At 42.2% G+C, this 63,749-nt stretch overlaps 3 protein-coding genes across 4 annotated transcripts in view; 2 read left to right on the top strand and 1 right to left on the bottom strand.

Annotated features, from left to right (window-relative positions):
- The first annotated feature begins 4,159 nt into the window (after positions 1-4,159).
- Positions 4,160-20,905, top strand: snx2 (sorting nexin 2). Of its 2 annotated transcripts, none has more exons than XM_062543704.1 (15): positions 4,160-4,336; positions 6,016-6,178; positions 8,488-8,630; positions 9,157-9,223; positions 9,491-9,534; positions 10,476-10,617; positions 10,791-10,869; positions 12,578-12,653; positions 13,329-13,442; positions 13,995-14,088; positions 15,933-16,138; positions 17,310-17,453; positions 19,318-19,398; positions 19,607-19,678; positions 20,054-20,905. In XM_062543704.1, exons 1-15 carry the CDS (start codon positions 4,229-4,231, stop codon positions 20,102-20,104), a joined length of 1,584 nt encoding a protein of 527 aa, XP_062399688.1. In that variant the 5' UTR covers positions 4,160-4,228; the 3' UTR covers positions 20,105-20,905. The 2 variants fall into 2 exon arrangements, with proteins under 2 accessions (XP_062399688.1, XP_062399687.1); XM_062543703.1 differs by having other exon boundaries at positions 4,161-4,336; positions 8,485-8,630.
- Positions 20,906-45,388: 24,483 nt separating this feature from the next.
- Positions 45,389-49,376, bottom strand: ppic (peptidylprolyl isomerase C). Its single transcript, XM_062543702.1, has 6 exons — positions 49,288-49,376; positions 48,648-48,761; positions 48,423-48,516; positions 47,461-47,645; positions 46,610-46,730; positions 45,389-45,413 (listed from the first exon to the last, which is right to left on the bottom strand). The coding sequence occupies exons 1-6, from the start codon at positions 49,363-49,365 to the stop codon at positions 45,403-45,405; spliced, it is 603 nt and encodes a 200-aa protein (XP_062399686.1). The 5' UTR covers positions 49,366-49,376; the 3' UTR covers positions 45,389-45,402.
- Positions 49,377-56,168: 6,792 nt separating this feature from the next.
- Positions 56,169-63,749, top strand: part of prdm6 (PR domain containing 6) — a 33,611-nt gene continuing 26,030 nt past the window's right edge. The window contains exons 1-3 of the mRNA XM_062543701.1: positions 56,169-56,294; positions 56,707-57,217; positions 59,870-60,177. Coding sequence (XP_062399685.1) covers positions 56,719-57,217; positions 59,870-60,177 — 807 coding nt within the window. The 5' untranslated portion in view covers positions 56,169-56,294; positions 56,707-56,718. The remainder of the gene's footprint in view (positions 56,295-56,706; positions 57,218-59,869; positions 60,178-63,749) is intronic.

The raw sequence follows: 63,749 nt of genomic DNA, 5'->3' as shown, positions 1-63,749 counted from the left end.
ACGTCCAGTGCATGGCACATGCGTAACATGCACACAGTGTGGTGGACAGTGAGGGATTCCAGTCCAAGACTTACACAACCAGAGATGTGCATCGTGTTTTTGCAGTGGTATTTCAGGGACACTGGTCTAAATCACATACATCTGACAGGAGTAGTGAAGGATGACTGCACAGCTAATGAAGCAGTGTATCAGTGCTGAAACGACTGAAAGAGGCCAGTGATTGATCCTTGGAACAAATTAGTCCTGTAACTGAAAGCCCGATCATAATAAAACTAATAAATGTATCTCATGAGAGTGGACTGATAATCACTCATTAACATGGCATCTCACAGGCAACCCATATCTGCATGTGAGCTGATATGGACACAGTTTGATGCTCAACAAGCACTGGTTCAAACTCTACCAAGGAGGAAACCATATTTAGACATGATCAAGAAATATGTCTGTCTTATCTGACAGGGCCTGAGTTATGGACTAAGATGGACTAAGGTGAAGTGGAAAACTGTCCTGTTGACCAATTCAAATTTTAGATTAGATTAAATTCAACAAAAGTCAACAAAATGCAGTTTGTGTCTAACCAGAAGTACAAAACAAGCGGAAAAGTGCCATTTGATATACAAAGTATAGACAGGTGGTGCATAGACAGGACAAAATGTATAGTGCAGTGTAGACAGTAGTATACAGTTAATTTACAGAAAGTGGTTTAGCCTACAATATTAATGGAATATAAATATGTGCCGTGTATTAGCACTAACCTTAGAAGAGCAGAGTAAATATATGTAGTATGAACAATGTATTAACAACATGATATGTGCGGTGTAGCAGTAACATTATAAGAGTAGTAATAATAATAATATGCCATATTAATATTATAAGAAAAACTGAATAAATATGATTATTCATTATGAAGATAATATACAGTATGTGCAGTGTGGTGACCATACCGTGCAGAAACAGTAATAACATAAGAGTAGTAAGAATAAGTGTTGTAGTGTAGTGATCACGGCACAGATAAATGTGGCCTGAAAACCGTATAAAACTAAAACAACTTGTTAATGAATGTCTGACAACTCCTACAGCTGTGGTGAGCGACGCGAGTGAGATTTTGTCAGGGTTGACCAAACGTTTGTCCCGCACTCAGCTACACATGTTGGTGTAAGGAATTGGAATTGGAATTAATTTGCCGTTGTAGCCGGCCTACCCATGTTGTGCCCTGCATTCTGGTGGTTTGTGGAGTCCAAGCCATTGATAGGGGCGGCCTACTGGAGATGGACAAAATTGGTTACATTCTGTGAAGCAAAGACAGTAGCTGAAGGTCCACCCCGAGGACATTTTGGATTAAGTAGATGCGATTTCCTGTATTCAAGTGGATTTTTGGGTGGTATGCCAAAGATGTGCAACAGGCTGAAATGACTCTGATTCCTGCTCATCTGATCATGACTTGTAGGGCCTTCTAGACTTGAGCTGAACATTCAACCAGAAAACTATTGTTGTGCCTCAATGACTATGTCTATGTACCACAATATAGCCGTTTATAATTATAGACTTTGACCAAGAGTTGATTGGCATTTTGAGTATAATGGTATTCCACTAATTCTTAACTGAAACCTAACCTAGAGGGTTAAGAGCACTTCATGATTTACATAAGATACTGCGCTGAATAGATACAGTAGGTGTGTATAGCCTATTTATCGCAGGATCAAATTCAGTTTAATAAAGGTAGATAGCTAAAATATAGCCTGTATTTTACGTGTCTTTCGTCCGAGTGGTTGTAGTGTAGTGATCACGGCACAGATATGAAATGCGTAAAACTAAAACGACATGAATGTCTGACAACTCCTGCAGCTGTGGTGAGCGACGCGAGAGGTCCCATTTAGAAGTGGCCACTTCATTCACGCTTTCCATGATTCATGCAGCTGCGTGAAATGTATTACAACTTATTGCCACAAGGTGGCAGTTTAAGTCCGCTGTAGCATTGCCGGTGTTGCGTGCCTTCTGTGTTTCTTTGCCTGTAGCCTATGAGACGCGCTCCACCTCAGTCCCTTTGATGAGAATGGGGGTGTGTGTCCCAGCTTTAGACTTCCTGAGGTCCACAATGATCCCTTTGGTCCGCTTGGTGTTGAGAGCCACGTTGCTGTCAGTGCATCACAATGTTAGGTGATGGACCTCCTCCCTGTAGGCCATCTCATTGTTGTTGCTGATTAGACCAATCACCGTAGTGTTGTCTGCAAACTTGACAATGGTGTCAGAGCCATATACCGGTGTGCAGCTGTTGGTGAAGAGGAGAGGGCTCAGCACACATCCATGTGGTATGCCAGTGTTCAGAGTGATGATTGAGGAGATGTGGTTATCTAATCTAAGTCCAGAATCCAGTTAGGGAGGTATTGACGTCCAGTTCATTATTCGCACTAAAAAGGACAGGCAACAGCTAGCATCTATATGGGGGTGTAGTGGTGCCTTTGGCATGGACAGCATGTGTAACGGTAGCCAGCTGGTTCGTAGCTGTGCAATATGTATTGTATGTTGGTAAACCTTTCTCCCGACGCCTTAGGCATAGTGCTGGAACGAGTGCAAGCAACCATGGGCTTTTAGCTCAACTGCCCAACCAATTGCTCAACTCCCAATCCAAGGTGCTGCTATTTGCAGGTGGGAGTTCGAGCCTGAGCCGTACAGTTCAACACAACACAGAGAGCAATCCACTGGTAACACATGCACCTGGAGAGGCATGAATGCTCTCAGTTCTCAAATGTGTAGATTGTTAAAAGAGGCGGTGATGCAACACAGTGGTAAACACACCCATGTCCAGCATTTTAAAAATGTTTTGCCAGTATCAAATTCAAAATATATATAATAAAATATGTTTTGTATATTCAAAATATACAAAACATATTTTCCAAAAAAACAGTAATATTTCTCTTTATGTCAAGAATGTGTTGTCTTTGCCTTGTGTTTGTCTTGAATTTCCCCTTGGGGATCAATAAAGTATCGATCTATCTATCTTGCATTATAATTCTCAATTAAATATTTTGGTTTGCAAGATAGCATTCTACATAGTATGTAGGCTAATACACCTATTTTGAATAAGGTAAGCTGGTTTTATTAAAAGGTTTTCACATGTCCCCATGTAAGAAACAGCACTATCACTGGATTCTGAGCTAGGAACTGCTCTGTTTAGTGTCAGTTTTTTTGTCTGACCCAAGCACTGATGGAGTAGGCTATGTCAGATAAGATGAAAGCAATATAGTGTGGCATATAGGCTATATCACAAAAAAACATATTTGAAACCATATGGAAGCAAAAACTCAACCAAGCTCATTATCAGCAGAGTCTGATGGTGTTCAGAGTGTGTCCAGGCCTATCAATTTCATAATTATTTTTTAAATAATTCTATCATCAATTGTGTTTTCTGATAAAAATGGAGGGTAGATTTAATTCCCAGATTATGATGTTCAACACTTCCACTGCGAAATGTGTTTATTTCGTTTGCATTACTTTGCCATTGACAAAACCAGAAACATGTCTAAATCAACTGGCTTGTCACAAAGGTTGACCCCAAAAAGCACCGGTCATGATTTCTGTTTTCATACATTTCTGACAATAGGCTATTGGTCCAGGATTTCATTTGGGATTTACCTGTCTGTGACAGTTTTTTAGATTTTTACAATTTTTGGCCTAAAATCAGGGGTGGTCATGACTGTTTATTTCACAGTCCTACCACTTCTGCTTCCTAAGTTGTATGGACCCAACAGGCCGAGTTCCAAATCATGACATGTAGCCTATTATCCCTACCTGGTCCTCCACTAGACGCACTAAAACAGAAGAATCTCCTACATGTATGTGAAGCGACTGTAGCCTACCAGGCTAACTGTGACAGTAGATGACCACAACCAGGCTATGTGGCATGTGGCTGATAACCTTCTGTAGAAGAACCTATAGGCTACATTCTCAAGGCTAAACAAATAGGGTAGGCTACATCAATATTTTGGAAATGGCACATCCATTGTATTCTATTATTCATAGCCTACGATCATTGTCATCCTTTACATCTGGCCTTAATAACAATCAGCGGCTTTCTACAGACTGGGGCTGCGACATTTAGGGCGGAGCATGATCTCCACGAAACCGGCAGCTGTCATAAGACCAAATTGTTACTGCGAATCACATGACAGCTGGGAAGCCTCCCTAACCGTCCCATTGAGTTTGCCTTGGTTATTATTGTTTGGCGAAGATGGCGGCGGAGATGGAGCCTCCACCGTTGGGAGATGCGGAACAGACAGATTTCAGGGAAGTGGAGGACGGAGAGGATCTCTTTGTGAGCACTGTAACTACATTAGAGGTAAGACTATTGCGAGGAAAAGAGACAGCCGTAGGCAGCAGCAGCATCTAGGTAGCCTAGGCTAGCATCGTCAGGAAGAGTCTGTACGGTTTATTCTTCTTTTGTTTGGCTCGTGTGGCGCAAATAACACGTTTGCACATCAACAAATGCATTAATATCTTGTGCATATCAGCGGCCAAGTTAATCTACTGATTGATAGAAATTTCATTTAATTTCCAGTCAGTCAACAATTCCGGAGAACTACGCATGCGTGGAAAGGGTGCAGTGATCACGAGGATCAATTTCGCGTTACAACAGCGCAGTCTCGCAGAGTTGGCGCTGGGATCACTCTTGGCCGTAAAGTTGCCAAGCAGGCAGTTTACCTTTTGCCTAAAAGTAACCACGAATAACACAATCGTTTTAGAAGAACTTTTATGTATTGCCCATTTTCTTGCTGGTGAGGTTGCTAAGTTGAAAATGGTCAGGATTTGGGAATCCGGAAACTAGATCAGCACTTTTTCTCTGGAGCATCAGCAAATCCGGTGGAGTTGTCCTCGTTTCCACTCAGACATGTCGCAATAATTTCAGCGAATCCAAGGGTTTGACCGAGATGTGGAAATATTTTTGTCAAGCCAACAAACTTGCGTTTAGCCTACCAGTTGAAAAATCCTACGTGTTAACGCAAGTTTGCCAAAGTACAATTTACACTTAGCCTACAATGCATACACTCAATCTAAACGCTGCCCACCATTTAACCAGAAATATGACCCATCAGTGACAAATCTCATTTAAGCAACTCAAACAGTTCGTGGAAGCATTGCTAAAGTGTACTGTAAATACGGGTAAACTGTTCAGTCAGCACCTAATTGGCTCATAGGCCAGGATGTCCTTCTTCCTGTCCAGGTAGTCATGAGATTTTCTTGTGAGTTGTGCATTGCTGGGTGTGTTTATGGATGGCAAAATGACCCTTTAAAACACAAGGAGAAAACAAAAGCATTAAAAAGTTAACTTGCCTCCAGGCCTGCCCAGTCTCTGAGACTGTTGAAAAGAGCCTGGACAGATTTTAGATGATCAACTTCCCCTCACATTTTAAATGACTGTCTTTTAAAATCTTTGAAAATGAACAGGGATAAAATGAGGCTTCATGTTGGCTTCATGTTGGAAATGCACCTTAGGCTATAAACAAAACTAGGCACAGTGAACAATCTAATTTAATGTTGAAGGCGATGAAGGTTAAGGTGATGTCAAAAAAGTGTCAGCATGCCAGATTCTGCTTTGCATCACATCTACTGAAGACCTGTGGGAAAATGTGTGAACTGACCTTTGTGTAACAGCAGCTGACCTTTGAGTAATTCCACCAGAGCTCTGCTTATAAACTGGAGTAGAGTGTGTCTGCCATTCATTGACTATGAGAGCGCACAGATTTTTCTGGCAGCTTTTCTACTTGATGTCAGCCTTCTCCTTTCAATATTACACTAGTTTGCTATGCTTAATGATCACGATTTGTAGTTGACTGAGGTATGTGTGGACAGTGATCTTTTGGCAATCATGGAAAGTATTTTTCCAAACTCCTAAATTGAATGTAAAAATGTGTTTTCTACCGTACTGTCCATGTCCAGTAGCATGTCTGGTGACCAGTGTGTGTTTCCATGCGTACAGTGTTTGCACATCTGAATCTGAACCTCTATGTGTACCTGTAGTCCAGCCCGTCCTCACCTCCAGAACCAGAACCAGAACCAGAACCAGAACCAGAACCAGAACCTGAACCTGCCAGCCTGCCCACAGAGGATGTCAATGTCAACTCCAATGGACCCAAGCCAGCTGAGGTGCTGCTGGATGATGACCCAGAGGACCTGTTTGCTGGTATGAGAGGCACCTGACAGACATGCCCTGATCCTACTTTAGTTGGCTCTCCACTTCAAGGTTGACGCAGTGGTTTCTGCAGATACTTTATACAGCCTCGTAAATTCTTTTGTTTACTTCTTACCAATATGTCTCATGTCCCCTCTATTCTCTTGAAGTCAGAGGTGTGATACGGGTAGGAGGTAGTTTTTATGCTTGCTTTCAACAAGCCTCTTGGCTTGTGAATAAAGCGCCTTTCAGGGCCCAGCCTCTCGTTACTTCCCTGCCCACTGGTTTTTATCAGGTTCACTCTTATCCACCTTGAGTGGGGGAGGAGAGATTTCTTCCTCGCACCTTCTCATAAGGAGAGGCCAACTGTGAAAATTGTGTAAATAGTTTCAGTTCCTTGATGCACGTTTGATAATGAAACCCACCACCAGTGGCCACATTACTTCACTGCAGATCCACTCTGCACAGTTTGTGTTCTCTCAGCGCTGCTGGCTGACAGCCGCAGCAGAGCCTGTGGGTGGAGGAGGAAGTGAGATTTGGGTAGAGGGGTCACTGAAGTGTAGAGCCTGGCAGTCACAGGGCCTACGGTATGGTGAACCGCTGAAAGCTTACTCTGTCTTTGCAAGTGACAAGCAATCATACAGCACAATTGTACAGCATGTCCAAAAGCCAAGATTACTGTCATGAAAGTACAGGTAAGTCTTGTTATTAAGGACCTCTGCAGTACACTTTGGGTACACTTTCTGAGTGTGCAGTGCTCCCACTACCTACCAGCCTGGCATATGGTGTTGTGTGGCTACATAGATAGGCTACATTCTTTTTTTTTTATTTTTTATAAATAACCTGACCTGTTTGCAGTTTTGTGATGTTTTTGAGTAGCATGTCCCGTTGCTTATCTCTCTGGTCTTTCTGCCAGTTAGGAGGTGATAATGGAACATTCTCGTTCAGAATGGAAAAGTAATGTAGCTGAGTGGGAAGAGGACAGGCTGCATAGGTTTCAATGCTGAATAATTTATTAGTGGTGTTTTAGTGTTAGCTTGGCTCGCTTGTAAATCTGATCACATTTGTTTGATCTTTGCTTCACTAAGCGCAGTAAACTATCAGCCGTTAGTAACAGCTTTGTTTAGATTTTTGTGATGATCAGAGCCATGTTCAAGTGTGATATAAGGATTAGAGCTTCGAGTCCTATCATGTACGCTGGTTTCCGATCCTGCAGGCCGCTCTGTTTTTACTCAAACAGACTTCTGTGATAATGAAACTCAAATTCAGTGTCTGTATAGAGAAATGTGTGGACATTTTGTGATTGCTATACAAAATCATGTTCTGTAAAGAACATGAAGACACAGTGCATGAGGGTATGTGAGGCATGTGTGTGATCTATAGAAAGATTATATGATACTATAGACTGTGCTGTTTCCAGAGATTGAAAATAAGACCTAAATAAGAATAGTATCCCAGTTTATATATTTAAATAACATCTTTACTTTGAAGAAAGAAGAAATTACTGGGTGCTCTTGTCAGTCGTCGGTAAACTCCTGTTGTGTAAGGGCGCTTTCACACCACTAATTCGATTATTTGGTCCGCTTCAGGCAGTGAAATTGTTATTATGTAGCATATAGACTCCAGTGAGGTCCGCTTTCACACCAGAAAACGAACCAAAATTAGTCTGATTGATTTTTTTCTCAATGTTAATCTTCCGGTAGAAATCGGCGCCAATTTTGACTCACTATTTTGACCTACAGTCTATGGTTTGGACCCCAGTTCGCGTTCTCACCAGAGGGACCGCACCAGAGGTCTACTTTTGGTGCGGAGTCAAGCGGACCGAGACCTCCTCTTTTTGGAGGTCTCGGTCCGCTTGTTTTGGTGCGCACCCGAGTGCGATTAATGCTTTCACACCAACGAAAACGAACCAAACTAAGAGGTTTTGGTACGAATGGACCGTTTGGTGCGCACCAAACGATGTTGGTGTGAAAGCACCCTAAGGTGCTCTTGAAGTAAAAAAACAAAGTTTTTAGTAAAAAAAATGTGGTGGCCACTGGGCCTTCTCCAGGCAACTCTTACGCTGAGCAAAGGATTAGGCTATGTTTTAGGTTAAAAACCCTTTATTTGTAAATGCCCCAGTACAAATAAAGGGTTTTTAACCTAAAACATAGCCTAATCCTTTTCTCCGTGTAAGAGTTGCCTGGAGAAAGCCCAGTGGCCACCACATTTTTTTGAACATCTTTACTTTGTTGAAAAAATACTGACAAAAAAAGATGCTACAGCATGCCATGGTGTGTATGTGGATTTACAGTAATTGTGTTGTGTTGTTTTGTCAGAAGCCACTGATGAGGTCTCATTGGACAGTCCTGAGAGAGAGCCCATTCTCTCGGATGGTCCCTCCCCTGCCATCACCCCAGTGACGCCCACGGTCATGATCACACCACGCATTGAGCCTGCCATGTTCCAGCGCTCCCCTGAAGAGGTCTCCAAACATGTCCTGTCTGTCTGTCTGTCTGTCTGTCTGTCTGTCTGTCTGTCTATCATCCATCTTCCGGTCTCGATCTTTTTGCCTGTCTATCCTCCTGACTTTCTCCATTTACGTGACTCCCCCATCTCCCTGTCTCAGTCTATACATCTATGTTCCCACATGCTGTGATGTTTCTGATTGCCATGGTTGCCAAATCATTTCAGCTGGTATATCTCATTTCATTACCATGTTTTGCTATTAAATCCCCATTTGCAAGGAAGCACCTTGATCTACTTTGAACCAAATTGATAGAAAATGACCATCGCTATACTAATGTGATATTTGTGAAGTAAAAGTCCATAGCACTCAGCTACCACTGATGCTACTGATGCATGATGTTCTCTGCAGAGTCTGCTGTCACATACTCCATTTTAAAGCACTGGAATACACCTACGTTTTCTCTATTGAAATCTCTATTGATTGGATTTTCTCTATTCAAGTTCTAATTGAATTCAATTGTATTATGCTGTTATGATTGCAGGAGGAAGAGGAGGAGAATGGTGATGCATTTGACATGCATATATCTGTGTCTGACCCAGAGAAAGTTGGTAAGTACCTTCAGTCAGTCAGTACAGTAGGAAAGGTATTTTTTGCTCACTTACTGTATCATCTATCGATTTCCTGGACAGATTGATCTAGTACATATCTTTTACTCTCTTGTGTACATTTGTTCATCTGACGATCAAAATACTTTAATTATGTGGGTCAGATGGACCTCGAGGCAAAATGCTCCCTCTTTCTAAAGAATTGACAAAATACAAGTTTGTGTTGAATAGATTGATCCTTTTGTTAAAAGGTTATTTTGCTCTTTCTAGGTGATGGAATGAATGCCTACATGGCCTACAAAGTGACCACCAAGGTGGGTGCTGCTCCCTGGAACACATGCTGCCAGTTCTAGCACTTTTGGATGCCTAGCATTGCTCCTGTATCAGACCTTATGGCCACTAGCTAGTTCTAGCACTTTTGGATGCCTAGCATTGCTCCTGTATCAGACCTTATGGCCACTAGCTAGTTCTAGCACTTCTGGATGCCTAGCATTGCTCCTGTATCAGACCTTATGGCCACTAGCTAGTTCTAGCACTTCTGGATGCCTAGCATGGCTCCTGTATCAGACCTTATGGCCACTAGCTAGTTTTAGCACTTCTGGATGCCTAGCATGGCTCCTGTATCAGACCTTATGGCCACTAGCTAGTTCTAGCACTTCTGGATGCCTAGCATGGCTCCTGTATCAGACCTTATGGCCACTAGCTAGTTCTAGCACTTCTGGATGCCTAGCATTGCTCCTGTATCAGACCTTATGGCCACTAGCTAGTTCTAGCACTTCTGGATGCCTAGCATGGCTCCTGTATCAGACCTTATGGCCACTAGCTAGTTCTAGCACTTCTGGATGCCTAGCATTGCTCCTGTATCAGACCTTATGGCCACTAGCTAGTTCTAGCACTTCTGGCTGCCTAGCATTGCTCCTGTATCAGACCTTATGGCCATTAGCTAGTTTTAGCACTTCTGGATGCCTAGCATGGCTCCTGTATCAGACCTTATGGCCACTAGCTAGTTCTAGCACTTCTGGATGCCTAGCATGGCTCCTGTATCAGACCTTATGGCCACTAGCTAGTTCTAGCACTTCTGGATGCCTAGCATTGCTCCTGTATCAGACCTTATGGCCATTAGCTAGTTTTTTATTTGCGTTGTTAATGCCTGCCTCTGTGATTTTTGACCATTCTCCTCAACAAATGTGTTGTAGTGATATAGTTTCCACTCTCAGTGAAGAAATGTTCCTCATTATTGTTCCTTGTCTTTTAGACCTCTCTGAGAATGTTCAACCGCAACGAGTTCTCTGTGAAGAGAAGGTTCAGTGACTTCCTGGGACTTCACAGCAAACTGGCCTCCAAATACCTTCACATTGGTTACATAGTCCCCCCTGCCCCAGAGAAAAGCATTGTGGGTAAGCACCACATTATATTCAGGAAGAACAACTCATGACAAAATAGCAGACTTACAGCATGTAAGGTGTATGAAAAAGTGTAAAGGTTCAAGTTAACATTTCATTTAGCTAATCCCAAAGATGCCACTCCTAAGTGTACTAATCTGTAGCACTGCCCATAACCTGTTTTCCAGGGATGACTAAGGTCAAGGTGGGGAAGGATGACTCCTCATCCACTGAGTTTGTGGAGAAGCGAAGATCAGCTCTGGAAAGGTACTCCCACCTAACCCCCACAACACTCCTGTTCTACCTCCCACCTAACCCCCACAACACTCCTGTTCTACCTCCCACCTAACCCCCACAACACTCCTGTTCTAACTCCCACCTAACCCCCACAACACGCCTGTTCTAACTCCCACCTAACCCCCACAACACTCCTGTTCTAACTCCCACCTAACCCCCACAACACTCCTGTTCTACCTCCCACCTAACCCCCACAACACTCCTGTTCTAACTCCCACCTAACCCCCACAACACTCCTGTTCTAACTCCCACCTAACCCCCACAACACTCCTGTTCTACCTCCCACCTAACCCCCACAACACTCCTGTTCTAACTCCCACAACACTCTTGTTCTAACTCACTTACTTCAGATGACAAATCAGCAAGTGCAGTCAGCAAGCAAGTGCGTGTAATGATTTTTCTTCACTGGCTGAGAGCCTCCCCCTCCCCTCTGCATGTCATATGGCCCCGCGCACCAACCTGGATCCAGACATGAAAACACTTCAGCAGGAAAAGAGCATTCTTGTTCTGGTCTTTTGTTGGTGGAAAGGTTAACCAGCCAAATATTAGACAGCTCCTAATCGCTGGGCGCCCAGGCATCTTGTGCCTCTCTGCAGCAGGGGGAGGAGGGGGAGGAAGTCAACAAGATGCTTCCCCTGTAAATTCACCTTTCATCTCTTCTCCTTTTGCCTCAATTCTGCCCTCTTTTCTAGTCCATTGTTTTCTTTATTTTTGCTTTTGTTCTTGGTAGTGTTCCCTTTCTCATGCTACATTACGGCCTTTTTAGGAAGACTTGAAAAAAATTATAAAAATGAAATTCAAGCAAACAAACAGCCTTTCCCTTGACCTTTTCCATTTTGTGAAGTGATTGGAAGGTCAGGTGTGTGGTGTGTGTGTGTGTGTTTGTGTGTGTGTGTGTGATTATAAGTGGCATGCCTGTGCACATGTCATCTGTGGAAGAACTGTATTCTGATGGCTATAGGAAGGCAAATTCCATTAGGTTTTACTGATCTGGTCATAGGTGGAATCTTGTGCGTTTTCAAGTGAACGAAGCTCTTCACTCTTGAATGAAAAGTCTTTGATAATCCAGCAAATATGTAGCACATGAGAAGCTAGGAACATTATATTGGATCTCCCTTGCCCAATTAAATGTCTGAATAGCTACAGTCAGTGGAGTGGAGTAAGTAGGCTATAGGTGGCTGTTTTTTTCTCGGGTAGATTGGAACACATCCAATGTGTCGTCTTTTTTTTCTTCAGGAAATGTGTACACAGAAATATTGGTCTGTCTGATTGACCTATAGGATGTATGAGTTTGTATTTGCCCTTCTAGCAGTTTGGGATATGTGAGGGTTTTGTGGAAACAGTGTGTGTCTAGAGGTTAGTGTCTGTCTTAAGTGAAAATAGTGTCGGACTAGGTTTGCGCCCCTCCATATGACTTTGGGAATGTGCACACAAAATGATGAACTCTTTTTCCAGGAGTAGGATCAGTGGTCTCTGCTGCTGAAGTTGGGCAGTGTGTGTAGGTAACAGTGTGTTCTTCTGCAGGAGGCTGGCAGTGTGTATGGGTAAGACATCTTGTCCCTCAGATTGTGTAGCGTAGAGATAGGAAGCAGCGTGTTCTGTGTGCTAGTCACTGAAATGATCTGCTTATCTCTGCCAGAGGAGAAGGGTGTGTAGCTGACCGTGTGTTTCTCTAAAGGTACCTGATGCGAACAGTGAAGCACCCCATCTTACTGAAGGACCCTGATGTGCAGCAGTTCTTGGAGAACACAGAGGTACTGCCAGAGAACATAACCGCACAATGCTTATTCAGATCATTTAGATGTTACAGTTACTGTACTGTTACTGTATTTCTTTGGTTATGTTTAAAACCATTTAGTGATCACCTTAAACTAATATACAAGTATTCATCGTCAATTAGTTGTACCATGGTAGCACCAAAAAAATAGAAGATTTGCAAGGAAATACCATTGCATGCAAAAGCTGTAAATCTAGTAGTTTGTGTTCTTCTGCTCCTCATGTAACTATTTGGTTATGTGTGTGTGTGTGTGTGTGTGTGCGTGCGCAGAGGCCTACAGCCTTTAAAAGACACTGGCTGCATCCATTGTAAAGCAATTACAGTATTAACACACTTCTAATATAGCGCCCAGCCAGGGGAGGATGGAGAAAGGCTTCCACCAGGCCAATTGAAGGCTATTTCTCCCCAGCATTGTCCCCAGGGCCAGTTTTTGAGCCTCAAATGTATTAAATTAGATCCAGCATTGAAATGTATGGGAGTGGAGAAAACACCAAGGAGTGGAGAGCGGGAGCGAGGGAGGGAGAGGGATGGAGGGAGGAGTGTTGGATGGGTGGGGGGTGGGGTGCGGGTGGTGGAGGGTCCCAGCGGGATTGGGTCGGAGCCCTCGGCCTGTTAACCGGTTTGTTTGCCCTTATTTGTCATTTCATCCCAGCTGCCTCGTGCGGTTAGTACCCAGGCCCTGAGCGGAGCCGGAATATTGAGGATGGTAAACAAGGCTGCCGAGGCTGTCAACAAAATGACAATCAAGATGAATGAATCGGATGCGGTAAGGGCTGATTTTTAGACTTGAATAATGAGACGAATTAATGAGCCTCTGCCCCAGAATCCCTAAGATGAGAGCGAGAGAGAAAGAGAGAGAGAGAGAGAAAGAGAGAGAGGGAGTATGTGAAAGACAGAAAGACCGAGGGAGAGAGAGCAGAGAAAAGAAAAGCAACTCCAAGAAGAGAGACTGAACAAGAGGCCATAGAGCTGCCTAGACATGTTGCAGGTCGTGCTGAGAAGAATTTGCTGTTCATTATGAAATGCATTTTACAAATGTACCCTGTAAGGCCAGTTACCTGACATCCATCAGTTTTGTAAAAACAACTTAACCACTTAATTGAAACTCATTTGATCTGGAGAGTAAACAATTTTGGTTTATTAAATGAGCTTATTCAAAAGGTAAAATGTCTCTTTTAGACTTTAAGAAGACATTATGCATGTCCACAACAATGACATGCTCTGTCACCATCCATCACACTGAAGCTAAATCACTGGACTGAAGTATGTGTGTGTTTGTGGGTGTTTGTGTGTGTGTTTGTTTATTTGTGTTTTGCAGTGGTTTGAGGAGAAGCAGCAGCAGTTTGAGAATCTGGATGCACAGCTGCGTAAGCTCCATGCCAGTGTGGAGTCGCTTGTGGTCCACAGGAAAGGTATGTCTCAGGACCCCACTAATGATGTCTCTCAAATCACGCCACCACATTAGTGTGTGTCTGTGTGTCTCCAAACTCCCGTTGTTTCATGGCACACAGAGTAAGAAGTGGGGACTCTGCTGAGCCTTTATGAGTTGAGTTTTCATGGAAACATTTACACCAGGGCTGTACGCTAAGCTTTTTCACTAGGAGCACAGGTGCTCCTAAATGAAAAAGTTTAGGAGCACAGAAAAAAATTTAGGAGCACTATGACATTTCCTTGAAAACCTTCTTGCCTTAAGCAGGATACAGATCATTCACAGCATTGGCAATCATAGTCTCTGCTCAAACCCTACACACAGAAAATGGCTTGTCTTGTTTCTATTTAATATTTTGAATTCAGAATTTGTATACATCAATTTATAGCATTTTAGGATCTGCATAATTACTTGTAGCTTAAAATATTCAGTAAACTGAATACTTCATATTGATTACACTGTAATGATATTACAGGGGTGGTGTGTAGGTCTAATTGAGTGCCTGTCACTTTAAGATGTACGTGAACATAATTAGGTTACTTGCAGTTTTAGGAAAAGAGTCGAGCATAGTTCAAGGATACATCATGTTTTCATTAAATAACTTTAACTTCTATGATTTAGGTAGCCTACCATGGCATGGCATCATGAGTTGTCACTTTTTCCTTGGTCATGTTTAATTGGCTGGGTGCTTAACTTACTCTACCATGACTCGTCTTGGAGTTTGGTAGGCTATATCTGTTATATCCAATGAGTGACAACCAGAGCTCAAAATAAAACGTTACGGTATTCTCCTGATAACGTTAGTGGAATGGAATTAATGTGAATGTAACCTCCATACAAAGACGCAGAGTGGCTATATGATGCGCACATAAATTTGCAATGAAAATGTTCCGCCTTTTTAAAGCAGGTGTAGCCTACACCAAATCGTGGTTAAATCCATCATTTAGACAATAGAATCAGTCGGATTTCTCTCATAGAAGTCAACCAGGCCTATGTCAAATGCAGGCTGGGGTGAAGCTAACACGGTTTCCACACCGTGTTTATCAACCATGATAATAATAATATTTGAAATGAACACGGTAATTGTAGGCTATATAGTCAACATTCTTATCATGGTTTGCCGTTTCAACGGTAGGCTAATCGCTACAAAGTCACCAACTGATAACGAACAGATTGAAGAAAAAGAAGAATGGTTTTGGAGTGACATTTCTTGCGTGTGTGAGAGACGGCGAGGTTGATGTTGAAAGCGTGAGTTTCCAGCCAGGAGCGTTAGAGTTGTCAACTATGAAATTTGTATACAGATGCGCGAAAATTGTACTGGCCTATACTTTGATCCACTTGGTGTGGATTTTTAGGAGCAAAATGCGAATAAAAGGGTTGAATTCAGTACTCGCACCTGTGCTCCCATTTCATCATATTTTCAATTAGCACTAATATATATTTCCTCGCATTTGCGACGAGGTGCTCGCAGTGTACAGCCCTGGTTTACACACTTTATTCCTTAGCCAAACCATTTACCAGGAATTCAGACTACTGGTTTCACATTGATTTCCAGATTCTAGGAACCTTTGAGATCTCATTTTGCCAAGTTCTATGGAAGCCTTTTTTTTACTCTTTGTGTCAGAATATGGGTCAGCTTTAGATGCCCGTTTAACTTTTGATTCACCATAGGCTAAAGTGAACATGAAGGGTGGAATGTAGGAATGCTGTCTCAAGAAGAGTCATCATCTCTAATTTATTTTTCCTCTCTGCTCTACTTGGCCTTTTTTGCTCCGGTTCTTTCCATAGTTTGAATCCACCTCTGTCTTTCTGTCTGCGTCTCCTCAGAGTTGTCCTTCAACACAGCCTCCTTTGCTAAGAGTGCGGCCATGCTGGGGAACTCGGAGGACCACACGGCGCTCTCACGCGCTCTGTCCCAGCTGGCCGAGGTGGAGGAGAAGATCGACCAGCTGCACCAGGACCAGGCCTACGCCGACTTCTACCTGTTCTCCGAGCTGGTGGGGGACTACGTTCGTCTTCTCACTGCTGTCAAGGTGTGCACACACACACACACACACACACACACACACACACACACACACACACACGCGCGCATACAGTACATACATACAGTCATGGCTGAAAGTGGTGGCACCCCATGCTAAAGTTGACTAAAAAGATGAATATATAAAATCATCTTTTGGATATTGATCTTAATGCCTTAAGTAGTCAAATGAGGAAATATCCAACCTTTAAGGACACCAAATTTCTTTGTGAAAAATGAATCATAAATTAATAAATGTCCTTCCTTAATATACTGGGGTCATAAATATTTGCACCCCTTTGTTAACCCTATGTGTTCAATTCCCATAGAGGCAGGCAGATTTTTATTTTTAAATGCCACTTGTTTCATGGATCCAGGATACTATGCATCCTGATAAATTTCCCTTGACCTTTGGAACTAAAATAGTCCCACATCATCACACACCCTTCACCATACCTAGAGATTGGCATGGTGTTTTGTTTGGTTTTGTTCAGTTAGCCTATTAGCTGGTTTGATTTGTATTGAGCTCCATGAGCATCAAACAGGCTAAAAGGCTAACTAAACAAAACACCATGCCCATCTCTAGATATGGTGAAGGGTGTGTGGTGATGTGGGGCAATTTTAGGGAAGGGAAAACTTGATCAGGATGTATATTATCCTGGATCCATGAAAAAAGTGGCTTTCAAAAATAAAAATCTGCCTGCCCCTATGTTAACCCTATGTGTTAAATTCCCATAGGGTTACAGAGGGGTGCCAATACTTATGACCCCAGTATTTTAAAGAAAACATTAATTTATTTACGATACATTAGTCACTCACAAAGAAAATGAGTGACTTTTAAAGTTTGGATATTTTCTCATTTGATTACTTAAGGCATTAAGATCAATTTCCAAAATATGATTTTATATTCTCTTTTTAGTCTACTTTAGCATGGGTGCCAACACTCTCAGCCATGACTGTACATGCACAGGACAATCACAGGATAAACAGAGAAGCATAGTTGTGTTTCATTTACTTACAGCCTAAGGTGTCTCTGTCTTTCTTTCTCTCTCTCCATTTGTCTGTCTATCTGTTTCTCTCTCTCTCTCTCTCTCTGTCTCTGTCTCTCTGTGTTTCTCTCTCTCTCTCTCTCTCTCTCTGTCTCTGTCTCTGTGTTTCTCTCTCTCTCTCTCTCTCTGAAGGGTGTGTTTGACCAGCGCATGAAGACCTGGTCCAAGTGGCAGGATGCTCAGGTCATGCTGCAGAGAAAGCGTGAGGCTGAGGCAAAGCTCCAGTACGCCAACAAACCCGATAAGCTGCAGCAGGCCAAGGACGAGATCAAGGAGGTAAAGATCCCAAAGTGGGCACACACACACACACACACACACACACACACACACACACACACACACACACTCAGACATGCATGCACATTCACTAATGCTCACACACTCCATGCATATAATGCACTTTCATTTGTAAATATTGTTTCAATCTTGCATTTAAAATGCATTTAAGAATCTTGTGAGACCCTCTAGTGGAGGCTGCCAGCACACTCGCACATGCACTAACCAGCTGCACACCGATGGTTGTCAATGGGGAGCTGCAGAAAAGCAGGCCTACGTACTGATGCATAATTGGGGGAACTCTCTGGCCTTGTCCTGCATGAACCTCTCCAGGGCAACTACAGTATGCCCGCCCGGTGTCTGGGCAAGGAGGCACAAGTGCAAGACTGACCTGAATTATTTTGATCACAAAGCATTTTTTCTTTTTCCGCCTTTTTAATTTCTGCATTTTCCTTATCATGCTTCCCCCAACCCAAAAGGAAATTGTGGAGGTAGGACCCTGGCTTTCACTCTATTTCTCTCTATTTTTTTATTTTTTTTCACCAGTTCTTTTTGTTTGCTTGTGTCACAAAATAGACTAGGTTAACACTTGACTCTTGCCTTCCCCAGTTGGGCCACATGTTACATTTAGACTCAGTCTTGATAAAATCTGGGTAAAATGGTCGGTCTTGGTTTTAATAGTTGAAGGTTGCTGTTGGGCTCCCCCTGGAGTTGCGGAGTATTTGTATTTTGCCACGGTCATACATATCACTCATGGCTATAGCCCCCCTCCTCTTGGATACGGTACATATGCATTTGTTTACAAATCGGCAAAAATCATTTCCAAAGAGCCATGTCGAGTGTCAAGGTAATATTGCACAGTTTGATATAAATATTAGGCTATTGCACAATTGCAGCAAAACAACTTGTTATTCTCCAGGTAAGGAAGAGCACTTTGCAAGGCTGGTTCTCTTGGCTGGCTATGCTAGGGCTGCTAGGGCTGCCTGATTGCCCCTAGTAGTTAATTTAGGGCAGAGGGCTGAGCTGATGGTAGTGCAGTAATGGAGTGTGTTTATACTCTGCTAGATGTGACCATACTGCGTCTGGCTGTTTTAGGCAACTTGTTGTTGACATCTCTGATGAAATATCTTGTGATTCTGTTGGCAGGGTGCACCACCCATATTCAGTTTCATGAGACATTATTTGATTTGTTGTCGGACTCATCAGTGAGGAGAGATGGTCACTTCCAAGTCCAAACAGAGGTTTACATAGAACTGATTCTGTGTTCTGTGGTTACAACATATTTTTACCTAGCAGGATCTAAACCTAGCAATATGTATGTGAAACCAATGAGTCAATCAGTTCTTCACTTGCTTTATTTCTTGCATGTTTGATATGGAGACCTTTTATTTGTCTTATTTTACAGTTTAGTGTTTGTTAAAGGGATTTCTATCAGCTCAGAGTCGTCACTTGCTCCAAATTCACATTTATTATCATCATTATACATACACATACAAGACCAAGAGGACGCCTCCATTTGTGTTACGTCTGTATGTAGATACATGTTGGTGTGTAGTGCTGCATGCATACTCAGTCCATTTTATTATTAGATCCAAACTCAATATTCATGTTTTTATCATTCCATCCTCACTTTTAAAACCTCTCTCCTTAGCATTATTATAGCATTAGCACCGTGTGTGTGTACAGCACAGTTTGCAATCATTCATTACAATGTGTTTTTGTCCTAGTCCGCCTTTGCTTTGCAACAAAGTCTTTAGTTGGTAGTAAGAGCAGTCCGCCACAGCATAGCCGCACAAAGGCAGATGGAACAAATGCTCACCTTTTAGACACTCACACCTGTGGACTGTTTTTTCCTCTCTTGCAGTGGGAAGGTAAGGTTGAGCAAGGAGAGCGAGATTTTGAGCAGATATCAAAAATCATTCGCAAGGAGGTGGGAAGGTTTGAGGTAAGAGCAATACTGGCCTATTTCAGTCAAATGAACAAAAGCACCCAGGGTTTGTTAGTAGGCTTTATTTCTGTAGTCTAAATGATATGGTAGCTTGTTTGGTCTTGATGGAGTGGATCTACTGCTGCTGCTGCCAATGGTACTACTGTTGAGCAGATGCTACAAATCCTAACTGGACACTAACTGTGTCTCTTGCATCTGCTTGCAGAAAGACAGAGTGAAGGACTTCAAAGTGGTAATCGTCAAATACCTAGAGTCTCTCGTCCATACACAGCAACAGGTAAGCCAGTGCTTTAATATTCAATGTAGAACGTCAAGAGCACAAAATTGTAAAAGTGTCATGAATTAAAAGTGTAATTAATTATCTAGTATAGATTTTAATGGAAAATATAAACACATACAGTAATTGTTGAAAACAAAGCTGTATAATTCTCAATATTTTTTTGCCATTTAACTTGTTCAAATGCTCACTTTCACGCGAGATCTGACAAAAGAAAAGTGAACCAGTGAAAAGGGGAAGGAAAGAGGAAGTAGTTCATATTGTGTATTGTAGTCTTTTTGTGATGAACACGTTTTCAAAAAAGCAATGGCAGCAGTAGTTTCAAATGTATTGAAATATTCATAATGTATGTATTGTTATTTTTTTGTTTTACAGCTGATAAAATACTGGGAGGCATTCTTACCCGAAGCCAAAGCTATTGCATAACCAGGCAGATCTTTGTTTACTGAATCTTGCAATCTCACTCTAAAGGATGATGCACAGACAGATGAAATCTCAATGACCACTTGAAAATTAAACACTAGAAATCTTTTTGATGGCTCACTCCCCACTTTTCTCTGATTACGTTTTTCTTCTTGTAACTAATGTCTTTAAAAGATGCCCCGTTTCTCTTGATTTGGCCCAGAGAGCCAAAAAAGGGCAGGGCAGTATAAAAGGGGTGTTTGCACTTCTTGTTTGGTGACATCACTGCTGTTCTGTCGTGGCAGGGGCTTAGTGCCACATCACATGCTGTTGTGTGATGTGTTCTATCGTCATGTGGGCTCACTCGAGCCCGTTCTGCGTTTGTTTTAAAGCAAGCATGCTCCCTGTCTCAGTCAATGTCGGGCCCTTGAAGAACGTGCTGTGGGCACTTTTCCACGCTTCTGAACCATTGTCAGGACAACAGGGTTACAGGCAGACTGAACACATAGTGCCTACATAACAGTTTGTAAAGTGCAAAACGTATGTGGACATTCTTCCTTCATGCTAAAACCTGTGTGTTGAACATGAAATTTCCATTTGCAGCTTTTTCCCCTTGTTGTTTTACCCTGAGGTGCTTGGCCCCACGGTGTTGCTGCTCTGTTTTTTTTACTTTGCCATTTAACCTGCAATTTTTGAATATTGAATACCTGTGTTTGATTCCTTGTTTGAAAGCCTTGTCCTAAAAGATTTTTAAAAATTCATTTATTTTTTACTTCACATTCCTGTGCAGAAATGCTTGTGTCCTAATAAAGGAATGTACATCTTTGTTGGTTAAGTGTCCAGTTCGTTCCTACTCCTATATGAAGAATGATATTATTAGTGTTTGCATGGAATGAAAGGCTGGTCATCTTTACTCAGATTTAAGGATTTGTTATGAGCAAAATGCATGTAAATGCAGTTGTCTCCTCTCTTGCAACCCCAGTGGTAGCCCTGAAAGCATCATGTCTTTACCTCTGGCCTACTTGTCGTGTGTTTGACTTTAGCATAAACATTTCAAAAGCTGTCAAAAAGTAGTCTACTGCGACTGTCCAGTGTCCACCCACATCGCCACGAGTCTATCGACAAGCTGTCATATTTGCTGTGGTCAGTATTGTAGGCTGGAGGCCTACGGGAGAGAAGGCACTGCTGCTGCTCTCCAGTGGAGGTGGGATGTGTTGTGTAGGCCTCCAGCACGGCTGATGCGCTGCTGATTTCAGTAGTCCACATTAGAAGCGTGGAAGATGCCAGTGCTCTTTGGTTTTATAGGATAGGTGTTTTCAGTAGTGTTGTCTTTATCTTTTTATCAAACATATTTAAAACAATGATTTTTTGGTTAATGCAGCTTCAAACTTTATTCCAATAAAAAGCAATCACAGAAGCATGGGGGACGTACTTCTGGATACAAGGATGTTTATTTGTCACATGCGTACGATCTTGTAGAGTGAACCTTGATGAATCTTACGATTGGCATATATTCCGTTTCAAAAGTTCCTCCTACACTCTTGTTCTCTTGCACTCATCTTGATGAGTGGTTATACCATGGTCTGGTCACCTTTGGTTCTTCTGTATGATCATTAAATCTCCCCCTTCTTTGGGATTGTTCTCAGAGGCTCTCCCCATACCGATTCTACAGTTGTTAGTTTCTCACACCTCAGTTCCTTCCTGCCCCTGCATGGACCTCTGAGTGTCGTGTTGATAGATCAGCTTGTGGGACATAAAGTAACATATGATGTTCTTAGACTGGGTGAACTGTAAAATCTTACATTAATGAACATTTGAAACAGTGCAGGTTTTCATCATCAGGCAAAGGATGAAGACAAAGCAGGCCTACGGTATGTCAGGGTCATTATTGCCGAGGGGTGCACTCTGGTGTCCTGGACATGAATAACTCATTTGCCATGTCAACATAACATGTAAATATGAGAGAGTTTATTTCAGTGGTCTATGTTATATTCAGTAAAAGCATGACTTAAAATAAGATTTTTCATTAAAGTATTTCATTTGCATTAAAGTTTAAAGTAAGTAAATACAGTAAAATTAACATTTAATTTCCTTTTTCGCTCTTAAATTATTTATTTTTTTGCTAAACATGAGATGTTACTCCATATTGCATTGATAATTTGGTGATTAGAATAATGATTTTATTTAGAAAAAACAAGGAGTTTTTGTGTGTCCCTGAAATGATTATCCACCCTGATTTTTCTTTTGTCTTTGTGGTGAAAAATCTAACTGCTGAAGTTAGTGTTGACCTTGTAAAATTTCTTTGTCTAAGCAGCTTACTTTCTCTGTTCAGGCTCAGCATGTCCACCCTGTCAGGACAAAATATGCCGAAGTAATTTGATTACAGTATTTTCACAATAGCTACCAAATGCTGAGTCTAGATAGCGACCCAGTGTAAGTTTGTGGTGAGTAAAAATTTTAAGTGTGGGTAAAGTGTATATCATTGCCCAAATACATTTTGTAAATGCACCTCTATGTGCAAAATACATTGTAAAGACTTCTTTCAATAATTCAATCATGCAATGAAATATCTATAAAATCAATGGTATTTCATCCCTAAGTGCTACAATAACATGTGGGTGCATCAGAATATCAATGTGTGTGAACTGTATGAGTTTCCTAAAAAAACAGATGTTTTAAGTAGAATATTTTATTTACTTACAGGTTAAGGCAAATATATAGCCTAACCCTCTTTCAGAAAGGGACTAGATATCTTTCAAAAATATATACTTTTCATCTTTCATCAAACATTTAACAATTAACAATTAATTTCCATGACAAGATGCATATCTGGTGGAAAATCCTCTGAATATTGTCTCACAAAGCCTAAAGCCTACTTTGTTACAAGTAAGTGTGATGATGTAAAATAATAGACAATAAGATGAAAATGTATGGCAATTGTGAGGGCTCAAATGTAGGCCTCTCTGATGACATTGACCCATGAATGAACCCACTATGTCGTTGTATGAAACTGAAGTTTTAAAAGGCGCATGAACAGATGACAGCTTTAACAAAATAAACATAGGCTAATAGTAGCATATTTTGACGGCTTTAATTTTCTAGATCACTGGCTTTCATGGAGGAAAAAGGCTATGATAAATCTGTCCATATAGGCTTCTCTTGGCTATTTAACATGTCGCTAATCGTGTGTTTTTAACAGGCTATTGAGTTGAACTGAAATTCACCACCTTAAAATAGCCTTGGCCTACTACTCTTTTTGAGATAGAGCAGGTTGCCATGTCTGTTTTGTTTTGTGTGTTTATTCGCCCCCTGCAGGTTTGTAGGCTATATGAACCGGTCCTCTGCGGTTAAAGTAGCCTAAGCTTTTTCTTTAATTTAGTCATTATGTTGACAATAAGCTAGCCTACATAGGCCTAGAGGTAGAAAGTCTTTAACAACAGCTCCAAGTTTTACATTTTCCCACCAGCGCAGCGCACGAAGGTTCCCGGGGGCGTGGTGCTTTTTTGAGTTAAATTCCCACAACTCTGGACCAGAGCAGTGGGGGTGTAGAGTAAAAAAGGGCGAGGAGAAAAAGCAACCCAAACTGATAAAATGCTGTCGCACGCTTCCTGTCGACCGCTATTTATCATATCTCCAAATAGCAACGTTATGTTGTGTTATGGTCAGAATACAGTGACCTCAGCTTGATCAAGTGCAGCCCCTGAGCGCAGATAAGAAGAACAATATAATAGAGTCCAATGAAGACAGTGTACTGTAATTATTTGTGCCCTGTCAAGTGGAGGCCTTTGGACCTTTGGTGATTCAAATCTGGGAGCTGTGCGTACAACGGGGAAACTAAGCCTTGCCAGCCAGAGACAAATATCGGGCCGCTCCCGCGACACAGCTGAAATTGCATCAGTTTGTCATGCACACGGCTGCCAGAGCTCCTATTCCACCACACCCGGTGCCTCCTCAGCAGCATCCCCCATACGAAAACAATATGGGTATCAGTTATAGCCCATAGGCCTTATACTGTAGCACTTAGACGTGTACACCGTAAGTTTATAACTTTATTTTGTTGTAAGAACAGTATAAACATGTAAGCTCATAGCTTGTCCATGAGGACAATTAAGTTACAACAGTAGACTATTTGCCATAGCCTATTTCTTCCCACAATAAATATAATTCACATTCATGTTGGTGCAGTCAAACCTTTGTTTAAATCACAACCTCCACTTCAATTCTAAGAGGGATCTTATACAGACCATTCTGCGCTTATGTATGTATATTGTATATGTAATTCATATGTCTTAAACAGAGCTCCAGGCATCAATTGAAAGTTAATCTGAGAATTTGTTAACCACAGTTGGGGGCCAACTTGCTTTTCCCCCCTTTGTCTCCCTGATAGGATTTGTGGTTAATCTATTTTCCAATACTAAATAACCAGAGCTCTGTCAGCTCCTCGTGTGGGACACACAATTGTTTTGGAATAAGTAATTTGAGTACTAAATTGTTATTTTGTTTGGTGGTGTACTTTTTAAATGATTTATACAATTAAATTGACAGGGAATGTGCCAAGTGCTTTACAAACATTGGAAGGAGACTGGCTCCTGTGAAGTCCTGCCCAGGCTTTTGTCTGAAGGACAAGGGATGTAAAGTGGAGTGGAAAGAGCCGGAACATGGAGCCCATTGTGATTGGGCCAAATTCCAAGTTTGTCTGCTTGGGTGTCTACATGTGCAGTGTTAAAAGATAAGGACACTCGGCAGCCGGCTCAGAATTGTATTAATTTATTTTTCTTATCTAGCGATGGTGTGGCCACCCCACCACCAGATGATCCCATGACTGCTCATTTTGTGGCCCCCGAGAGAAATGATTTAGGACACCGCCACCTTTTATTTATGTGTTTTAGCTCTTAATTTCAGCACAAAACAACAGGTCTTCCGAGCTGTGTGCGCGCGTGTGGTGCCTTTTATGTCAAGGTCATTGTGAAATGTGGAGAAATTAGATCTGATAAGTCATGTGGCGCTCAGATGAGCAAATGTTTGGAGTTGTGGCTAAATGCAGAGAGCCTGATAATCTCCCTATAGGTGTGAGTTAATCTGCACCCACAGTGCTCTTACAAATGAGCAGGTCATCAGCAGCAGTCCCTTCAGTGCCCTTGGCTGGGCCACATCTCCCCACAGAGAAGCATTTAGCAAGTCAACATCTTATGCTGTTTGCAAATGGTCCCTACCTGCACTTTTGCACCTTTCCTACATATTTCTAACCCAGCACATGTCAGGTTAATATACTTAAAAGTCGGGTTTTCTGTGAGTGATGTAAGTGATTTAAACAAGTATTCTGAGTGTTTAATGAGGCCGAGGTCCTTAAAAAAACATTGATTTACACTGAATGACTTCCTGTCTATGTAGTAATGATTAAGCGCAGGTCTCAACCTTTGCTTTGAATTTGTGTGCTCCCGTGAGTCCAGGGCTGCAGGTCTCCGTGCTCATATTTGACTTCCCACATGAAGATTAGTTAGGATCGTCACGCTCAGATCTGTGTTTAGTCACTAATGACCCCAAGAATAACAGTGCTTGTTAGACAGCGATGCTCCTTCAGTTTCCACATTGTAGCATTCAGAGGTATAAACGGTGTACAGGATTTGATTCTATATTCATGACAAAGGCCACTGAGGCCAGACTGGACATATTGTCTGAAATCTTCTTTTTTTCTTCACAGCAAGTATTTCCCTATATTGCTGATTTTATTTGACAGGAAATGTTCCTCCTCCTCTTTTGAAGGCTGAGTAAATTTAAGCGGTGGCTGCAGGATTGAACTGGGGTCATTTGCATACATAAATTTATTGGCTATCTGACAGCTACCGATACTGCCAGGCTCCACAGGAGACAAAGCTGACAGCAAGCAGAGCATTATCATTTGTGATGGGCCTTCTGTGGACTCCTTACCCTCCCCTCTCTGTCTCCCTCTCCTTCTCCCTCTCCTTTCTCTATCTCTCTCCTTCTCCCTGTCCCTCAGCCTTTGCAGTCTGTCCATCTAATGCTTAAACTGTTTAACGATAATTGTTTTTCAACATATTTGGAGAGTAATAGTTTCGTCGTTACTGAAATTGAAATGGTCTTGCTCTGTTTGCAATCTTGATTTATTCATCTTACTTCGACTTTGCAGTGTAAGGCGTACTACTACTACTAATAATGATAATAATGAAAAATAATAATGTTTATTTATGTAACACCTCCCAGCAACACAAGGTGTCTACATGATAACAGTCTAAATTGGGCTTTTAGTCATTTGAGAAGGTCGATCACAATAGGTATTATTTTGCTCTTCTCTGATATTTCTGTACGACAAACCTATCTTAGCATCTCTCTTTGGCGAATGCTCCACTTGCAAGAAAAAAAATGAAATGTCATATGGACCCACTTAAGGATATTTGGATTGTCTTGACACAAGAGTCATTTAAAGTTCCTCTCACCACCATCTGAAGGGTTCAATTTAGAGGAAAGCTTAAATATTCCAAGAGGAACCTTTTGAAAGGCTGAACGTTCTCAAGATTTGTGACCTTTCAAACTTTTTTATGACCCATTTTTAAGCAAGAATAACCACTTTCAGTCCCAAAGAGCTCTATCTGCCAACAAGCGCTTCTTTAAGGCTCCAAAAGAACCTATGATGAACTTTTTTTGTAAAAGCTCAGCTGCTCTGCAACCTGGTGGCGTGCGGCTTATTTTCTCCACTCTCGGAGGAAAAAGGTCAGAATTGCAATGGGAATTAATTTAATTGTGAGAGGGGGCAGCTGGCAGTGTCAAATGACCTGGGCTGGACTTCTTCCCATTCCATTAGCTGGCTGTTCTCCAGTCGTTCAGTCAGTAAATGTGGCTTGACACCCTCAGCATTTAGTATGCAAGAGATTATGAATGGCCACTGTTAGCAGTTAATAGGCCTTATACACGAGGCACCCGCTCTCATCAACTCCCTTACAAACCAATCAGCAGGCTCTTTAAAATGATATAAACACAAGTGGCATGATGTAATGAAGTTGTGTTCCTTAAAGCAGTGCGATGGAGCCATGGCGCGGCCAACGATTTCCCAGCCAAACGGAGCCCTCTCAGACATAACCTCATCTGCGTCATTGAATAGTTTGAAGCTGATCAATAAGCAGTTTTCTGTGGCCTTTCGCTGGTGTCAGTTGTCATTGAGGAATGCAAATGCATGTCAGAAACTAGCTTGACAGTTTTCCCTTTGTGACTTTTGAGAGGAGGAGGGAGGTGGGCTGAGAAAGTGATCGCTCATGAGACGATGGCACAGGAATCACGCAGGCCAGAGGCACAAAGTTGCTGATGCGGTGGAGGAAGCAGGTGGCATGTGTCGGGTGGCCGGAGATTTATACTTTTGAGAGTTTGATCTTTCTCCAGAATTTGCTCATAAATTAAAAATGCTCACAGGCATACAGCACAGCAGCTGATGAGAAGTGATATCATGCAAGAGAAAGCAGTATATTTGTCAAACAAAATAAAAAAAACAGTATGTTTGAGACCAAATTAGATAGTGAAAACACTTAGCCTACATACCTAAAAGCATAAAGGCAAAACATTTAAAATAAAAATAAAATACACTCAACTATACTGTTCTGTTGACATACTGAAACCTGCTCTTACATTCTCTTAAGACCAAAGATGTTATCATGTGTGAGAATCTGCTCAGTAAAAATATACTGCAACACATACACTTCTTGCTTGGTTACTCTATCAAATGTATGTATGTGTATATGTAATGTATATCTGTGCATAGGGCAAAATATATTAAAACAATCATGAGATCCTTAATCCTTAATTCTCATTTGACATGGTCTCTTAACACATAATGGGTCATAATTAACAGAGCTGTTTTTTCAAATGATCACTCAGATCCACTCAAAGGCATGTTGGCCAGAGACCAGACCTGACCAGGGATGCTGACAGTGATGACTGCGGATATTTAGAGAAAGGATCTTTACCTCCGATCCATTCTTTTTCTCCTTTTTACTGTTACAGTAGCAGAGCACTATTGGTTCCTCATTACTGGCTGACTGCACAGGCGCTGCTGCTCAATATTTCATTGTTGCAAGCGGAGAGCTTCTTTTTTCTCGCTAATTCCCCTCAAGTCAATTGCCAATCATCTGCCAAAGGGACAAAAGGGGTTTTGGGGGGGAAATGAGTGAACTTTACAAGCATGTCGGCTCAAGACTCATCAAGTGAGGTTTAATTGTCACAGCTGAAGCAGATGGGGACATTAACATGGCCACCTTCTCATGTGGCCGAGGCCTGCGCTATGGCTGCTGTCATCTCCTCCGGCTCTCTGAAGTCCGTGTGGGGAGGTCAGGCCGAGCCCTGTGAGGGTTAGCGGCGTGCAGGATTCCCTCTGACAGGCCCAGAGCAATGTTGTTGACTCCCTCTCGTGTTCTCCCGCCACACTGGAGTCCTTTTGTTGCTTATTAAGATTTCACAGATACAAACGCTAGTCCAGTAATTGCTTTCTGGAATCTGCCTTTAATAATTACACATAGAAAAGCTGCAGTGAACATTAGAACGGCAGAGACTAATGGAAAACTAGATTTTTTCACTGAATTAGAGAGCAGGACGATCCATATATTGACAATCCATCAAGATGAAAGAGATCAGGAAAAGTGTTTCAGACTGTCGGGGAACGCTAGGCAAACTGCGCCCTGATGCAGCCTGGCATGCTGCACAGAGGAGCGAGAGGAGGGCCAGGGAGAGAGAAGCTCTCAGCACATCACAGGGAGCACTAACACCCCTCGCCCAAAGTCTTCAAAGAGGCCCCTGTTCTATTCTCTCTCTCTCTCTCTCTCTCTCTCTCTTTCTTTCTCGCTCTCTCGCTTTCTCTCTGGTTTTGTCTCCCACTTTCTCTGTGCTTTAGATCACGCTGTGCGGATGGGAGAGGGCAGACTTAACCCCTGACAGGGAGCAGCCGAGGGGCTGGAGGGAAATGGCCCTGTGATTGCATGAGTGCATCTGTGTATCCTACTTTTTCCGCCGTGACGTGGAGATAATTGTGTTGAGCGCTAGTCTGAGTGCTGCAGCTCAATGTGGCCCCTTTAAATGTGTCTTTCAGGTGTGTTGTGTTGTACATGTGCTCTGAACAGCAAAGTGCAGAAATGAGCACACCTGGATTAGTTGTCTTCAGGAGGGTCAGCACTTGTGCTCAATATACCTCTTACCTTCAGATTTTAAAAATAAAGATTTTTCTTTTGCGCCGAGCCTGTTGAAAACTACAAGGAACATTATAGTAAATGTAAACATAAGCAATGCTTGAATTAAAAAAGACATATATTTTGCATGCGTACAGGACCCATACCTCGGAGAAGAGAACTGGACACAGTGAGCACAGTATTCCACATCTAGCAGCGTGTCAGCTGGTGAAGTGTTCAAGAGCTGCACATCTCTGTTGAGGCCCTTTGTGCTCATCTGTTGACTCAAAGGTACAAATTACACGATTATGATGTATCATGTATTAGAGAAAGTCTCTTTGTTCGCGCGGAAAATCAATACCAGAGCTCTGGGAGAGCCCACTTCTCCCTTTTAAATTTCCAGACAGGATAGGCCAGGAAATGCTGATTCCACACTCGGAATGACAGTGATTCATTTGGAGGGGCTGTCCAGGTCCGGCTGCTAACGTATACCTAAGGGCCCAGCATGGACATGTCATCCGCAACTTCAGAAAAGGTTAGGAGGTTCTGTGTGTGTGTGTGTGTGTGTGTGTGTGTGTGTGTGTGTGTGTGCGTGTGCGTGTGCGTGTGCGTGTGCGTGTGCGTGTGCGTGTGCGTGTGCGTGTGCGTGTGCGTGCGCGTGCGCGTGTGCGTGTGCGTGTGTGTGCGTGTGTGTGTGTACGGAAAACCTCTGCTACAGCAAGCTCTTTTCAATCTTTTTCCAAATATGAGTTAGTTTTAGTTCTAATTTAGTAAGAAATGAATAATTGTGTGTTTGTCTACTCAAATGTCTGTATCTGTGTGCATGGCGTTATGGCTTGATTTATGTTTCTGGGCAATTAAAAAACATTTCTCATTTCCTTTGTGGCCTAAAGGGCAGTAGATGTGACAATGACCACAGTAGCTGGTCAGTATATTTAATATACACATTTCAGTGTAGCTGTGGAATTTCTATATATGGTATGAAAAATATATTCTGTCATTGGCTCCATGGTGGTGGGACAAAAAATCTATATGGTGATATATTGCAACATTTCTATGTGCAATACGTTATCAACACAGTAGAGCAGATCTTGATCCATAATCAGACTTAATCATACTTTCTATAGCCGACCATACAGTATGGCCCTCCAGAGCAGCACCAGCATCCTGCCTTGGCCAGATCATGGATATTCTACATCACAGTGAAGAAATGTACACACGCACAAGTCACAAGTCACCGTCTGTTTGTGTGTGTGTGTGTGTGTGTGTGTGTGTGTGTGTGTGTGTGTCTTAAACAAGGACAAACTGCAGAAATTTTAGATTAAGTGTAGATTGCTTCATCTTGTTGTGCCAAATGCTGTGAAATGCATACTACAATTTGAAGTATATAATTCCTGCTTTTTACCTGTTTACTACAGTAGGGTGGCTCACCGTGATAGTATTGTGTTGTGAGTTACCATGTGATTAGAAGTCTTACACCACAGTATAACTGAGAATAAACAGTACAAATACATTTGTTACACTGCTCGAAGCAGACAAAGGGTTGGGCAATTTTGGCAAATTTAATTTTTTTTTTAAAGAATATATTTTTGGCCTTTTTGCCTTTATAGAATTATAGGATAGTGAAGATGTAGACAGGAAACAAGGGGGAGAGAGATGGGGTGGGATCGGGAAATGACCGCAGGCCGTACTCGAACCTGGGACCCCGTGGGCACTCGGACTCGTATACGGTATGGGTGCTGTAGCCAGCTGTGCCACAGCGCCCCCCGAATTGAACATTTTAATGAACATTTGTTCTCTTCATAGCTTATTTTGCAACACTTACTGACTCAAACTGTTGATAAAATGAGCATCCATCTGACCACAGAGTGATGAAAAAACATTCATTTAAAAAAGGCTTGTTCATTGCGAGTGTGTTCAGAGCTTAGATACAATACGTGATCAATGTCACTTCTTCACTCATTCATTTTCTTTTTCTCTCTTTTCATCCTTCCTTTTTTCTCCTCACTTCTTTCCTTCATTTTCTCTCTTTGAACCTCCCCCTCACCCAACTACCTTTTGTCACCTTTGACCCCACAGCTGCCGTGACACTTGGGTTGCATGTCCTTAGGTTGTAATTAGGTTGGCCAATGGACCCAAAGATGACCTAGGTCCCTCGATGGCCTGGCCCCAATAGACCGTCAGGGGTACTTGGTGTTTTCTGGTGTTTGATTATCCTTGGTTCCTCCATTAATTGGCCTTCACAGATGGAGGAAAATAGGTGTCAACAGAAAAGGCCGTTTTCCTTTTCTTCTGCTTCATTTTTCTTTGTTACTTAAAGGGTTCAATGTCTTCACTTGTCCCTCTTTAAATAATAACATAGTCACATAAATGTGTTAAACTCCAGAAATATTTGGTCTGAATAACATACATCAGCTTCATGTTAGGTTAGCTGAAAAGTACCCAGCGTAGCCAGAAAAAAAGCTGTAAAACCAGTTCTATAACAGTAAGAAGCACTTGAGCTCAAACCACTGTGGTAGACAGCTTCATCCTCCTTCTCATATCTTCCCCCACTCATCCTTATGCCGGTGCGTTTTCCTGAGGAACGGGGGGAGGAAGTGCACCTCACAGTATCTGAGGTGTGTTGCACCTGATGCAGGAGATGATGATGCTTCTGTGATCTACAGTACAGGAGTGAGTTTCAGCACAGAGAGGCAACGGGGAGCCGGACTCAGTCAAAGCCACTGCAGGCTCTCTGCCTGTGAGCCTGGCTTTGAGGGCTTGTTCCGCTGGAGAGGGCGGCGGGGGTGATGAGGGGGGGTGGGGGAGGGAGCCAGAGCAGGAGAGGTCGTTCATCATGAACTGAGAGGTCATCCTCCGAGTATTTATCTTGTAAGCAGCCAGGCCCTACTGGAGAACCGGGCTTGTCTCCAGTTTGTCTTCATTCCCACTCCAGCCATTCTTAATGACTGTCAACAGGACCCCACTACTTGTCCAAAATACCCGGGGCATAGTCAAAGTGGAAAATAGTGGAATGAATAAGTATTTTCATATTTTATACAGTCCCAGTTGTTGACACAGAAATGATTTTTTTGCGAGTAGCTTCAGAGGGAAGCAGGTGTTTATGTTTTCTATTCACACCATACTACTGGAAATGACCTGGAGTGGGTGTAGGGAAATATCCATCAACACTTCCTGTGACCTATAGACTAAAGACCTCCACATGAGGAAATATGTGGCTATTTATTCATTCAAATCTGAATGATTCTAACTCAGCATTTTCCTATACACTCTTACTTTACCTCATGCAATGTACCATTTAATTGGTTAAATCTTCAGCAATAACTGTATAATATGAAATTCTAAGCAGGACATGAAATCATCAGATTTTCATTTACTGTAAGCCTACAGTTCGAAATGACTGTAGCAATCAATTACTGTTGTATGTATTTTCCTCTGTATTATTTGTATCACATGTTTCTACCATATTACTTTTCTTTTCCTGTCTAAACTGGAATAAAGGATGTCAGTTATTGATTGGATTTGGACTGCTTAGCTTTACACTTATGGAATGGATGTGTGTTGTCGGCATAATTATGGTAATATTACATTTGGGCAACAGGCCAAGACTGGTCACGGTATAGAACATACTGTATGTGATCATTTGTTAACCACAACCTCTCCACTGCTCTTAATCCAAACCAAAGGCCAAAGAAGGAACTTGATTATTTGGAAAACTATTAGGTAGCGTCATACAGTATGTCTGATTTTACTTGAAAGTTACTGCATTAACTAAAATTATGATTATTTGGACACGGAATAATCTTTTTTTTTTTGTTTGTTTTTTACTACAAGAGGCCAATTGAATCTTTTCAATGCGAAGCCTTGCCCAAACAAAAACACAGCCATAGTGGTGATGTGAAGGTCTCAATGCTTTTATGAATTAATTATTCATATTTGAAAAGATCTTTAGCTTGAGGCAGAAATGTTCTTTTCTCTTTGAAACTGTAACATCAGTTGAATTAAACAAATATGTTCTAATACTTTGAGAGTTTTACACATGCAAGAATGTGGTGTAAAGTACCATAATTGGTACTCAAGCTACTCAAGTGAGCTCAAGTGTGTGGCTACACCACTGCACTTCAAAAGACTGCAGAGTTTTTCTTCTTCATTAGATGGCTGGAAAGAGTGTTAAATAATATTAATGGCCAGTATAGTCATTACTTACCACCGTTTGCTTGGGCACAAGTGATTTTATCGATCAGCGGGGGGGAGGTAGGGATGCGGCCGGAGCAGAAGATTATTCTGGGTCTGATATTATCGCCAGCTTAAATAAGTTGATTAGCACACACACTATCTTTAAATAGATCTAGATGATGATGTTGATTGGGTGGAGCACTGAACCATCCATCTTTTTGATCTGCTAATAACTGAAATCCATCATTGCTTCCACCACTGCCTGGGCCTCTCTCTCTCTCTCTCTCTCTCTCTCTCTCTCTCTCTCTCTCTCTCTCTCTCTCTGGAGTCCACAGGTTTAAGGGAGCATGCTGGTGAATATAGGACAGCAGCACAGAGAGCTCTGGTATCCATCAGCGGCCTCTGGAGGTACCACTGTGATGCTAAAGAACATAAGCAGTCTTGAAGATTTAATCTATTCTCAGAAGTTTGCATGATATTTATTTGTAGTATTTACCATTTCTTATTGTCGGGTGGTGACAATATCAGTGGCATAATTTTCTTTTTCGCATGAAGGACCACAAAACCCCTTTCAGTGCAGGTGCAAAAGATGTGTGTATTATTAACTAGTTATTAGGTAGACATGCACCAAGCACACAAATAAACAAACAACACCAAGACCCAGACAAGTGTTGTTTAAACTCCAGCACTGTGGCCTGTGTTGTTAGATCAGTTGGGGTTTGTGAATATCTCCAGTGCCCTAATGGCCAGGTCCCAGTCTTAGCGGCTACAAGTGATCTGATGAACATTACGTGGATGAACATGCACTGCATTTAAAGCCAAGGTTAACCTTAATATAACAGATCAGAGTCATGTTGAGGTCAACATAATGGAGAATGGCTCCCCTTCTCAGCCGTACTCTACCTGTCTATGGAGAATCAGCCCTGCAACTTTGCTGTCCCCCAAACCGGAGCATCATCAATGGCTTTACGGCAATTGTGCAATATCCTACTGTTTGTGTGAAATCGAGTAATATTACCCTGTCAGTTGCTACCATTGCCGGTTTGTAAACAAATCCACATGTACCATGTTCAGGGGGAATGGCTGATAGTTGTGAAAATAAATGAAATAGTTGTGTAAAATAACAAATCTTCTGCAATATTCTTCTCTCCCCCTGAAACTGCATTGGATACCTTTGAGAAGTTGTGAATGGGAGCTTTCCACATGAACAGTGCTGAAATGACCCCTAACTGGGTACCGTCAGGTGACGCCATGTCACAGCAGCCATTTGAAGTTTGGACCGTCATGTTAAAATGAAAAAAGAAAAACCTTTACCTGCATATAACTGGATAAACCATCCCCTGTGAAATACAAATAACAATAATTATTCCAAATTTGATTACAACACCATTTTAATAGCCTATTTGTTTCCATAGCCTATTTGTTGCAATGGATTGAGGACATATTAGGCTTCAGTTACATTACTCAAGATTTCTGACATGCCTGCTCTTTGCCACTTGTGTCCCATAGTGTGAATGCTGCCTGCTCTGTGCAAGAGTGTTTTGGGGTATTTCAAGATAAAATAGAAACTGGGCCGACTGACACATTGATTTTGCTACCATTATTTGTTTGTTTGTCATTATTTAACAAATTATACAATCATATGGTATTTTTTACAGATGTTTGAGGAACTTCCTATAATAGTCTGTGCACATTACTGTATGTAAGAGGTCTCGTAGGAGATGAGAAACTGTAGACAATAGAAAAACTCTAGTGTTGAGCTGGGATTTTTTTTTATTCATGTCCAATGTATTTTACAAATCTGTTTATCCAGAACATTACCAGCATCTGCCCTTTGCCACATCATAGATATTCTGCATCACAATGATGAAATGTGCACATGGACAAGTCACACTCAGTGTGTGTGTGTGTGTGTGTGTGTGTGTGTGTGTGTGTGTGTGCGTGCGGGCACATGATGCATGCGTGCATGTGTTGTTGTGCATGTGTGTGTGTGTGTGTGCTTGTGTGTGTGTGTTTGTGTGTGTGTATGTGTGTGTGTGTGTGTGTGTGTGTGTGTGTGCGTGTGTGCGTGTGTGCGTGTGTGTGTGTGTGTGTGTGTGTGTGTGTGTGTGTGTGTGTGTGTGTGTGTGTGTGTGTGTTGAGAGGAGGAGGTTACAAAGTCTCCTCTTAGAGGAAGGGAAAAGGTGTTTTGCTGCTTACCCAGCTGTGAAAATTGCATCCAGTCTAATTTGATTAAGCACCCTGCTAGGCAGGTAGTTCTTTGTAATCAATGTATTTTCGCTCCTTTTGCTGTTTTACTCTGAATTGCTTGTGAATTAAGGTAATGTCCTGAATCTACTGGGCATGCATAATATTTTACTATCTATATGCATCTGTTTATGTCTGTTTCACTTAGCACCTTTGCCCTCCTAATTCATTCTTTCTCTCTCTCTCTCTCTCTCTCTCTTTCTTTCTTTCTTTCATTCTTTCTTTTCCCACCTGGCTGTCCCTCTGCCCCTGGAGGAGGGGGTCCAGGGTGACGGCTCTGTGGGGGGTTGACGTGTGGAGGGTGTAGAGAGCGTACTCAGGCCTGCTGGAGCCGCCTCTCCCTGTGCTGAGCCTAATTACCCCACAGCTCACCACAGGTCCAGGGCCTGCTGACGGAGCGGCAGCCTGCGCCGCACACACAAAGCAATAGGAAAAGATTAATTGTTTGCTGTGTTTTCACTCCCGCGGGAGCCTGGTCACTTAATAAAGAAAAATAATTCCTTCTTGCTCTTGATTTGGTTTATTTGCTGAGATGTGTGAGGACACGCGCTGAGGAGAGGGAGGGAGGCAACAAGGGAGGGGGAGAGAAAGTTTCATTCTCGTTAACAGTTCAGGGTCATTACCTTCACCCTAAGCGTGAATTCGGCAGGTAGCCTTACAAGCGCTCGTCTGTAAAAGGAAATTGATGAGGTCGGGGTGCATTGTTCGGCTGCAAGTTGCATCATCATTTGTGGTGCTCGGCGCTTTTAAATCCTCATTACACTGTCTAAATTAAAGTGCCCATCCAATTGTTCTTCATTTGTGAGGCAAGCATAATAGGCCAGCGTTGAATGGGGGGGTGTGGGGTGGTGGGGCGGAGGGGGGGTGAGGTGAGGGCTGCAATTAGCGAGCCCTTGTTAATTGAGCATCACAGCTAGTGCTGAGTGAACACATCACAGGCTGCAGCGCATTAGAGCGGCAGCCGGTCAGCATGCGGCAGCACGGGCAGGTCAATAGCAGGCACGCCTAGATGCAAATGGCACCACAAGTTGTCACATCAGCGACCTTTGGAGGAGAACAACAGTATAGACCTCCAGCACGCAGACCTCTGTCACCTATGCAGCCTAGAAGGAAAGAGCAATAAAAAAGTAGTTATTTATTATGTGGATAGTTTTCTTTTGCTACAATAAAAACATAAAAAGGTTTCTTACTATGAGACATGGGAACATGGATAACTATAATTATTCAGTGAAGTAAATCAATAATGTCTACTAAAATCCAGTTGACTAAAAACATTGTGCTTTAAAAATAAATCCAGTCAGGCTATTTGCACTGTATTACTTTGCATTTCTTCCCTGCGTTTTGTGAAGATATATTTGTGTGCGTGTGGTCATTGACAGCATCCTGTTCCACACCTTAGGTGCTTCAGTTTATCACCAGAAAGTTGTTATTTTTTTCTGTGGCTGTACAGGGACTTCATTGAACGGCCACTGATAAATGCTGTCTCACCCCGTTGATGTAATTCATTTGTCAAGCTCATGAAAAAGGTTAATCAGCGGAGGCTACTATGGCCGTGTTCTTGGGCTTCCTCTGAGCCGCTCTGTTTTCCCTCCTCTGCTTCTCTTTTTCCTGCTCTCCGCATTTTCACCTTCCCATTCTTCATCTCTCCTTTCTCCTCTTTCTCCCTTTCCCCCACTGCTTTAAAACTCTCTCTCTCCCTCTCTCCCTCTCTCTCTCCCTCTCTCCCCTCTCGTTCTCACTCCACAGTAATTGTGACTCCCATGGCTCTCTCATCAGAGGGGTGTTCAGCTGCTGGTTTAGGTCACAGTGGGCCCAACTACAGCTTTGCCACGATGAATGGTCTCTGGCTGTGCCTAGATAATACATCTTTCTCCCTGCTACAGAAAAAGAAAAACACAAAATCAAAAGGCGTAAAAAAAACAATGAAAACAAAACAAAAGAGCAAAACACAAATGATCTGGGCTTCCGTTCATAATTTATACAGAGTCTTTCATGTGTGGAGGAGAGTGACCATGAGTGTGGGAGTGAGAAAAAAAGAAATCAATGGAAATTCATATTTCATCAGCCCATAATTGCTTTTGAAAGTGTGTGCTAGTCATTTGTTTTAGGGCTGCACTCAGTGGTAGGCCACTGACAGTACCATAGATTTGAAAGCGAGGTCTTATTTCTTTTTCGAGGCCTCTCTATCTCTCCCTCCTTCTGTCTCTCTCTCTCCCTCTCTCTCTCTCCCAGTGCTGCTTTTCTCGTCTTTCATCTTGCCTTTACTGCTACAGCTGTTGAAAATAAGGGGTTTGTTGTCAAGAAAATTGCGTTCCTTTTTTTCTGACAACATTCTATCATCTGTGAAGTTATCGATTTGCCAGTGTTTTAACCATCAAACTGGATCTATTTGAGTGACTCTGGTTTTTAAACAATTTCTTTTGACAAGCGAGGTGTCACAGCAATTGCCTGCTTTTAAAGACAGTATTTCAATTTGTTAGACAGTGCTTCAAACCGTAGCCGCCCCCCCCACCCCAACCCCCACCCCTCCTCAGTCTTTGAAGAGGATTCGGTTGGTCTGTGGACCCCCCAGTGGAGAGAGTTGTCATCTCCAAGAGGCGGGCGGGCGGGCGGGCGTGGGGAAAGGAAAGAACAGCCTTGCTTTTATAGATTGCTGTTAGGTCAACAAAACTTTGGCAGCATTGATTAACTTGACAGTGAATGCTCTCGTACATTTATCACTAATGGCTGTGCAGTAGGAAAATCTAATAAGAGGCAAACAATCCCCGCTGGAGCTGTAACAGGTTCAGCATGAGCAGTGGAGCGTGGGGTGGGAGAGCGCCGTCTCCCCTGACGACCTAGCCACGTGGGTCAGACAGCCGCCATCACCGCCATGATGCCCCCAAACGCAAGACATCATGGCGTTCCCCTCATTCCTTTCTTCATTTCCTCCCTCTCTTTCTCTCAGTCTCACACGCATGCAGACCCTCTCTCTTTCCATCCCTGCTACTTACCTCCCTTTCTCTCTCTTCTATTTTTCCTCTTTCTCTTTAACTTCTTTTGTCTCTCATTCTCCTTTCCTCCTCCACCCCCTATGCTAGTCTAGTCTAGAGGGAATATGTAGCCTTTGATAGATGACAGAAAAGCTGATGCTGCGAGGTCACATCCTGCCCAGAGCAAACCGCACAAGTCATTGGCCAAAAACGAGGCTCAATTCGTTTGGGTGTGTTTTGTAATTGTGTTCTTCCACAAACCTGTCTTCTTCATTTGCTTCCTAACAATAAAAATTAGAACTTTTAGTGAGCAATGAGTGTGTGTGTGTGTGTGTGTGTGTGTGTGTGTGTGTGTGTGTGTGTGTGTGTGTGTGTGTGTGTGTGTGTGAAAAAGAGAGAGATTTTTTCTTCACCGCAGAGTGGAGTGTAATTTGCATCAGGAGCCATAAAGCATGCAGCACATACGTCAGAGTTTAGCGGCCAGGGGCCATCGATTACCCGCCACCTGGGCATCAGGTTCACTCTTAGGATTCAATTTTTTTTCGTTTTGCATATTGTATTGATCGGTTGGTGGTAAACGAGCAAAAAGCACACGGCCAAGAGGATGAATTGTTTACTCGCATAAAAATAACCTTTCAATAGGGGAAGATGCATGGAGCCCACTTCAGGTGGCGATGTGCTGGCCCAAGCAGATGGCATTCAGCTGCTATTGATCTGGCCCGGCAGGCCATCGCGGGGCCAGGCATGGCCAAGCCTCTCCTTTTCTCCTCCTCGCCTCATCCCTCGCTTCTCTCCTCCTCTCGCCATCTCCTCTCTCCGCACTGAGAACAAAGGAAACGAAGGTGATGGAGCAGAATTGATTTTTTTTTCAACCCATCCAATTTAACCAGCAGCCCCCTTAACTTCTCCAAAACAGAGGCTTGTGAACCTGAAGGGGGATGTGTGTGTGTGTGTGTGTGTGTGTGTGTGTGTAGTCATTATGTCATGATATGAAAATAAAACCTGGAAAAGCAGGTGAGTTGGATCACCGCTGATTTGTAAAGCAGCCAATCTCCTCCCCATTAAACAGGCCTCACCTCAGGGCTCCTCAAGTCCACCCTCGCCACCGACCAGCAGACAAATGCGGCTCCTCAAATATGTATTCCAGCCCACCTTTTCTGAACAGCATTTTATTAAATCTCTCGCATTACAGGAAATAGACCCTCATTCATTACTCTCGGAGAAAAGAACAAAATTGGTGCCCATGAGGTGCCTATGGCCTATGAAAATTGAGGAGTAGCCCATTGTTGGGGCCATTGTTTTTAGAGTGAGTCTAATTGTCTATGAGGGAGAAAGAGGGATGGACATAAAGAGAAGCTGGGGACTGGGGATAGAATGAACGATGAAAAGGGAGAGTTTTCATAAGAGTGGGGGACACAGAAATACAGAGATGGAAAGAGACATTAACAAGAGGAAGAGGGAGGAGAGGAGAGAAGGAAAAGCGGAGACAGAGCGAGGGAGAGAGGAGGAGCGAGCCCCCTCCTCCTCCTTGACCCTCCATGTCTCTGTGTCTCTGCTCCGTCTCCACAGCAGACTTCAGTGCTAATTAGTTTCAGAGGGAATGTAGGGGCCACTGGCTCGTCCACTCACCACTGAGAAGCACACAGCAGAAACATTACTCAGACAAATACAAGAGAGGCCTTCTGCAGCCGCGCTGTAAAACTGCGCCTCAGCACACACAGCTCCAGGCTACAGACACCATGGAGGACATCAGCCAGTGTGGAGAGCAAAGGCCTACAAGCTACAGAACTGCCACAGTGGATGTCCAGGGTATAGATATACTGTATGTATACATATGCAATGTATAGAAACATGGTGTCAATGTATCAATAACTTATCTCCAGCAGAACTGCTGCCCTGTAGTGCTATCTCAATTTCCCCCCCAACACCTACTCTGCAGGGGCTTTAAATAAGACTAGCAAGTTGTAAAAAGCAATTGAGTTCAATAGCACTAGGGTTCAAAGCATTCCTCGGATAAAAGTGGGCCTTCCACTGACCAGTAACACTGATGGGTTTACGTGTGACTGGTCACTGTTACAAATCTGATCCTTTGACCTTTGACCAACATACCAGTGATCTTTTGCTCACATCTTTAGGCTTTATTTGTGTTAGTTGGACATAAACATTAAAACCAAACTCTGGATAAAAGTAATCTGAGCATTCTACATGAGCAGCTGAATGTGATGTGAAATGTGAAGAGTGCTCTGCTGAAAGTTCCCTTTGATTTGTTAAACATTCATTCCTTTCTGACCAAGCCCTGATAAATGTTCTGTTATATAAAAGTGACTTTTATGTCAAACATTCCCCACTTACAATCCAAACGAGAGTAGTTGATCTTTACTGAGCGGTGTGCAGAGGCTCTGTGTCCTGCTGTGGCTCTCCGTCCATGGCCTGCTCCAGCTGACCACACCCAGCGCCCCTCTTTAGTTCCAGCTCATGCTTGTGTTGATTAGCAGCTCCACACGGCTGGCTCCCGACCCCAGGGTGTGGGGACGCTCACTTTCTGACCCTTGACTATGCCTGTTTTACAAATGCACCTCTTTCCCTTGGAAGAAAAAAAAAACTTGCCTGTATCTATTTTGGATGGCAGTTGGTGAAAAAGTCCCTGCACTAGGCAAAGTTTGATCGGTAGCTTCTGCAGAGAATCTGGAGTGCGTTTATAAATAGCGGCGCTGGGCTGTGGCGCCCCGAGGGCCGCGCGGTTTGGGTCGGTTCTGGCAGAGTACACACACATCATCTCAGAAGGTTAGCCGGCTCTCTCCTCCGGCGTGCCGGCCGGGCCGCTCGGCTACCGCGGTAATTGGCTGATGAGGAAGCCGGGGCCTAAAAAGAATGTCAGTGTTCGATTTCCCGAGCATCCTAAGTGAGGATATGTCACCATTTATGCTGCTCTGTGTGACATGGCTCTGTGGCAGAGGCTCTGGGGAAATCATTAGGCTGTTTATACCTCTCCCCTGTCTGCCGCCTCTTCCCTTTGATATTTTCACAACGTTTTCCTCTGAGTGATGGTGGCGCGCCAGGAGCAGGGGAGAACAAGTCCCTCTTGTAAATTTGCCACCATATTTTAGCTGGCTGGAGGAGAGGAAAAATCCAGACAATTGGTGATGCACTGTGGGAGGCTGAACGGCACAGGGGGATGGAGAGAAACAGAGAGGGAGAGAAGGAGAGGGAGAGAGAGAGAGATAAAGAGAGAGGACAATCAATGCTGTCCACCTAGTGTCTTGTTCCCAACGTAAGGGGATGGAACATTAAAGATTTTTGGAGTGGTTGTAGTGGTGGGACTTTAGTCATTACACATTTTTAAGAAGTATTCAGTCGAAAGGTTTTAGGCCTTGGGCCTTATCTAAAAAAGTATCAGGCACACTCACACAAAGAGCAGAACGATCATATAGGCCCCAAATGTGCAGCAGCAAGTAGAAAGAAAAAAGGATTTAAGTTATTTACTGAAACTGTGAACTACTTGGGCATTCCCGAAGCGTTCAAAATACACATCTTTACCACACAGGTGTCTATGAATATACTAGCCAAAGCAAATGCCCACTTTAGCAGATGAGGCAGAAGTCGGTTGGCCGGGCTAGTGTCCAGCCCTCATAACTATACGAGCTCTCACTATCTGATCAGCGCTCTGTCCACTGGGTGTCAGAAATGTCAATATGATAATACCCAGCCTAATTGTGTGGACCTGAAGGCCTGAGGGCGGCGGTGATAATTGTCAAAGTATAACAGGGTTAGACACTTAGACACTGTCATTACAAGCAAGTCAATATAGCAGAAACTGAGCGGAGATCTGAGAAAGATTCTGCTGACAGCAAGAGACTGAGAAAGAGAGAGAGAGAGTGTGTGTGTGTGTGTGATTGAGAGAGAGAGAGAGTGTGTGTGTGTGTGATTGAGAGAGAGAGAGAGAGAGAGAGAGATAATAATAGTCAGACGTTCAACACACATGTGAGATCACTTTCTATCTGAGCCTGGCTCTTGCCCTGGACTCACTCCAGCACATGGTTAAGTCCCATACAGTGCACACACAGTCTACTGCAATGGCTGCAGCATGCTGGGAGGTTCAGAATACTTGATTCTGAAAACGCTCTTGAATCATTCTCATTTTCAGTTGTAGGTAGGCCTACATGAAGTTAGTTTCAATGTCATTTAGAACAACATCTGCAAAAATGTCCCAAACATCTGATATATTTCAGACAGAGACAGAGAGAGAGAGAGAGAGAGAGACTGAACGTACACACAGGTACAAAATGATCACATGCACGCGTCAAGACAAAAAGAGCAGCTAACGAAACCATGCATACTGCTCACAGCGCACACTGCACACACACAAAGACACAACGCAAGGCTCTAAGTGTAGGCGGCAGGAGCCCGCTGACGTGCAGTTCTATCAGTGGCAGTTTAAGAGCGCTTCCGCCGGGCTGATTTGTCTGCTCTTGACCTTTTCCAGCGCGGCGTCCCATCAGCCAGCAGCTGGCAGGCCCACAGGGGGCCTCCTCCCAGGGCCAGAGGCGCTCTAATGAAGCCTGTCATCTCCCACACATCCACCAGCAACTCCAGCACCACCGCCCGGGCCTCCCCATTGATCCCCTCTCAGCTTGAGTGTGTGTGTGTGTGTGTGTGTGTGTGTGTGTGTGTGTGTGTGTGTGTACTGAGAAGAGGAGGAGGTTACAGAGTCTCCTCTTAGAGGAAGGGAAAAGGTGTTTTGTGTGCATCTTTCAATGTGAATGTGTGTGTTCCTTTGTGAATGTCTGTGTGTGTGTGTGTGTGTGTGTGTATGGCAGCAGGGGGAAATGGTTGAGTGTAAAACCGAGGAGTTGCTGGACGTAATGTTGCAAACACTATGAACACACACACGAGCACATGCACATAGAGGAAGACAGGGTGAAAGAATCATGCCGCTCTACAAATGCACATACTGTACACTCTTAAAACGGATGTGTTGAAAACAACACAAGTCTCTGTGTCCAGATAGGGACCGTTTGTGTTGTTTCCAACACATTTTGTTAGGAGTAGCCTGGCACCAGTCAGCTACATCAATAAAATCAAACATAATTACAGACTTGAACACTTTCTAATGAATAATAGTCACAGTTCATACACCAACAGCTAGAATATTTTCAGGATTTGAGAAATAATAATTTCATTCACATGTACATTTCTATGCTTGTACAGCATATGGCTATACCAGTATTATACACTATAGTTATCATACTCTGGAAACTTTTTTTTTATTATTAGTGCTGTCCTTTTCAATCTTTACAACAAAGACACAAGAGTGTCATACCAATGTATTATTATCGGTGTCTGACAATTATAACTTCAGTGCATCAACTCAGTCAGAGCTGCAAAAACACAACATGGACACAGTGATCTTGTTATGAAATAAAAACAAAACTTTAATAGAAAGCAAACATGAACAATTTCTCCACTGTGTTTTTACAGGACTTCAATGTTTCATTCAGAGATATGAAAAATAACTGTACACAGGAAATTACAGTACATACAATAAACAGACCAAACATGTATTATTGCTGAAATTAAATACATAAATAAACAATAAACATTTATAAGAAGAAATCTCTACTGGTGATTTAACAATTATTTTGGAAAAACTTGATATGACTAGATATGACACATCTCAACACACTGATATTGTACAGTGATATGATTAATATTGATTATAACTCAAACAAGGTGTGGGAACGCTTGCCTCCAGCTGACCCATGCTCCTCCACATGACTAAAGACTGTTTTGCTTGTGGACATATCGGCAACTCAAGTCCAAAGGACAAAACCACAAAATGATTTAATATCTTCAGATGGTACGTTTTTAGAGATTACCAGCTGAGTAAACAATATCTAACAATGAACATTATTCAGACCGCATACATGAATTTAACAAGAAAATATATTTAATAATTACAATGTGAGGTGACGTAAAAAATGTCAAGCTCACACATTTAAATTGGCAATAAATCGCATGAGTCTAGCCCACATTAGACACCACTGTGTATGAGTGCCAAGATTTCAAGTACAATAGTTATGACCAGCCAGGAACTCAGCCTTTGCATAGGCAGTAGAAGGGGTGCATGACAAAATGTGCACCTCCAATGCATTGTTCTAAGTGACTGTCTTTATCAAGAACATACATCTACATTTAGACTGCAGTGCAGACATTTTGAGTTGCTGTCTGATCTAATATAATCAGTGCCTTGGACATGTTTTAAATCTGTATCATTTGAAGTGACAATATGCAGGTATGGTACAAAAACACTGCAGAAATACAGATACAACTCTTACAGCATTAGCTTATGTATCACGGAAAGACATCAGTTAGCAACAGCTGTGCTGTTGCAGGTGTTTTAAAGGCAAGACTCTTGGCTGTTAGTTGGTCGGCTTGGTCCAGACAAAACATCTTACTTGGCTTTTTTTAACTCTGAAGATGAGATTTTAAGGTCATAAATAACATTTCAACTAAGTTAATAGAATTGATCCAGCTACAGTTAGCACTGGCTATGGACTGGCTACACTGGCCACACCCCTGAAGATCATGCTACATTTTGCTTCACTTAGCTACTGGTAGTGTATGTGCAGAAGTTTCTTTTTGGACTTTAAGGGTTTTCTTAAAGTCCTAAAAGAGGAATTCTTTAAGGACTTTAAGGGGTTTTTTGAGAATTATAAAGTGCTGAATAAATGTTGCAGCTGCTGATTTGCGTTTGGCACTGACATCAGTTGAATTCTGAAATAATAACAAAAGAGAGAAAGAGAGCATCATGTGCATCATGCCCATGGCCGCTTTAGACCTCATGTTTCCCATCCAAATGGAAGGTGTCCACTGAGCAAAATGTCTATTCAAGCCTAAATACAGTGGGCATCAAGTGCATCAATACTGCATATCAGGTCCAATACATCAATGGTGTGCTGGTGATCTACACAGATTGCTCTTCCAGCTTGTTTCTTTTCATTAAGATTCCAGTTAAAGGAAGACCTCCATCATGCCATGATGACTGTTCACTCAGAATGAGCAGATAAACTGCCCACATGCAATCCTATTACTAGGCCCTGTGTACCACCTGCCATGATATTGTTCTTCTGTCAGAAGACTATTCCCTTACATTTGCCTTCAGTGTTAATCATACTGCTCATGTAAACAATAATTCTCCATTCCCCTCCCCAAGGTCAGAATGCTACGGAACAGGACTGAGTCAACAATGTGCAATATGCTATGGGATTTGCATTGACAGTATCCGTTTTCAGCTGAGGTCCTTGTTACTAATAGTATTACTACTGGTGATTATGTTTCTACAGTATATGGTAGTAGACCTCTTCTACTGACAATTGATGACATCTTAAAGGTGCTCTGAGCGATGTTGGGTAGCATCACCTCTGTTAACATCCAAACAAAACAGCTAGATGGCCCTCCCTCCCCCTCCCTCCCGTGCAACTGGAACTCTCCTGAACGCGCATCTCGTCTGTGATTGGCTGGAAGTGTTTACTGTATGTTTTATGGTCCAGGCTGTTTAGTTACTGTTTTTTTGGCCTGCAGGCTATCCACAGAGACCATGCTTTTTTTTAGAAAAAAAGAAAGTGTATTCAGGGGACAGGCAGCTAGCGGAGGTGATGTTTGCTATATGTGACAAAACATGCTTTAGCTTAGAAACCGTGTAACATACTGTAGCTTAGAGCACCTTTAAATAAGTCCTATAAAATGTAAATTATGAGAAAAATGATATGAACAACAACAAAAAGGACAACAACAGCAATATTAGACTATTATTTGCATCTGATAAGATGATCTAAAAAAATGGACTGAGCCTGGGACCAGTCCATTTCACAGCTTATATTAGTAAATAATAATTAAAAAAAAACACACACATTGCTTCATCAAATATGCATTGTGCAGGAAAGCTCAGATGACACCATAGGGTTACCAACCTTCTACCTCAACCACAAAAGGCTCTTTGACTTCAATTTTGCCACTGTTCACAATCACACACTCAGTATAGGGGAGGTTCCGATCGTTTGTGTCCTGGAGTTCTATGGTGTGTACCACAGGCTAGAAACAGACCAGAGAGATTTTATCACATGTGTATGAATACTAATATTTGAATAATTCATTTATTTAGAGTACATCAATCAAACAAAAATAATGCTATACATGTTTTTGTCTTAACACTACTTGAAACTACTTCTGTAGTTTAGTGGTCAAGGAACGTTTAAATACAATCTAATTCAACTTTCAACATTTCCCCTGATAGAGATCAAACCACTAACTGAACTGACAAATTTAGCTCTGGTCACACAATGGATCTAAATCCATGTTTTCCCCATAGGGTTCTTTTCATTTAGCAAACAGCTGTATCAAAATAATACAGCGCATTTTGTTTTACACATAACTTAGTGTCGACTGTAGTTGCAATCTCATGACAGTTGCCTTTCCTTAGCCTGGGTTTCCCATACTGCCTTGCGCGGTGATTTCTTTCACGCTGCTAAGGCAGTCTGGAAACTAACGCCCCCATTTTCGCCTGATGTTGGGGGCCAATCACAGAACAGGGGAGAAAGCAAGACCATGATGAGCTATGCAGAGATGCATTTGATTGACATCCGTGGCGCCCAATGAACGAAAAAAATCTGGGCATTTTTTTCAAATACGAGAAAATGAACGTCTGGTTGCCAGACCACGTCTCATTTGAGAAGTGGGAGGCGTTAGCCAGGCTAGCCTTTCCTAGTAATATGTAGTGAATTGTGGTGAATAAGAATGTGAACTCAAGTGCGTGGGTGCTCACCATGCCCTCCAGCACCTTCCCAAAGACCACGTGCTTCCCATCCAGCCACGGCGCACGGGCCGAGGTGATGAAGAACTGGGAGCCGTTGGTGTCGGGCCCTGCATTGGCCATGCTGACCCAGCCAGAACCCAGGTGCTTCAGCTTGAAGTTCTCATCAGGAAACGTGTTGCCATAGATGCTCCTACCTGCAGGTAAAGTTCAGTTGATGTCACAGGAGCAAAAAAAAACAACAAGCTGATGAGATAAACACAACAAACATACTACCACATGTTGACACACTTTCTTGGCATAGAAAACTCTAGAACAGTGTCATTCTCAGTCTGAGGCACTTTGTTTGTTACATGTTTACAGAGGCAGAACTGTGCATGAGGAAATTTTGTGAACGCACACGAAACAGCTAATGGACTGTAAAAGGCAATTAGCTGAATGTGCAATAAGCTGTATGGGAAAATAATGGAGGACTATACCAAAGATGATCTTTGGCTGTGTCCAGAAGTCAAGCGTGCACGCTGGGCAGTGTGCATTTTCCGGAAGTTACGTCAGAATAGACTGTCCGAAAGTCAAGCGCTCTCACTAGTGGGTACTTCGTTTGGCGTGATTTCCAAGCGTGCATCGATGCATCTTTTTTGGCCTCAGATATCCCATAATCCATTGCGCAGCGCAGGTCAAGCTCCACACGTCATGCAAATCATCAACACACCCCTCTCCCCGAGTCAGGTGACGCCAACTAGTTAGTGCTGTCCAAATGTAGGTAGGGACGCATACTGAGGAGCGAACTAACTAAGACGCTACTGGGAAGAGGGTACTATCCAGCGTGCACGCTTGACTTCTGGACATAGCCTTTGACTGTACCTTTAGAGCAAACAACTTGCAGTTGGTGTTAATGTTTAAGGAATGAAATTAACATGGCAATAATGTGTGACGACAGTAATAGCCTACATGTAATGACTCTCCACACTTACCTCCAGTTCCATCTCCATTGGTGAAGTCACCTCCTTGAATCAAGAAGTCTTTAATGACCCTGTGAAATTTGCTCCCTTTGTAGCCGTAGCCTTTCTACAAAACCAAAAATAATTATATCACAAATATTTTGTGTGTGTGTGTGTGTGTGTGTGTGTAAACAATTAGAATGTATACATGTGTTTCCATGTCTGTAGGCCTGTTGTGGCATGCTTGCATAATCCTACCTCTCCTGTAGCCAAAGCGACACAATTCTCCACTGTCTGTGGTACAACCTCACCAAATAAACCAATCACAATCCTGCCAACCTCATGTCCTCCAACGGTGATGTCAAAAAAGACCTCAAAAAATATTAAGCAAAACCTGTCAGCAGTGCAGGAGTGACAACAGCCTATTTTGAATTTACACAATATGATACATTGGATTACATAGTAAGTAAGTGCATTATCTTTGAGGGTCTTTGATGGATATTTAATTTATTTGAACTTGTAATAATAATCTAAATCAATGGAGCTAATTCCTGAAATGATTAACTGTTCCCCACATAGTCTGGAATAAAACCGGAAATACATCTTAAGTTTGTGTACTTTGAACATTCGTGCATCGTAGGCTACCCCATCCCCCACACGCAGCAGAATACTGCATCACTATTACACATGCATGGCCGGTTTATATTCAGCAGCCCTAAGGATGCTATTGTTTTGAGCGTACACGCATTAGACCATGAGCCATATACACAGTGCAATGTATGTATTGCATGTGCGCCTGAGGAGAGGGAGAGAGAGAGAGAGAGAGAGGATGGATAGCAACCTTCCTCCTTAGATTGTCGCTTCAGTCTACGATAGCTTCAGACGATGAAATGCTTACCTTGTCTGTTACCTTCGGCCCAGTCCTCGCTTTCGAACCGATGGCATGTCCCACCAATGCCGTCATGAATAAAAACATAAATGGTAATATCCGGCGCTCCATTTCACACATTGCATCTGAAGCGACTCTTCGTCAGCGGCTGCGCAGTGAGTGAAATCTGAAAATGATTTTGCCGGTCTCTGACCCCTCCTCCAAGACTATCAACGCTCTTACTGAGAAAACCTGGTGATCTCCCGGCATATGCTATTACAGAGATTATAATGGCATAAACAGTAACGCGTATCTAGTTTTTCGGGTCTTTGGTGAATATGACGTGGAGAGAAATTCTTGATTTTCACCCTTACAGTTGATAAACAGCTCAACATTGGCTACATAGCTGAGTGATATATTTGAATGAGGTGGACATCAGTCATAGATGTTCTGCTGTCTAGAAACAAATAGTGGTATTACTATCAACATCCAACATCATCCTGTTTCAGAACAAAGGTCAGCTCCTTCTCTTGTTTATGGAGCTGTCCAATGTTCTGAAACACACGTGCCCCTTGTGGACTAGCTAGAGCAAGCTGGTATATCCTGAAATTAGAACTTTAAACCACTGGCAAATACAATATTATTTTTACCAGAGATTTATATATGTATACAATGCTAAGTAAAATATAGCTCTGAAGGGCATATTCAGTGACAACAGAGTCAAACAAACGATGCTTGTGTATGTGGCTATGATTTTGGCCTACTAACTGACCTCTGTCTGAAATAATACACCAGATTACTCATCATGCTAATATTATCATGAATACATTTGAACAGGGCCTTATATCATTTCTAAATCCAAAGTTCTTTTAACTCTGTCACTGAATTCATCGCTGTCAGAAATCATTTGACATGACCTCCGAACATTGACTTCCAGGATTCTTTCATCATACAATAAGCAATGTCTTCCCCCGGGATGATCTCTCTCTCTCTTTCTCTCTATCTCTCACTTGAGACTTCACTATCAGGCATCATGTTTTGTAATAAAGACTTGTTCTGCTACAGTAAACCAAAAGTACGATATGAAACATTAATACTGCTGAGATGACTTAGGCAATTATTCCGCATGGTGCAGAGAGCCACTGGGACCTGTCCTTTTAACTTAGACTCATACTTAATGGAAACGTTCACATCATGTGTGTAAAAACTGCAGTCGTAGTCGTAGTCATCTGCCGTCCCATCACTTATACAAGAGAATATGGTCAGACTCATGTCTTCAGATGCCAGACCAGAGATACAACCTCAACCAGTAATCACACACATAGGCCCACATACTTAGGAGCTGCATTGCTTCCCCTATGCATCTATCATTATGAACTATTATAATATATTATATTATTCTCATTGACCATCCAGTTTATGATGACTCATCATGATGCAAGACACATCATCAACCAAGCTGGCTCTCTTGCTGAGATCAGGGATCAGCTCTCATTTGGCAGGTTATTAGTCTTATTAGACTTGGCTGGACATTACATTGACCCCTCATACCTTAGTAGTGGAACATGGAACAAATCACTAACACAGGTTCAAAGGTCACAGCAAGCAAATCAAGCAAACTCTCATAATGGTCTATGCTGAGTATCTTTTCCAATGAAAACATTTGGGAAACATGGTACAGGGATGAAGAGGACAGAAACCGATCTATAGTGACATCAAACCATCAAGGCAGTCAGTCAGTATGGCCTCTGGCATTCCCATCATGTTACGCCTTTGTCAGTGACAGATCCTTCATGCCTGACATCAGGTGAATCCCTCACAAAACATTCAACCATGTGGAATATTTTACTGCCTTCATGACGACCGAAAACTCGGAAGACTTGACTTTAAGACTTGACTTTTTTGGATTCCCACAGTAACATGATTGCATTGTTGTGGTCTTTACAGAGAACGCCTAAATATGATTCTAGAAGTGCTTACTATGGTTGAGCAAGAAGGAGAATATCTTGGGTGAATGTTTCTATGTGTGGTTCCACGTGATAAATGACATTGGCCGGGTTTCCCAAAATCGTTAAGAAGCTCTTAAGTCCTAAGAACTTCTTAGGAGCGTTCTTAGAACATTCTTACAACGCTCCTAAGAAGTTCTTAGCACTTAAGAGCTTCTTAACAATTTTGGGAAACCCGGCCATTGCCTTTTTGGAATGAGAGTGAAGTTCACCTCTTGTTGTGTTGTTACAACAGAGGCCACCGTGATTGGAGAGCATGATTTGGACGTCAAGTTGGGTAACGAGGGTACAAGATTTCCGCACAAGTCTCCAAGCATAAAAAATGGCCTTACTTTGTGTTCAAGTCATTTTTCTTCTGTCGGAGGTTGGGATTTCTGAATATCCAACTTGTGATGGAGGCATTCTCAAGGATAATGATGGAGCAATTACTAATTCACCTGTAGGCAACTGAGAATTGGTGTGATATTAGCCAGGGTAATATATAACGTAACAATTTTAGATTTTCAGGCCCATCAGTTCCCTAAAAATTGACTCACTTGAATTCAATTCAATTCAATACACGGTTATTTTACTTACGGTGCCAAAACAATTGCACAGAGGCCAGAGCCTGTGCCCCCTAGAGCTAGCACTAAGCCAATCGAAAGGGAAAAACTCCCTTTTAGAGAAACCTACAGTACCGTGGCTTATGGGGGGCCCATCTGCTTTAGACCAGCCAGGTGTGTGTGTGTGTGTGTGTGTGTAATGGGGGGGGGGGGCAGGCTGATGAGTTCATACATCAGGATCAGAACAATCATCTGTAAAAGATTGTGCATACACGATACATGCAAAATTGATAGTGGATAAAAAAATAAGGAGAGCCAGCCTTATATAAAGTATCGGTTGTAAAGAGCTTAGTTGGTAAACTGTGGGCTCGTAAAGTTACTACTACAAGGAAAAGTAGGGCAATGAAGCAAGTTCATCATCAGTGTGTGTGTGTGTGTGTGTGTGTGTGTGTGTGTGTGCGTGCGTGCGTGCATGCCTGCGCGCGTGCGTGCCTGCGTGCGTGCGCGCGTGCATGCATGTGCGTGTGTGTGCGAGTGTGTGCATGCTTGTTTAGACAATGCGCTATGATTTTGTGGCAGAAAATGGGAGTTGAAAAATGACTGCCTACCCTGGCTCAACAAGGCAGCTCTTGTAGTCAGCAGACAAACGCACATGTCATCCACATGGGCAGGTGTTACTCTGGAACAAACAAGCAAATAAAAAAAACATTATGCTCTCTACAGTGGAAGAACCATCTGGCAGGCTCCTGAGAGAGGCTGGAGAAAAGTCTGCTGCTTCTGTACTACAGCAGATGAGCAGTGAAGCTACTGGTGAGGTGGCGTGGCGACTGCACATTTGTCTTTGCCATGGTCAGGTGTGCATTCGTGAAAAAAGAATGCAGTTGTGTAATGCTCATAAGTTACTGTACCAACAAAAACAACATCTTAAGACAATCATAATCTTGGCTCTCACTGGCTTGGAAGAGAGAATTCTAAGTCGCAACACAACTTGGTTCTGCACACAATACTATGCCACAATACTGTGCCAACTAGCCAACTTGTTGTGTGGCTTTATATAAAATATCTCTATGGTTAATGATTAGCTATTGCATATATTTTTTTATTTTGTGACTGCACTAAATTGCCTTGCGTGTGGACAGTTAAAAGTTCAAATGTTTTGTCTTGTTCCAGAATATGCAGAGTGCATTATGCCTACTTTTTTTTTTTTATTTAAATGTCCACTGTGAGGTTCCTGGTTAATGTCTTATTGAGGCTGTGCTGCAGCTTCATCAAATCAGACATCAATTACTGTTCATACTGCATGTAACAGCAATGACTGGTGTCAGAATTTTAGTAGTTTCAGAAATTCACAAGTTCCATTACGTCACATCCATCTTGTTTCAGGCGAATAAAGGTTTTGAGAAATGCCTTTTCTTGCCAGGTGTAGGCTACATAGGCTACTGAGTACTATCTGCTACATAATACAGTTCTTCACTCATGGGGTTATATGGAATAACTCATGATTGTCATGGGCTACGTTCCTGCTCTCTCTCTCTCTCTCTCTCTCTCTTGCTCGCTCTATGACATATACACACAGGCACGCACAACCACCACACATACGCTGAGGGTTTTTCAACTATAGAGATGAATGTAAAATTCATTGATAGCCTAATAATGCATTCACAAAAAAAGCCACGAAGAGAAAATGACTAAGTTTGTCACTGCGTTTCATTTGGATCAGTCCCCATCCTCATCAGCGGCACACTCACCCTCTGAAGTTGGGTTTACTGCGCCCTCTTTGGTTGTCAAGGAACGGTGATCTTAATTATGCGCGTTCCATCTCAGACCCGTAGCAGTCTGTATGAACACATAAAAGTTGTTTAACTGTTGATGGAGTCAGAACTACGTGGAGATTTGGAGCTGGACGTTGAAACGGCAAGCTTGAATAAATGCAATTTCTCTTTTATTGAAATAAACAGACTGGATTGAAGGCATTAGTTTGGTTGTGAATATAGCTAATGTGTTTTAAGTCAATTCTCTTCTGAGAATTAGGCCAGTAGTTTACAACAAGGGAGCATAGGCCTACGGAAATTATGGATGAGAAATAAAAAAACAGATCATAAGACATTTTATGTAACACTGTGTTTATTTCTGTAAGATGAGCACTGGAGCTTTTAAAAAGATGGCTCTTAACCTTGCAAAAGTGTAAATAATTCTAGCTCGCCTGTTTCGATTGACACAGGGAGGAAAAATATATTGGCAGGTTCAGGTGTCAGTGTGGCGGTCATTAATGAACAAACCATTAGAGCGGCTCATTCATCTGCGGCAAATAGCCTATATGTTTATAGACGAATATTTTTCGAAAGCAGCCTAAACGTAAAGGCAAAGCGAGGTTACATTAGGCAATTGTGTTGTTCTGGGTATTAATGAACAGTTACTCTAAGTTGTCTGAGAAAAAATGTGTTACGACAAGGGGGGATCACCGGAGCCAGCCAAGTCCCATCTGAATAAACGTCTATATTAATGAATTATACACCCACCAACCAGTGACCTTAAAACCATAATAGGAGACACTTGAGGGGAGAGGTTGCTGAATTCTTTATCGGACTTCTGTCACAGGGGGCATTCATTCGTCTTTCGGACATCAGGCGAATTAATTAACGAGAAATGTAAACGTTTTAATTGAATGTCAAACAGAGTGCATTATGCAAATTAAAGCGACAAAATGTAGACGCTTCGAAACAGGCAGAATCATGTAAATACGCGTTCCTTAATATTTTTTTCATTCAAGGTCAATAATGAGCCCCTTTTTATGGCCAACGAAAATGATAAATTTCTGCAGTTAATTTATTGATCGAGAGTCCACCTCCTATGTGCTTTACTTGACCAGTCATTTATCAATGCATAAAAAAACACCAATACACCCCGTGATGATGGCGTTGTGATTCAGTCAGGTTATTGTATATTTAAACCACAGAGGCTGATCTGAAAACGTGTAGCCTACCTTACCACATCACTACGGTCATTGATTTTGAACTCAAAATAAGGATTAAATTCAGCCGAAGCAGGCCTAAGTACTATTTTTCTGTTGGTAGGCCTACGGCGCACTTTAACTGAACTCTGTAAAACAGGATTTTGCGCACAGAATAGCCTACTCCAAAAAAAGATAGTTCGGAACTGTCTGAAAATCCTTTCTTTTTTTTTTTTATTTAGACAGCAATCCAGTATTTCCTAGCGTTTCAGTGTCGTGAATTTACATGAAATACTTCTTCTCACCCCTTTCGGGGACATACGCTTAGGGCATCATTTTTAAAAAGAGAAACATTATAGTAACTCGACTAAAGTTGGTCAAGTGCACTTGAGCCTGTCCAAACACACTTTTCAGCTTTAAAGAGGCCTGATATTCCCTGAAGAAAAATCACATTAAAACGTATCAGAAGCGTCTAGTATGCTCTGTTATTATTCACATTCCTTCGCAGTGAAATGCAGTTGGAGACACGAATTCATTTTCAGACCATTATGTTTGTGTTTTGGTTCGTTATCAATCTGCAGAGAGCTTGAGATGACAAATGGCCTTGTCAAAAGAACGCCAGTCAAAACACTTGGCCACCCCTCTGGACAGATCCGTGTAAAATGCCCTACATTGAGATATACAGACACTATCCAAACAGCAGTAACTTTCTCAAGCGTCTGAGTGCGGGGGTGGGAAACGCAGGATAACAAGTTGCAGCAACAATACTAAGAGAAGGGCTATCTAAAAAGAGAGCCAATTTGGTGCACAAATCTCCAAGGCACAAGACGAAGGACAAACACTAGGCCTACGTAATAATTAAGTACTTCCGCTGTTTTAATGGCGTAAAATAAAAGGGCATAAAGCACCGCATAATCCAAACTTGCCAATCACATCCATGGGTCAAGCATCATGACACCAGACTGCCACAATGCATTTAGAATATCCTTGCGATGTGCATAACCGACGCCGGGTGCCTCAATAAAGATTTCTTTTTTCAACTTAAACAACCTAGTCTAAACTATGAAATAGCCATTAGCAATGTCTTCTTTCTTGAAGTAGTCAAGTAATTTCTTCAATAGGCCATTCGGGTTCCAATAAAACTTCCTCTGCACAACATCTGAATTCAACTGCTCGTCATGGTCCAGTTAGTAAAATCCAGGCTACCTTTAAAGTGATATTGTGTACCCACGACTTTAGGAATAGGATACAATTGGCAAAGACAGATGGTCAAATACATTTTTGGGGCAAAATGAACTCCTCTGTCCCTTGTGCTTTAGACTGGCGTAAAACCCACGTGCCCCCCCTTCCCGCCTTACGAGAGCGCAGACGAGGCGAGGGGCAGGAGAGAGAGGACATGACCGAGAGCTCGAGCCACAGCGTAGGAAGTAACGGGCGCAGAGTGCACGCGGGCAATTCGGCTACGGTGTAGCAGCGTATATGGAAGAATAGCTGTGTGAACTTGCCGTTTTGGACAAAACCACATTTTGGATTAATTGGGTAAGTTCATTATTTGATATTGACATGATGGTGAGAATGATAGACTACCCTATTCAAACTTAACTCTATCCATGAACGCACTGTCCACTACCCTTATGAAAACTATGTTGCCTTCGGCTGGCTTATCAGCGAAAGCAAGAGTTTACAAGTTAAGAAGTACCCGAAAACACCTATCTGGACGCAGGATTATGTTTGTCGTTTTTCGCTACATGTGTTTTGACTAATAGTTAGTCTGTCGTCACCGGGTAGCGCTACTTTAGGATGATAAATAGCATGGGACGCAGTTTACTAACTCCAGTAATGTGGATAGTGTTGTAATATTTGTTTACGGTAGACAAACGGCATTGTCAGTTGGCGTTTGAAAGTAGCCTACACATCTAATTTCAGAGAGCGTCTTGTGTTTTTTGTGTAGTTGCTCTTGGAAATGCTGAAGCCCGGAGACCCGAGTGGCTCTGCTTTTTTGAAAGTGGACCCAACTTACATTCAGCACTGGCAGCAGCTCTTCCCTCAAGCACAACTGAAGAACGGCGCCCTCGCGCAGCTCCAGCCACCGGAGCGAGTCACGATCCCGGTGGAGAGCTTGCGACAGCGGCCGAACCTCATCTCCGTATCGTCCTCCTCGGGTCTCACTCCGTCCTCCACATCCTCACACTCCTCTTGTACGCCCTCAGCAGTGTCTTCGTTGGCAGGCTTATCGCAACTCTCTGTACCACAAACTGCACTTTTTGGACAAACTTTGTGCACTGACCTGGTAGTGTCAGATAGCAGCACACAATCCAAGGAACTCTGCTTTTCGTCGAACTTCAAGAATGACAAAAGCTCAAAGTTCAAACTGACCTCGGAGGAGTTAGACTACTACCTTTACGGACAACAGAGAATGGAAATAATTCCATTGAACAATCACGCCGGCGACCAGACAAACCGTATGTATCACTTCATTTAGGCCCAGGCCTGCATTGCGCGTAGTTTGGGAAAGAGACGTTCTATTTGCATCTACACACCTGTAAAACCATTGCACAGAAGAGATAGCCTGTGTAATCCTGCACTTGAGGTGAAGTTGTGAAGTCTAGCCTAAGCTAGGCTACTGTCATTAATATAGGCTAGGCTACCAGTATTTATTTTAATGAGACTTACATTTGACCATTTAGTTTTATTCTTATTTTTAAAGACGATTAGGAACATCCAGGCGTACTTCTTTCAGTCAAGTAAACACTTGACAAGATGAAACAAAAACATTATCGTAGATATTGGTCATTCGTATCTGTCCATCAGCCGCTTTGTGCGCATCAGTGGCCGCACTTTAAAGATTAACTGTTCTTCCCGACTGGATTATCGACAGGGTTATTCAGTTAACCTTAATTAAAGGAGGTATTACTTCCTTTTATATGCGTAATAAATTGGCCAAACGAATAAAATTGTAGGCCTACTTAATTGCTGTAAATATTTTTGCCTCTGACCAACTAAATCGTGTAAAGTGTAATCTGTTATAATAACATTATTATTGCCCAAATAATTAATTATGCAAATTATGACTGCTTGTAGTTTAGGTCGTGTCACGCCTGGGAATTGTCACTGAAATACCCGTTTGTACATAATGAATCAAAATGGAGGTATGCTAATTAAAGTTATTAAGACAAAGATCTGTTATTAATTTGTCATAGTCTACTAATAGGCTATCTAGTAGGCTATATGTTTTTGGCAGTCTGACCCCCAAATGCAACACTCATCGCGTCTTGGTAAAATAGGTTACTTTGGTTATTTTTAATCGAAGCAGTTTTGATCAGACAGTCTAGTCTTTAAGAGGCAAACAACCATTCTTTATTATCGAGACGTAGAAGCTCAGGAATGGTTGGAGTTGTTTCTGTGTTTACAGCCTTTTAGTTTTGCATTTTGTCGTTGAGGCAACATTTACATACTTCAAACAAGCGCGAGCCAGAGCACAATATATTAAAGCGAAGTTTGAGAAGGTGGTGAGTGTTTATTTAAGGTGATAAAACGGCCCATCAGCAGTAATCTCCGTCGATACATGCCACAAGCAGATGAGGGATGGGGGGACAAGCCAGAATTAATTGCTGTATAGTTTTGTAGAAGAGAGTGGAGTGAGTGTGGATCAGAGATCGATCTCTCCCATCGGCCGCTATTCATCATCCGTACATGGTATATGGAAGTCTCCGGGGGACAGTAAGACTGCTTTATCTACATTCGGCATTCTCTCTCCCATATTTCAAACTGGTGGCGCTCATTTATAAAGCGGCCTATAAGTGCGAATACAACACGGGGAAACATCTAATTCCAGCCGCTTCCTCGTTTGGGACATTCGGAATTTTTATTTTATACCACGCAGTCTGAAAGAACCATCTTGAGATAAAGGTTGGTTGTAGATTTAATTCTCAATTTTCTTCACCATAAATGCATGTTTTTTATATTTCAGAATGCAAAGAAAATTCGTAAGGAGATCCTCTTAAAATCTGAAACCCTGAATATTTCGCAAACGCATAATACACAAAAAAGATGACACCTTAAAAGTCCATGTAGTATTTAGTAGGCTATAACACTGCGTCAAAATAGGTAACATGACAAACCATATCACCTACTTAAATATTAGAATGTTAGGGAATCCAATAGCACAAAGAGACAAGGAAATATGTGCTCTCTGTCTACAGTAAATTAGAAGTGCTCACTCATAAATGATAATACAACACAATGTACATTTCCATGAAGGTAGCCTACTACAGTTGCTGCTCTTTCTAATGTTCAAATAAGCTACTGTTAGAACTTTTGGAGAAGATTTTGCAGAAAGGCTTTGATTCCAAAGTATGGAGGAGCCGAGGAAAAGTGACTGTGTTCTGTGTGTGTGTGTGTGTGCGTGTGCGTGTGCGTGTGCGTGTGCGTGTGCGTGTGTGTGTGTGTGTGTGTGCGTGCGCGAGTGTGTGTGTGGGGGCGCACTCTTGTGTGTATGTGTCTGTAGTTTTTCCATGCGCAACATTGTTATGATTGTTAGGACATAGAACCCTCATCAATCACCCTATACTTTATCTACACAGTTTCTGTCTGAAAATGCAGTTTGTCAGCAAAACCCTTTTTAGACAAAATTAAATGTTCTAAAATTTGAAAGCCTCTCTTGAAATAGCAACTCCTAAGCTTGTTTGCGTGTGTTCAGTTGACATGGATTGGCTTGCTTGTCCAAGTTGATGGCTCCAAGTGAGCAGCACCAGAGTGCCTCTTGCATGGCGTGTGTGTGGCTGTCCATATGTATGATACGGCCAGTTGGATGCTTGTGTGCATGTGTTTATGTTTTGGAACACGCTGATTTACCTATGATGCATGTACATGTTTTATAGCGGTGGGTTCATATGATGTCTGTATTTTCTGATATTCTGCCTTTATATATGATATTATATTATATGATTTATGTAATTGTCTATGTATAGGCTATGTAGGCTAGTGTGTGTGTGTATATATATATATATATATATATATGTTCCTTCTATGTTTGACGTGAGTCTGTTTTTACTCATTGTCTGTGTGTGTGTGTGCGTGTGTCCGTATGGTGCTTGTGTGTGTTCTGACTGTAGGCTGTGATATGTGTGCGGATAACCGGAATGGAGAGTGCCCCATGCATGGCCCCCTGCACTCGCTGCGGCGCTTGGTGGGCACCAGCAGCGCCTCGTCCACGGTGCCCCCGCCAGACGTGCCCGAGTGGCTGCGGGACCTGCCGCGGGAGGTGTGCCTCTGCACCAGCACCGTGCCCGGCCTCGGCTACGGCATCTGCGCCGCCCAGCGCATCCCACAGGGCACCTGGATCGGGCCCTTCCAGGGCGTCCCCCTCCTGCTGGACAAGGTGCAGTCGGGAGCCGTGAGGAACACGCGGCATCTGTGGGAGGTGAGAGACACACACTGTGTGTGAGTTGAGCAGTTACCTTTCTGTATGTTCACTGGATACTCTTTGGCATTTGAGTATGAGAGTGCCGTGTCCAAAGTATTTGATATCCTTGAGTGGTGTTGTAAATATGATTTGAATATGCCATTGATTGCTTGGACAGGAATAGCAATTTAAGACTTCCTGCTTGATACTGGAAATGTAGTAATATTTCATACACTGTTACATGCTTGGCCAGCGTTTCAACTACCACATTGACGTCTCATTGTGGCTTGGCGTGCTTTTCAGTTTTGTTTTTTTTTTGTTAAATGTTTTTTTGGCTTGTTAACTTATTGAACCAAGTTGTCATTTAGGTATTCTAACTTCCTTTGTTTGCGTCAATTGTTTAGAGCAGTGAGAGTGTGTGTGAGCGTTGTGCTTGGTGTGTTGGTGTGAGTGTGTGAGAGGGGGAAAGTGAGTTTTCCACACATGAGGCTAAACATGCTGCAGCACTGAATGGGTCTGAGAGCTGCTGAGGGGCTCTTTGAGCAGTGATTTATTTCCATCCTTACTCACTGTACGACACCAGCCATCACTTAACATCAGTGGATGTGTCAGAAAATTACTCGTACCATAAACCCTGAAATTAAGGTGAAATAGTAATATGTATTTGCAATTGCTGATGTAAGTAAACCAGCTATATCTGCTAACTATTAATAATATATATAATTAAAATAATTACTCGTATCATTGACCCTGAAATTAAGGTGAAATAGTAATATTTATTTGCAATTGCTGATGTAAGTAAATCAGCTAAATCTGCTAACTATTAATAATATATATATATAATTAAAATAATTGACAAGACACATACAGTATAGTGTATGTGTATGCTGTAAATGTTAATGTTAATATATTAGTTAATACAAATAAACCAAAAACTCCTGACTTATTTCAACTTTTGACTTGACTTAACATTAATTATTTATTAATTGCCCACTTTGCTAATTATGAAAATTAATTCAATAATAAGTTTGAAATGAATATAGTTGATATATTTTTATAAGCCAATCTGACAAATAATTTCACGGTGCATAAAAGACACAATGCACGCTATCTCATGTGGACACACAAACACACAATGACAAATGAATGTTGCATCTGCAATGTATATGTGTAGACACACAATGTCATAGCTCAATAGCCACATACAGTACATGACTGTAACAGTAGCCTTGCTTACACTGTCTCACTGGTCAAGCACAGGACCCAGTTTCTAGGGGATTGGTTGGCCATGTATGAAAGGATGGTTAAAATGCCGCTAGGCGGATCATATACTTACGGGGTGTGAGGGGGGCACTGAGAGGAATCCAATAGTCTGACCCCATCCCTCTCCCAGGAGGATGTTCAACCTCCACTCACTCACACAGGGTTAAACTAACACATCAGCAGTCCTATGCAAAAGAGAACCAATCCTCACAAGCATGGGGTGCGTTGGACAGTGTGTGAAGAGCAGTTGCAAGTCTGCTGGCTAGGATCTGTCTGGGCACTCATCGCATTGGCCAAAAGGGGATTGTGTGTAATTGTCCAAATATTTTCTGGACAGCATCAGGAATTACTTTTTAAAATAAGACTATTAATCATGATCTAAACTTGGCTAGGATAGTTCTAGAGGATTTGGTCATAGCCTGTAGCAACACTGTATCAACAATAGTGCTGTCTTGCACTGTGCTGTGATTCTTTTGATTCTCACGTTCACAAGAAACAAGGTGCTGCATGTGAGTGTATTTGTGTTGTTGATATAACACAAAAGATTAGATGTATGGTATTAACAATCACAGCTGAATAAACAAAAATGTGTTTGTGTTTATTCAACCAAATGAATATCTTTTTGAGCTGCCAGGAAATCCCATAAGCCCGTGCTTTGTTTGGTTTGAGCTCAGCACTATATCAGGCTGGGCTTTTTTCTTCTCTGGTATACGGTCGGACCTAATGATATAATGACAAATGACACGTGCACTTTACTTGCCAAATACTTTAGTGTCCGAGAGGAACCCTCTCCCTAGCACTGGAGCTGATAACTTGTTAAGTGAGTGAAGAGTATACTCTCATGTGAGCAGACCCATCCGTCATCAGCGTGCCCGTGTGCTCAGAGCGCAAGACATGTTTTCATCTCCAGACCATCTGCTTGTGGGCTTTTGTGTTGCGTAGTTAAATGTTGCTTTATTGTCTTCTGTTTGCTATAGACACTGTCCATTTGACTTCAGTTGCACAATCACTGTGCAACTGTACAACCTTTCAGTACCAGTGAGTAGAGAATCTGTTTTTCCTTTTTGGTCTGGTGTATGTTTACAGAAAACATTACTTGTGTTTTATGTTGACTTTGGCATTGTCATGGTGATGAAGTGACACTTTCCTGAGCTATTTCTGTGTAATTTATCTACTTTGTAAAACTGATATTTGGTGGTTAAGAGGGTAAACGGTTCAAAGTCAACAGATTAAAAACTCTACAAAGAAAAAGTGCTGAACATGAAGTTCTCTAAGCCCCTATTTTACTACTTGACTTCATGTGCAGTTTAAGTCCTATGAAGGCAAATTCATTTGTGGGTGCATTTCCCAGTTACAATGTCTGTAAGCGTTTTACAAAGCCTCAAAAGGAATACCTTACTGAAGTTATTTATTTTACTGCGAGTGTTTCCCAAACCATCACTTAAGAGTTCCCCGAAGAGGAACCTTCCTATGTCTATGCCTTAAGAGGATAAATCCAGGTCTCTGGAATACATTATTGTCATTTTTTGTGGGTTTGAGCTTGCATGACATGTGTATAAAGAGCATCGTTCAGAGTGGAGTGCAGATGATTATTATTACAACGTCAACTAAAAATACTATCAAAATAGAATAGAAATGAACCAGTCAGCCAATTAATTTCATACCAATTTATCTCTTTTCATTTAATCTCGTAGTGTCACATTACAGCTAGTGCATACTGTACATCCACACAATGCCACATTAATAGCTCCAATCTAAAAGTGTGTTAAGGTAAGAGTGGTCCAGACCAACCTATTTAAAGTATTCCTCAGCTAAGATACTCTGTTAAACACCCTGGAAACGAAGAGCTCTGAAGGTGTAATGTGGAATGACACCGTGTTAAAAAGGCTCTCGGGAGATGGCCCGTGGTCAAGCAGTAACCTGAGCTAGAATAGAATGTAACTTTTACATGAATGTACATAGACTTATTGTTTTAATCATTATTACAACAGTATTTAGATATTAAGTAGGCATTGGTGAGGTAATCTGTTAATGCTACCATCAGTCATATATTATTTCCTACTTGTGCCCCTTTAAAGCAACACTAAAGCACGTTTCCTCATTTACACGTACGCTATTTGTTTATCCAGCAAATAACAGACAAGGTAGAATATGTTGCATGATTTTATGAAAGTATGATGTTTTGCAACATCGAAGCAAGTTAAGTTTGTAGTTTCTGATGATTCATTTAATCAAACTACAGATACACTACCCCACCGTGTAAAGTTACATAGTGCGGTTATAGCCGATAGAGGGCCGCGAAGTGAAAGCAGAAGTGCCGTTCACCC

The sequence above is a fragment of the Sardina pilchardus genome, chromosome 8 (genome assembly GCF_963854185.1).
Source record: "Sardina pilchardus chromosome 8, fSarPil1.1, whole genome shotgun sequence".
Taxonomy (NCBI): domain Eukaryota; kingdom Metazoa; phylum Chordata; class Actinopteri; order Clupeiformes; family Clupeidae; genus Sardina; species Sardina pilchardus.
Note: the sequence above shows the minus strand (reverse complement) of the source record. Positions and strands in the feature narration are given on the sequence as shown.

Excerpts from the sequence above, each read along its gene's own strand:
- snx2 (XM_062543703.1), top strand. The coding sequence starts at position 4,229 with ATGGCGGCGGAGATGGAGCCTCCACCGTTGGGAGATGCGGAACAGACA. Across the intron at positions 9,224-9,490 it reads GTCTGACCCAGAGAAAGTTG|GTGATGGAATGAATGCCTAC; the intron begins GTAAGTACCTTC and ends TGCTCTTTCTAG. Across the intron at positions 9,535-10,475 it reads CCTACAAAGTGACCACCAAG|ACCTCTCTGAGAATGTTCAA; the intron begins GTGGGTGCTGCT and ends CTTGTCTTTTAG.
- ppic (XM_062543702.1), bottom strand. The coding sequence starts at position 49,365 with ATGTTTTTATTCATGACGGCATTGGTGGGACATGCCATCGGTTCGAAA. Across the intron at positions 48,762-49,287 it reads GGCCGAAGGTAACAGACAAG|GTCTTTTTTGACATCACCGT; the intron begins GTAAGCATTTCA and ends ATATTTTTTGAG. Across the intron at positions 48,517-48,647 it reads TCGCTTTGGCTACAGGAGAG|AAAGGCTACGGCTACAAAGG; the intron begins GTAGGATTATGC and ends TTGGTTTTGTAG.